This window comes from Podarcis tiliguerta (assembly GCF_965153285.1).
Source record: "Podarcis tiliguerta genome assembly, chromosome: 17".
NCBI lineage: Eukaryota > Metazoa > Chordata > Lepidosauria > Squamata > Lacertidae > Podarcis > Podarcis tiliguerta.
This window is the reverse complement of record NC_139550.1, coordinates 3,587,707-3,650,167: the sequence shown is the minus strand read 5'-3', so window position 1 is coordinate 3,650,167 and position 62,461 is coordinate 3,587,707. Positions and strand designations below refer to the sequence as shown.

Below are 62,461 nucleotides of genomic sequence, written 5' to 3'. Positions count from 1 at the left end.
GGACACATTCTACTCATGTAAAAACATGCTGATTGGGCCGGATCTGGCCACTGGGCCTTAGTTTGCCTACCTATGCACTATACAGTGGAACCTTGAGGTTGTGGACACAATCCGTCCCAGATGCACATCCGCAACTTGAAGAGTTTCACCCAGAAGTGCCATGTTTGTGCGCGGCGCGATTTAGCGCTTCTGCGCATGCAGTGAAACCCAGAAGTAACCTGTTCTGGTACTTCTGAGTTGTTGCGGGACGTAACACGAAAAGGCGCAACATGAAGCAGACGCAACACGAGGTACGACTGTAGAAAGCAAATAGTCACTCACCATTTCCCTCTTGGCTTTGTTGTTAAGCCCACACAAGCGAAATGGAACCATTCAATGGAGCACTGGGGAAAGGTATAAAGAGCACAAAAGCTTAATGTTAGTGACCCCTCGTCTCTTCTCCATGTTAGAACTGTTTGGGGTTTCTCAGAGCTTCACTTTCAAGCCCTTTCCCTCCCTCTTATGGTTTGCCATCACTGTCTTTGTAAAGGATCAGTATGTAATTCTACTCCATAATGAACATTCCCTTCTCCCTTGCTCCTGACTCTTCCAAAGCTTCTTAACCATCCATCTATCTATCTCTATGGGGCTCATCTGCCCCCTCTACTCTGAAGCTATGTTACACACACACCCCATTAGAAATACACACACAAGTGGAATCATCCCTGCTGAAGAATCTGTCAACCAGTTCAGCGAGTGCAGCTTCTACGTCCTAACAAAGAACTGATACTGTCTCAGCGAGGGCACTTAGCCAGTTGCAACCAACCATCTTGGCTGTGAGTCCTGCAAGGCCGGCTCCCTGCTTTGCTCCTCCTCTTTTCAGCTGGCCTGAGGAAGGGGCTGGACTGACTCCAGCTATAAAAGCTTGAGGCTGCTGAAGATGCCAGAAGCTATTTTTGCTGCAAATCCTGCTTTTACTGGGTTTTTTTGTATCTATTGTTAAACCTTGTGATTTATTTGGGGATTGTTTATTTTTCTGTATGCTTACAGAGATACTTTTATTTATGCTCATGACTACTTTTGTTATATTGCTGTAATTATGTGCATGTTTTCATGTTGCAAGCTTTCTTCAGCATAGTTAACTTTGGAAAGGCAGCATACAGATGATGATGATGATGATGATTAAAATAAGGCCACAACAATGTCCTGAGTTTTATACTATATAGTTGTGTAATTTTAAAATTTGAATTGAATTTTAGTATTTTATATGTTAAGGGGTGTTGTATGTATTATGTACATTTGCACACAAATAACTGGTGTTTTAATTCAGTTTCATAATTTTCTCTGACACTCTACACAAATTGCAAAGGCCAGTAGCTAACACAACTAAATACATATCTACCTGAAGAACTGATGAGTCCTGTGCAGACACAACTTGCCGGGAATGTAGACTGAAGAATTAAAGCTATACATCAATCCTGCTCACTTACCCTTCACGGCCTAGGACCCTCGTACCTACAGGACTGCCTCTCCCGATTTGCCCCAAGGAGGACCTGAAGGTCCATATATAGCAACACCCTAGAGGTCCCGGGTCCTAAGGAAATTAGATTAGCCTCAACCAGAGCCAGGGCCTTCTCAACACTGGCCCCGGCCTGGCGGAATGCTCTGTCTCATGAGACCAGGGCCCTGCAGGATCTAATTTCTTTCTGCAAGGCCTGTAAGATAGAGTTGTTCCACCTGGCCTTTGGCTTAGAATCAGTTTGAGTCCTCCCCCTCTTTCTTTTTCCTTTCTCCTCCTGTGAAGAAGCTGCATCCTAATGTTTTAATGTTGTATCTTAATCTTTTAAATTGTATTTTAATCAACTTGTTTTATTGGTTGTTAGCCGCCCTGAGCCCGGTCTTGGCTGGGGAGGGCAGGGTATAAATAAAAAAATATTATTATTATTATTATTATTATTATTATTATTATTATTATTACACAAAAGCCTTAACGCAGATGCTCATTTGGACTTATTTTTTAAACTGATTAGTTTTCCTGAAACCCGGGAAATATGTGGAAATAAATGAATATTAAAACAGAAAAATATTTGGAAGGCTGGAAGTAGGTCTGTTATCACCAAATGGCTGCGTGTGATAAATTAAGACACAAAACTCAAATGGAGACAGGGCAGGGCTCCGATCCAGTATCCTCTTCTCTGATTCTTCTCCTACCACTCGTTAAACATATGCAATGTTTCACTGAGCAGATGGAACCTGTGAACCCAGAGCTTCTCAATTTGGGCATGCGAGTGCTCCAAGTGTAACACAGACAACACTGCTGGGGATGGCTCAGAGAGCAAGTGCCTCGGTGTTTCAGGGAACACTGCAGCTGGGAAGCCTTTGTGGGGTTGGGCAGTGACTGCAGGTGCCAGGTCACTAGAAGCCATTTCCACTTAGCGCTCCCTCCATTTGCAGCTCCTTTAGGGAGGGAAGGAGGGGAGCTGAAGGACTGGCTGAAGAAGCGCTAAGGCATGCAGAGATAATGTGGCAACATTCCAGGAAAACTTTTTTATAGAAAGAAGCAAGTGAGGCACATTGTGCTGCTCAGACATGATGCACTCCTTATCCTCTATGCAGTGGCAAGAGAGAACCTTCAGCTAAAACTGCACTATTGCATGAGGCCTGGCAAGAGTCCTGAGGGAAAGAATACATAAGGTAAAGGGACCCCTGACCATTAGGTCTAGTCGTGGCCGACTCTGGGGTTGCGCACTCATCTTGCTCTATAGGCTGAGGGAGCCGGCGTTTGTCCGCAGACAGCTTCCGGGTCATGTGGCCAGCATGACTAAGGTGCTTCTGGAGAACCAGAGCAGCACACGGAAACGCCGTTTACCTTCCCGCCGGAGCGGTATCTATTTATCTACTTGCACTTTGACGTGCTTTCGAACTGCTAGGTTGGCAGGAGCAGGGACTGAGCAACGGGAGCTCACTCCGTCACGGGGATTCGAACCGCCGACCTTCTGATCGGCAAGTCCTAGGCTCTGTGGTTTAACCCACAGCGCAACCCGCGTCCCTCAAAGAATACATAAACACACAGTAAACAACTGCCCCATATCCATAGCTTTTTCATAGGCATTCACTTCTTAAAAAAGAAAAAAACAAGGCAAGGAGAACAGCAAGCCAAAGGATGGTTTGCTAATTCAGGAACATTTTATGATTTAAACAGTGTTACCAATCTGTACTAAAGTCATAAACAAAAATATTCTAGTTTCAGAATCCTGACTTCCACACTGATGTCATGAGGCCCTTCAGATTCCCCGCATCTGCAGCTTTGCCCCAGAGCTGAGCCCCTCTCACCCCACACCCTCAACTCCCAAGAGAGTCTCTTACATCAGGGTTGTCACAACCAATCATCTCCCCATAGGAGACTTGGTGGCAGAGGCAGTAGGTGGGCTCATTGGGGTCCACAGGCATGTCCAGCACATCGGAGGGGTGAACATTTCCAAAGGTAACCGAAGGCATCCCGTACTCTGTGCTGCTTCAGGGCGGAAAACAGAGTTAGCAAGTCATCAGTGGAGACTTCTCTCAGACCCCTGCAATCAAAAAACGTTCCCTTCACCCCCACCTCACTCTGGAATAAACTAGGTAAAAGGTAAAGGACCCCTGGACGGTTAAGTCCAGTCAAAGGCGACTATGGGATTGCGGCACTCGTCTCGCTTTCGGGCCAAGGGAACGGGTGTTTGTCCACAGCTTTCCGGGTCATGTGGCAATAATGACTAAACCGCTTCTGGCGCAATGAAATACCATGATGGAAGCCAGAGCGCACGGAAACGCCGCTTACCTTCCCACCACAGTGGTACCTATTTATCTACTTGCACTGGTGTACTTTCAAACTGCTAGGTTGGCAGGAGCTGGAGCAGAGCAACGGGAGCTCACTCTATCGCGGGGATTCGAACCGCCGACCTTCTGATCAGCAAGCCCAAGAGGCTCAGTGGTTTAGACCACAGTGCCACCCATGTCCCTTGGAATCAACTACCTTAAGGAATAAAGAACTTGCGAGCTTGGCACTTCTCACAATCCTCACCGGTAGGAAAATTGACCACCTAGTCTGCCAGAGTTTCTGGGCACAACAACGACCATGGATGGTGCTAGAATGGAGTAGAGCTGACATTGGGCGAGACTGGGAACATCTACTAACACAGATCCCTGCCTTCTGCCTGTCCCCTCTTCCCACTCACGTGCGGACTAGTTTCAGCTTCTTTTGGGCTGTCTTTGGCGCCTCCTCGTCAGAATTCTTCCCCTTGGAGCGAGCACGGGCTGCTTTCTTCTCTTTCTGGACCCGGCCTTCTGTGTGCACAACACGGACAAAGGGGGGCAAATCAAGTACCTCTCTTTGGGACAAACAGAGCTTATTTGGCCTACTAGCATGCTTTCAAATCTCTGTAGAAAAAAAAACAATTTGGAGCTCTATAATCTCTCCCCCTCCCCGCACTGGAACACAGCATTAGCAATCTGAATAAATTAAGCCAAATGTGAATCTCACTGCACACAAAAAAGCCTGCTGCATCAGCTTACAGAGCCACCTAACCCAGCATCCTGCTTGTCCTGGTAGCTGCCCAGATGCCTCCAGGGAATCCACAGGCAGAGCCTGGCATGAAAAGAACAGCCATTTCCCACTGCTGCTTAGTAGCTGGTACTAAATGGTATACTAGCCATCCCCCACAAAAACTCCTAATGTGGAAATTGGTGTTCTCACTGCCACTACACTGAGTTCATGTTTTCATTGCACTATCCACCATGGTCTTAAGAGCCGTTTCCAGGTTAGTCACAACTAGTTAGGACTTCATTAGTGTATGTGGCTAAGATTTTCTGCCCCAACGGCCATCATTTTGCGCTAACTTGCAATGAATCTCAAATGGCATTCGCTGTTGCCCAATCTGGAGAGATCCTTTTCGTTTTTAAGTTCTTTAGAACCCATCATTTGGTGTCATCTGTTAGCTTCGCCCTCATGTTCACAAAGGATTTCAGATAATTTATGAACAAGTCAAACAGTGCAGGTCTCAAAGCAGACCTGTAGAATACCTCACTGCTTCCCTTCTATTCTGAAAACTCTCGTTTTACATCTACTCTATTTTATGTTCTGTACCCAGACACTGTTGCATTGGCGGATAATTCTAAAAGGTTGCTACAGCAGGACTTCTGTTTGCAGAAGCTATATGGATTTCCCCTCAGCATCTCTTGTTTTCCTAATGCTATTTTTGCCAATCTGTTTGCGGCAGAATCTACTTTATTTATTTCAGATACTTATATGCCACTTAATATTCAGAATTTCGCCTGCTACTTACATAACCATAAAACATACATGCAAGAGTTTTTTAAAAGGAAGCCTTCCTGCCTGTTATAGCTTCCTTGAATTGAGTAAATCACAATTACATTCTCTCAGGTTCATTTGTGCATTTTTTCCTAATCTGTGGGATACATTTAATTGGAGTTTTTATTACAATGCTTTTTAAATAACCTCCTGGCAGTACTTGCTACTTCCTATGATGGGATAGAGCGGGTCAAGGTGGGAGCAAGGTCTGTACAGGCCCAGTATACCTGAAGGAGCGTCTCCACCCCCACTGTCCAACCCGGACACTGAGGTCCAGCTCCGAGGGCCTTCTGGCGGCTCTCTCATTGCGAGAAGTGGGGTTACAGGGAAGCAGGCAGAGGGCCTTCTCGGTAGTCGCTCCTGCCCTAAGGAATGCCTTCCCATGAAATGTCCAGGAAATAAACAACTATCTGACTTTTAAAAGACATCTGAAGGCAGCCCTGTACAGGGAAGTTTTTAACGTGCGATGTTTTACTGTGTCTGATGCTTTAATTTGTTGGAAGCCGCCCAGATGATCAGCATATAAATAATAAATTGGTGTCGGCACCTCTTCCTTAACTTCGTTTTAACAAATCCTCTCTTCTTCTTCTTTTTTAGAAGTGTCTTCTTTTAACATCAAATTCTACGTCGACACAACTTTTCGCTTACAAATATGTTCAATTTGATAGCACCAGGCAGGCTTCCTTCCTGGTTGGCTGGTTGACTTCACTGTTCTAAGGCACAGTCACTTACTGTATGAAAATGTCTCTTTGCTTCAGCCTAGATGTACATTTACCCTGCCAATGCAAGCATACTTCAAGTCACCCATTATGAAATACCCCCCCCCCCTTGTCTACCTATTAGCATTTCCCCTCACTATGAGTTTGGGTGGAGTCAGGCAGCAACTGTGTGGATGGTACTCAATGCGTTCCATCTGCTGATGGAATCAGTCAGCAGAATGGAAGGAAATACTCAGTAGTTTTTCTTCTTCCGTACCTCTCTAGATTTGTTATAAATTCAAAACAGATTTAGGGGGATGCAAGGGGTCTTTCTTTCATAGTAACTTGCTCTGCAGACTGAAATTCTACTATCACCATTTCTGGACATCTTTCATTTGCCCCTCTTCCCACTCTCAAGTCAGCCACTTCTACAGAAACCAGAACTCACTCTTTTTGCCTTTACTAGATGAGCTGTCATAGTCACTTGACTCTATCTGCTTCTCTTTCAAGTCCGCTTCAAACCGGGCGAGATCCGTGTCCAGTCGCCGGATGTGCTTATCTACCTGCGGACACGGTAAGAGGGGGAGAGCGTTATTTTTGAGGTAATATGTCCCAACCACCAAGAGAGCAAAGACTTATACAAAGGCAAAGAGGATGGCAGCAGAAAGCAACTGCCCAAAGAGATACAATTCTGCTTGGATGAAGGCTCTTCACAAAGACGGTCCAAAAAGCCCCACCTAATCAGGCCCCCTCGTACCATCTCATACGTCTGCATTGCAAGCTGCACTTTGTCGTCGCCGAACTCCTTGCACTTCCCGTAGGCCTCTTGGATCTGCTTGAGGAGCCCCAGTTTCTCCTCTGAAGACAACGTCCGTGCATTACTGATATATTCTGTGGCCAGTTTATCAATCTCTGATTTGAGATCTGAAAGGAAAAGTAGGGTGCAGGATTATAGCAGACCACTCTGGCATGACACCAAACAGAAAGGGATACGGACACCAGGTTTATTTGTTCTTCAATGTGTGACAAGGAAGACTTACATAGTCAATCTCAATCGGCAGGGGTTTTGCAGACTTACCTTCTGTTCGTTGGTCCAGGTCTCTCATGAGCTGGAAGTTTCTTTGCAGCTCAAAGGGCAAATTCTCAATGCCTAGAGAAAGAGGGAAAGTGTGAGATGGAGAAGAAGATCAGCTTGGTGGGGACCTGCCTGCCTTACTTCTTTCCTACACCTTCATTTATACTTTCTTTTACTGTATGCTCAACATTAACTCCAGGTTGACTGAATAGCTACAGGGTGAATTATACACCATTTAAAGCCAAGTAGCTGCATTACGGGAAGCGGGTGGCGCTGTGGGTTAAACCATAGAGCCTAGGACTTCCCGGTCAGAAGGTCGGCGGTTTGAATCCCCGCGACGGGGTGAGCTCCCGTTGCTCTGTCCCAGCTCCTGCCAACCTAGCAGTTTGAAAGCACGTCAAAGTGCAAGTAGATAAATAGGTACCGCTCCGGCGGGAAGGTAAACGGCGTTTCTGTGCGCTGCTCTGGTTTGCCAGAAGCAGCTTAGTCATGCTGGCCACATGACCCGGGAAAACTGTCTGCGGACAGACGCCGGCTCCCTTGGCCAGTAAAGCGAGATGAGGGCCGCAACCCCAGAGTCGGTCATGACTGGACCTAATGGTCAGGGGTCCCTTTACCTTTACCTGCATTACAAGAGAAAGAAAGGGCCACTTCTTGTGTTAACAAACTCAGGTTTCCTAACCAAACATATACGTGAAAAGAAGCTGCAGCCAATTTTGGCTCTTCGACCAGCATACTCATATGATACCCACATTTACCTCAACCATATTTTACATTTGTAGGTGCACACCTTAAAACACATTTTGTTTATTTACTTCAAGAGACTTGACCGCAATAAAACATCAAAGCATTTTAAAAAATAACGGAACAATAACATTATCGGTAAATAACAATGATCTTAAACATTCAAAAATGCTTAAAATAAGTGATAAGCTTAAAAAAACCAGATTAAAACACATATCAATATTCTACATGTCTGGATAGGCTGTCATATAATAATAATCTGACTCATATAACACCCTTTATCAAAAGATCCCAGGGCAGTATACAACATTAAGAACACGTTTTACGGAGCGGAAAACATAACAGACAGCATGATAAAATAATCATAATAACAGTGTATCCAGCTTTAACAGACCATAGATTATTTAGGCATGGGTAACTAGGAAGCCTCTCTGGGGAGAGCATTCCACAGATGGGGAGCCACCACAGAAAAGACCCGTTCTTGTTGCCACCCTCCGAACCTCTCTGGGATGAGGGGCATAGAGAAGGGTGTTCAGGGTCTGGGTCAGTTTGTATAGGGAGAGGCTGTCCTTAAGCTATTGAGGTCCTGGGCCATGTAAGAGGTGCCAGCTTTGCATGCGCTTTCCCCCATGCTTGCACACACACAGACAAACCAACAAAGCACAATACAGTGGTTGTTGTGCGTGTGTGTTTTGTAAAGCGGGTTTTTGTGTCCAGCACTATCTGAGTGCACTGCCATATTTTAACCAGGGCTGAGCCAAACTGTGGATGTGGGAAGAAGAGAGAGGGGGTGTGGAATTTGCAAACATTATTACATTTAAATTTCACCAATGCCAATAGCAAGCAGTTCCTTTTTTCCACCCTTCCTTCGGGGGGTGGGAATGAAAAACAGAAGGAGGGCTAAACTCAAGCAGACAACGCACCCGAAGGGAAGGAACTGGAACCACTGAGCACACTGAAGGATTAAGCCGCAGCGCCCTGTTAAAAAGGAACCAGGGCGAACCCGGGTCGGCTGCTGCCGTAACGTGTGAACTGACCCACACGTAGGAATATGAGCCGCCTCGACCCCCCTCCCCCGACTGCGGGCTTTCGGGGCCTCTGCCGCCTCCCGGGAGCCGCCTGCGCCGCCTGCCTCGAGCCGCGTCCCGCCCGAGCCCCGCGCCCGCTCTTACTGTCTAGGTAGTGCTCCAGGTACATCCCCGCCGCCATCTTGGGTTCCAGCCAAGCGCACGGGCTCTTTCCCCTCCCGCCGGCTCCGCCCACCTTGGCTTCGCTTCCGCCCTTAACAGGAGCAGCTTCCTGTTTTCGGCAGAGGCACTTCCGCCCCTCTAGGCCAGGTCGCTTCCGCTCACTTCCCAGCTCGCCTCCCCTTAGTCCTCCGCTGCAAAGGGAGGCAGCCATTGTGTTTCTAATAGATCCAGTCCACTTCTTCAAGCCTATTGCTTGGGGGAAATACATGTCTGGCTCGTGAGCCAGGATCTTGGAGTGTCTCCTTCCCCTCAGTGACAAGCATTTGCAACACCAACTACAAGTTTATGCGAGTTTTATACCAATTTAACAGGGTCTGGTCCCCCCCAGAGAATCCTGGGAATCGTAGTGTTTTCTATTTTTGGGGGGGTGAAATATACTCGGAGTCGAGTGTGGATTTCATGCTCTTTATTCAGCTCATAGTGGTGAGGAGGAATCAAAGTTCCCCCACAATATCTGATTTATACACATTATTTACACAATGGGCTGCACGTGATTGGCTAATTCCGGGATTCTCCTGTAGGCCAATCAGGTTGTGGATTCACTTCCACCTGGAGCTGGATTGGATGGCTCCTGCAGACCAATCATACTGCTGCATTGTTCTAGGACCAATCAGACTGCTGCATTTTGGATCCTATTGTTCTACGACCAATCAGACTGCTGCATTTTGGATCTTATTGTTCTAGGACCAATCAGACTGCTGTCCATAACAGGGAAGCTGATAATTTTTCGCAAAACTGCAGTTTCAATGGTTCCTAGCAGGAGAAGGAATGGCAGCTAACAGGGTAGATACTGCCTTAAAAATAGCCCTGGGTGTAACATGGATTCAGACAAAACAGGAAGCACAAGTGCTTCATGATCTGCTGTTATTCTGCCCTCTGCAATCACTGGCTTGTCCAAACTTTTGTATCCCTCTGTGTGGGAGATACATATTGGGAACTTGAACGTTTTCTGGGCTTGATGGTGGAAAGCAAACACCATATTCCAGTTGCAAATGAAGTGCAGATGCTTGGTAAAGCACTGGTGTTCTTCCATATCAATGCCAAACACAAAGCTCCTCCAAAAAAAAAGATGACATTCTTGCAGTTTCAGTTATTTAGGGAACATTTGACCCACTTAGGAGAAGGTCAAACAATATAGTTAATGAAAATTCTTACATCCTTCTGTATTTTTGAAGCATTTATTTACAAATAATTTTCCTTTTCTTCAAGCTTTTATATTTAATACATGTGAACAACACCAAGAACAGTGAGATGTAGAATCACAGAAAGCAGCACGGGAAAAACTTATGTACACAGCAGGAAATGGGTCATAAGACAAGGTGGACAGAACAAGAAGGACACAAATACTTTCCTCCATGGAGCTTCACAGGCACACAAAAATTCCAGAAAGTATTTCCCCAAAGCCAAATAACTTAGAAGCTCCAGTACACACAGGATTCTTTCTGCCCTCATTTCCTTATATATTGGTTAAAATAGGTTCAAGTAGACCAGGGTCTCCAGAATACCTGGGACCCTGTTCTGTTCAGGATCCCAGAAGGGGCAGACCTTTCAAAACGTCTAAAGCCAGGCAAAGCCAGGCACTTTTCACTCCAGCTGGAGACCTTTCCTAGCTTAGAGGCTGGTGGAGAAATTGCCAGTGAAGTCCCAGAGGGGTGTCTGGATGAAGAGCTTGACTGACTGGGGGCATTCAGATACCGCTGTGTCTCTGAAATGAGGAATGCTTGGACAAGAGAGGCACAGTAGGAGTATCCTGTATGAAAGCCCTTGTCCTCTGCCACTGTGGAGATAAAAAGAACATACAAAGGAGAGATGAAAGGAGAGAGGCAAGTCAAGCACCCATCAAATGTATGCATCTGCATGTCATGAGGAGAAAGGGGCCTGGGGTATAAGCTGTGTGATTTCTTCTAACATAAAAGAGCCTTGTTGGATCAGACGCAAAGCCCTTCTCTGTTCGAGGGGGGGGGGGCCTCAAGAGCCGTTGCCCTAGGCGCAAAATTGTTAGGGGGTGCAAAATTTCAACACCTAGTGCTGCTTCAACGCAGCTGCGCACTCCCATCGCTAGGCTCCATTAAAAACGTATTCTCCATGTGAACCAGGAATTAACCTCTCCAGACAATGGAACATCTCATCTTTTCTTATCTCTGTGGCTGTGACCTCCTGGGTGACGCGGAAACCATTAGGCAGTTGGATGTGCATGTGTACTCCATCCGTTTCCCTGTCTTCCACCCACCCTACTCCACACAGCCCCTGGTGCTGGCAACCCATGCTACACCACTGGTCTGTTTTCACACACTTGCTCATGACCCTCAACAGCTGGTATTCAGAGGCAGGTGCCTCTGGTTCAGGAGGGAGGGCATACAGAGCCATCATGACTAGGGTCATTGACAGCCTTATCGTCCATGTTTTTGCTTAACCCCCAATTCAATTTTAAATGGATACAAGTTATCACAATATAATTTCTGACTTATTTATAGCGTTTTTTTCTTGTGTGTAGATCCACTCCTGGTCTCCACCCTAACCATCACACCCAACTCGCTCCATGTTACCCATCTTCACTATGGTACAATGCAATAAGCCATTCCCACCTACAACTCACCTGCTAGCTGCAATGTTTGAATCCGCTGCACAGTCATTTCTAGAAGAGCTGCCTTGTCCATGCGAGAATTAGGAAGAGGCTTTTGGGAGGGGAAAAAAGAGGATAACTGGAGACTGGCTTGGAACCAGGCAGACGTTGGCATTGCAAGAGGAGAAAGAAGAGGATTTGGCATGGACAGGAACTACTGTCAATTGAACAAAGAGAGCTGGTAATTCGAAGAAACTATTATTCAATGAACTTGGAGGGACATCTGCATCACAGATTGAAATCACTTTAAATTTCACAGTCCCCTACAGAAGCACCATGGGAATGGGAATTCCTAAGAAGAAGGCAGGGATCTGTGATTTAAAACATTCTCAGCACACCCCATGAAACTACAGCTCTGAAGGTTTTTTGAAGGTAGTTCAATGCACCGTATTTTTCGCTCTATAAGACGCACCAGACCACAAGACGCACCTAGTTTTTGGAGGAGGAAAACAAGAAGAAAAATATTCTGAATCTCAGAAGCCAGAACAGCAAGAGGGATCGCTGCGCAGTGAAAGCAGCAATCCCTCTTGCTGTTCTGGCTTCTGGGATAGCTGCGCAGCCTGCATTCGCTCCATAAGGCGCACACACATTTTCCCTTACTTTTTGGGAGGGAAAAAGTGAGTCTTATAGAGCAAAAAATATGGTAAGTTTTCTAGTGTGGTGTCTCAAAAGGGAATGAAACGAGACTATCTTCCTGCAACTCATATTGCATTTTCTGGATTTACTGGAACTTTTCTCCCAAACTGTCATTTGAACGCTGGGAAAGAGTGTCCTACAGTCCAAGCTTCAAATTGTGAGCCTTTGGGTTTTGCATTTCGCTCCACTGATATCCAGCATGTTACCCAGTTGGATTGGTTGTCTTCAGAATACAAAAAAAAATTTAAGATCCTTTTGTGTAGGTGCTGCCTGGCAGGAAGGAATAGGAGGAACCTACATTTGCACCACAAACCTCTTTCAGTGCCGTACCAATTTAACTCTCCTGGCTTCCCTAAAAGAATACTTTGCAGTTTGATGAAAGTGCTAAGAATTCTCCCTTACATCCTTAAGCTCGGCTTACACAACTATACTTCTCAGGGATCCTGAGAGAAAGAGGGAGAGAATATGAAGAAACAAGTTTATTTTGCCACTGAAGACAGTTCGGAAACTCAGCGGCCAGGTTGCTCACCGGAGCAAGATGGTTTGAGCATATTACACCGATCTTGGTCCGACTGCACTGGCTACCGATTAGTTTCTGGGCCCAATTTAAAGTACAGTGGTTTCTTGGTTCTCAAATGCCTCGGTTCTCAAACGCCTTGGTTCCCAAACCAAAAACCCAGAAGTAAGTTTTCTGGTTTCCAAATGTTTTTCGGAAGCTGAAGGTCTGATGCAGCTGTCGACTATTGTTTCCAGGGCACCTGCACCAATCAGCAGCTGCACCTTGGTTTTCAAACATTCCAGAAGTCAAACGGACTTCCAGAATGGATTAAGTTTGGCACTTTTGTTTTTGCTAATTATTTTGCGTTTTTGTTTTTTGAGGCTTTTTTCAGTTAATTTGTTTTTGTGACTGTGTGGAACCCAGTTCAGCTGCTGATTGATTGTGTGACTGCAGAAATGGATAAAAGCCCCCCATCCAGACAATGACAGTGCAGGTAAGAAAAACAATTAATTTAAATTTTTATCATCTGCAATACTGTCTTATTTTATAGTACAATACATTGATTACTGCTTTCATTTTATGGATCAATGGCCTCGTTAGTAAAATTCATGTTAAATTGCTATTTTAGGGGTTGTTTTTAAAAGTCTGGAACGGATTAATCCGTTTTGCATTACTTTCTATGGGGAAGCACGCCTTGGTTTTGGAACACTTTGGTTTTGGAACGGACTTCTGGAACAGATTAAGTTTGAGTACCAAGGTACCACTGTACTGGTTTTGACCTATAAAGCCTTAAACAGCTCAGGATTGCAATACTTCAAGGGCTGCCTGTCCCCATATGAACCTACCCAGACCCTGAGATGGGTGCCACTACCGAGAAGGCCCTCTGCCTGGTTCCCTGTAACCTCACTTCCCGCAATGAGGGAACCGCCAGAAGGCCCTTGGAGCTGGACCTCAGTGTCCGGGCTGAACGATGGGGGTGGAGACGCCTTCAACGCCTGACTCTCCCTTCAACGTGTGCCTCCTCCATGAGAGGTCCAGAGGGTGGCCGCAAAAGAACAGGGCCTTCTCTGCAGTGGCTCCCCATCTGTGAAATGCTCTCCCCAGGGAGGTTTGCCAGGCACCTTCATTGTACACCTTTAGGCTCCAGGCAAAAACGTTCCTCTTTAGCCAGACCTTTGGCTGATTGACATCCAATGCCCTTTTAAAATGTGTTGGGGAGGAGGGTTATTGGGTTGTTTTGTTTTATTATGAATTTTGTGTTTTTATATTCTAATTTTATGTTGCAATAGCCCTGAGACATGCGGGTATAGAACGGCATACAAATTTAATAAATAATAATAACATAAAAAGTTGAAGCTTATCATGTTAGATACATACAGAAGCTTGATGGTGGGTGCCCTCTCATCCCCAGTGGGATGTGTTACTATGGTTATGGGGAGACACCAAACAGTGGCGTAGCGTGGGGGGTGTAGGGGGGGCTGGCCGCACCGGGCGCAACATCTGAGGGTTAGGGTTAGGGGGCGGAAATCCATGGGTTAGGGGGTGCAAATTGCTTGCCTTGCCCCGGGTGCTGACAACCCACGCTACGCCACTGACACCAAACGTGGCTCCTTACCTTGTTACCTGGGCTGGTGCCACCTAGTAAGAGAGCCTTCAGTTGGTTGAGAGACTGAGCAATTCGATTCCTTCGCTTCTTCTCCATTAGCGGTTTGATGATCTGCAGATGAAGAATTTCTGCATCACTAGAGGAATTGACTAGGAAGCTGTTTGTCATGCTGGGCAAGGACAAAAGGCGGAAGAGAAGAACTGGGGAACAGGGGGTGCAGTTGACCAAAGCTGGCCACAAACATTGAAGTGCCTGAATCAGAAAATCCGAATGATATCCCCTCTCACTAATTTTTTATTACTTTTGTATTGATTTTCAAAAACAAAACAAAATTAAAGTTCAACTTTAACATTCAACCTTTTTTATCTTCTTATTTACCCCGTGCAATTTCGTGCCCCGACTTCCCTCCTTCCCTGCTTCGGTTTTCCCAATTTACATCCATTCCTGCAGATTCTTAATTACATTCTATATACATCACAAGATTTACTGTATTTTTCGCTCTATAAGACTCACCAGACCATAAGACGCACCTAGTTTTTGGAGGAGGAAAACAAGAAAAAAATATTCTGAATCTCAGAAGCCAGAACAACAAGAGGGATCACTGCGCAGCGAAATCAGCGATCCCTCTTCCTGGGATAGCTGCGCAGCCTGCATTCGCTCCATAAGATGCACACACATTTCCCCTTACTTTTTAGGAGGGGAAAAGTGAGTCTTATAGAGCAAAAAATACGGTATGTTAGCCCTGCTACAGTTTTTAAACTTCTACAGTTATTTCGTATATACACAACAAATTTACTCCACTCCTCTTCAAACTTTGTCACTTTTCGGTCTCAAATTTTATAACTCATTTTTGCCAATTCAGTATACTCGAATAATTTTGTCTGCCACGCCATTAGGGTTGGTAACTCTTGGGATTTCCACTTTTGGGCCACAAGAATCCTTGCGGCAGTCGTGGCATACAAGAATAATTTGCAGTCTTCTTTTCTCAATTCATCTCCTATTATCCCTAATAAAAAAAGCCTCTCATTTCTTTGGGAATGTATATTTGAATTCTTTTTTCGTTTCACTGTATATCATATCCCAAATCCCCTCTCACTAATTAACATGGGTACGCAGTTGGGTGGGAAGTTTCCCCAAGTAATTCCCCCTGAAGTAGATGGGAGATGCACAAGATCACAGCCTCACTCTTTCTCAGCTGTTCATTTCAGTGGGGAATATCCTGAATATCCTGAAGAACTGCACCTGTTGCTCAGTTCTGTCTCCCTCCATCTCTGCCTTCCTTACAACCACGTCAGCCCATACTTAACCCACCTCCAGACCTTTGCCAACACAGCTTTTCTCTCACTCTCTTTCCTTTCGCATGTACCTTTTTGTAGACCAGACGTTTTGGCTGTTCCAGGTGTGGTTTCTTCCAGCTGCATCCCCTGGGTGCCCCTGTCGCCGTCCATGAAGCTTTGCTATCTGCCGCCTCCAGGCTCATCTTGTCTCTGAGAATATTTTCAAATTTCCCTCCTTCTGCCCTCCCTTTAATTTATAGGACATCCCCAGCACAGCTGTCACTTTGTCTGCAAATCCTATTTACTCGCTCCTCTTCGCCCTCAACAGAGGCAGCCAATGAACAGCTACACAATCCTATTTGTCTTTCTGAGGGGAGGAGTGTAATGGTCTCTAGGAGGCTGGCCTGCACTCCAATGAACTGTCCAGAAGAGAGCCGGGAGGGAATTTTAAAAGGGGATTTCATTTCAGGCTGGCCAGCTGCTCCTTTCGGGACAGGGTGGGGGAATAAAAAGCATGAAGAGGGTGAATAGAGACTGGGGCAGAGGAGAGGAAGCTATTGAGATGGAAATGAGGGCAACAGAAGGTAGATGTGTGTTTTGCTGGGTGGTGTGTGTGTTGGCAGCTGTGCTTGGGGTGAGAGGGAGATTTTGAAATACCAACACAACTCTGCTCAGGCAGAACAATCAGACCCTCCACTTAGCTTTGTAGGGTTGCCGGGGCAATGTGAGGCAGCCTCCACCTCTCAAACCGGGTTCTTTGTGAAAGGAATAGGCAGCGGAAGAATGTGTCATCACCCCATTCTTTTCCTAAGTAGCAGGCGGTGCAGACAGAACTGGGCCAAGACAAGCAAAACATAACTTACATGTTTTCTAGAATGATCCAGGAAGCCATTGCATGCACATATCTCTCACCAGCCACAGGCTTGCGGGGATTTCTGGCTGAGAACTTAAAAGAGCTGCTGACTTTGAGGATAGAGCGTTCCGGGCCGGATCGGCCTTTGGTTCGGTTTCAGGACAAGGAGCTATCATCGAATGCTCAGGATAATGTCGGAGACGAAGGATCAGCTAGACATCAAATGGAGGCAGAGAGATAGCGGGAGCAACCAAATTCTTCATTTTCATGATTCATGGTTATGGTATTATACAACATCCCCATAAAGCTCCAATATGCAAAATTCAAAAAGATTTGAGCTTCACATTTAATCCGTAATGCGTGTTCTGGGCATGTGTGTGTGTGTGTGTGTTTGCACTGTGCATGTGAAATCTTTGGTAAAACAGTGAGGTTCTGAGCTGTTTCCAGAGGAAGAACTGTGAGGGGAGAAGGAGACACTGTTTGCCACCAGGGAGTGGTTGGTTTCACCAGGGCTGCCAAACCTTCAGCCCGAGGAACCTTCAGAAGGCAGTTGCTGCCACAGGCATTGTGTGTATGTGTATTTCAATGAGCTAAATAGAGTGAAAGATTGTTGTTTTGTTGTTGTTGTTTAGTCGTTTAGTCGTGTCCGACTCTTCGTGACCCCCTGGATCAGAGCACGCCAGGCATTCCTGTCTTCCACTGCCTCCCGCAGTTTGGTCAAACTCATGCTGGTAGCTTCCAGAACACTGTCCCACCATCTCGTCCTCTGTCGTCCCCTTCTCCTTGTGCCCTCCATCTTTCCCAACATCAGGGTCTTTTCCAGGGAGTCTTCTCTTCTCATGAGGTGGCCAAAGTCTTGGAGCCTCAGCTTCAGGATCTGTCCTTCCAGTGAGCACTCAGGGCTGATTTCCTTCAGAATGGATAGGTTTGCTCTTCTTGCAGTCCATGGGACTCTCAAGAGTCTCCTCCAGCACCAGAATTCAAAAGCATCCATTCTTTGGTGATCAGCCTTCTTTATGGTCCAGCTCTCACTTCCATACATCACTACTGGGAAAACCATGGCTTTAACTATACAGACATTTGTTGGCAAGGTGATGTCTCTGCTTTTTAAGATGCTGTCTAGGTTTGTCATTGTTTTTCTCCTAAGAAGCAGGCGTCTTTTAATTTCGTGACTGCTGCCACCATCTGCATTGATTATGGAGCCCAAGAAAGTAAAATCTTTCACTGCCTCTATTTCTTCCCCTTCTATTTGCCAGGAGGTGATGGGACCAGTGGCCATGATCTTCAATTTTTTGATGTTGAGCTTCAGACCATATTTTGCGCTCTCCTCTTTCACCCTTAGATTTCCCACATAGAGATTTCTCAGGAGACAGATGAGGTGATCAGGCACTCCCATTTCTTTAAGAACTTGCCATAGTTTGCTGCGGTTGACAGTCAAAGGCTTTTGCATAGTCAATGAAGCAGAAGTAGATGTCTTTCTGGAACTCTGGTGTGAAAGATAGGTTAGGCTAAGAGATTGTGACTAGCCCAAGGTCACCAAGAGAGCTTCATGGCTGAGGGGATTCGAACTCTGGTCCTAGTCCCACACCTTAACCATTACGCCTTGCTGGCTCTCTGGTTGCAAAGGTGCCACCAGCAAGCGTTGTTCTGCTTGTTTGTTGTTTAGTCATTTAGTCGTGTCCGACTCTTCATGACCCCTTGGACCAGAGCACGTCAGGCACTCCTGTCTTCCACTGCCTCCTGCAGTTTGGTCAAACTCATGTTAGTAGCATTCTAGGTAGTATTTAATCTCACAGTGGATGTGCTTATGTTGATAAGAGTTGAAAAGAACATATTGTCAGAAACTGGGATGGAATGCTTGCTTCGTGTTCTTTTAAAAAAATAAAATACTGCTTTTACTGAGGTCTAGACATTCATGCTGGGGGAAAAATAATAATATCGCCAGAGTAAGCTCTGTATGCTCCAACATTTCATAGATGAAAACAGGGACGTTCTTGTATACTCTCAGTTTTCATACCAAGAATTTCCGCTTCCCACAGGACCCGTTGCTGAAAGCTGTTCTCCACCTGCTGCACAAAGCAATCATTCAAGATGGTAATTTGCTTTCCTATATTGGCTTCTCTGTGTTAGTAAACTGACCACAACAGATTCCCTCTTTTGTCTCATGCCACAGGAGGTCTTGCTATTCTTTAAATGTCACTGATTAGAGGTAGTTAATGTGAGCAGAACAGAAGGGAGACTCTTGTACCTATGAACACAATGTTTTAAAAAGCACCCTCAACAGGCAAAGGAAGAACGGTGGTTAGCAGGAATGAATGTCTTCTCCGTTATACCCAGCAGATGATGCTCTACAACCGTTTCAGTGGCACTTGGATACCCACCAAAATCTGTTTGTGGCTCAATTATGTTCTTGGAGTGGTGATCACAGGATAATGATAATAATAGAGCATTTGGTGCTCCTGCGATTACTTTTTAGGTATGAAAACACACACCGACACACACTCAGCACAATCCAGTCAAAGCTAAGCTCCATTGTTATACCCTCCAACATTTCTCTGGTTAAAAAAAGGGACATTCTAATAAATAATAATCAAAATAATATATTTATACTCCCCCCATCTGACTGGGTTGCCCCATCCAGTCTGGGCAGGTTCCATTACATATAAACAAACAAAATAAATCATTAAATATTTGAAAACTTCCCTGTACAGGGCTCTCGTCAGATGTCTTCTAAAGGTTGTATAGTTACTTACCTCCTTGGCTCTGGAGTCACATAACACCATACCCCCTGATGAAAATAGGGGTGTCCTATCCTACCCTCCAACATTTCTCTGATGAAAATAGGCATACCTTAAGGAAAAGTGGGACGTTCTGAGATCAAATCAGAAACGAGGATGGCTTCTGTAAATCTGGGACCGTCCCTGAAAAATAGGGACACATGGAGGGTCTGCATTGTGCTAACACTTCCATGAAAGCAGATGGACATTAAAAAATGGAAATGGAGGCAGATGGATTCACAACTACAACACCTGTCTCGGGGTCTAGAGAGGATAGCGGCAGTCTAGCTGTAGGTGCTCTTGGAAGAAACTGACCAAGCTGGCCTATTTTAGTCTGATTTTGGGCCATTTTGGGACAGAATTGGCATTTGTTGCCCTGAATGGACGGTCTTCTTCAGGAGAGTGCCATGGGGATTGCAACCCTCCTGCTGTTGCTTGATCTCTCAGCAGCTTTCAGCTGTGTTGACCCTCTGCACGAACCCTGTGCCATCCCCAAATCTTCTCCAGAGCATTGGTGGAACCCCCAGAACAGATTTAGCGGGTGGAGAATGCTTTGCTGTGCACAGAAAGAGAAATGTTTTGCTTCGTGCCACATTGAATAAAACCCAGTGGGATGAAGCTGGTTTTTAAAAGATAGCCTTAGAAGGGGGTAAAGCTCACTTACACAACCCAGCCACAGCGCAATTGCTGAATATACTTTGGTCCTCTTCATTTTCTCCTCCTGAAATGCTTTGAGCTCTGCTTCTACAGCTCTGCAGTCATTTTCTCGCCGCGCTGCCAACAAACCTCCCCTCCCTTCTGCCAACCCATGTTTCTGACCCCATCTCCTGAACTCCCCCTGCTGCCTTCGGAAGGTTGCCATGACAACATCCTGGGGGCTATAATTCGGCTGTGATAAATATGAGAAGCTGCTGCCCTGTTATTTTCTAATAGGGTGGGAAGAGAACCAATTTTAGGGGGAACAATTCTATTCCTTCTCAAACACCCTGTAAAGCAGGCAACAGGTGAGTGGCCCAAATTCTGAGAAACCTTTGGCCAGCAGTTTGAAGACATGCAAATCGGTAGTGTTTCTTCGTCTCTTAACCGAAATATACACTTCCTAGATTCATGGGCTTTTAATTCAATTTTAAGATACTGCTCTAGGCATGACGATCAAGTTCTGACTTGTGCTAGAGAGGGAGCTCTGAATGACCGCTGGCTTTCATCTTTCCAAGAGGAGAGGGGTGGCTTGCTTCATTGTCCTAGCATGCCTCCATGCGAGCAGAAAAACCTTTTCCCTGGCAATAAACTACTTTAGGTTCTCTCCGAACCACCATCTTAAGGATTGCAAACAGCCCTTTAGCAGCGATATCTTTGCACCACCATTTCTGTTTTAACATCCAGCCTGAGATCTTTGCGAAACTCAAGAAAGAGCACACTGCACTGTGACTTTCAGCGGAGCCTAATAGTTTGTGATGGATCAACTTAAATTATAAACCAACCTTTCTCATCCGAGGAGCTCAAGGTGATTCTCCACCTCCTCACTGAATACTCAACAACTCTGTGAGGTAGGTTGGGGCCAAGAGTAGCTGGCCCAAGCTCACCCGGCAGGCTTCGTGGCAGAAAGGGGATTTGAAACCCTGGTCCTAGTCTGACACTGGGATCTCCCCTTTGCTCAGAAGCTGAAGCAAGACTTTCAATTATTTTTGAAGTTGTATTTGAAAGCTGAGGAACTGATCAATTCAGATTTTTCTTTAGTTAAAAGCCAGTGGGTGCACTACAGTGGCTGCATTATATTATTTATTAAATTTGTGTTGTTGTTTAGTCATTCAGTCGTGTCCGACTCTTCGTGACCCCATGGACCAGAGCACGCCAGGCACTCCTGTCTTCCACTGCCACCCGCAGTTTGGTCAGATTCATGTTTGTAGCTTCGAGAACACTGTCTAACCATCTCGTCCTCTGTCGTCCCCGTTTGATCTTCTTGCAGTCCATGGGACTCTCAAGAGTCTCCTCCGGCACCATAATTCAAAAGCGTCAATTCTTCGGCGATCAGCCTTCTTTATGGATTAAATTTGTATACCGCCATATACCCACAGGTCTCATTAGCTTAAAACTCCCTTGTTTTAATCAAAAGAGGCAGTATACAAGGGCGTAAACAAATTTAACAATAATACTGCTGCTAAAGAAACCCTTCCTGGATGCCAAGGATTGTATTATTGGCCAGACGCTAATATTCCCTTTAGAGGCAGGGTACCTCTGGGACGACTGAGCATTTGGATCCATTTCAACCTGGTTACAGGCCTGGGTCTGATCCCAAAACTGCCTTGGCCTAGCCTTCAGTGACAGGAAGACAGTAGAGAGGGTGCAACTCTGCTAATTCTCCTTGACCTCTTTTCAGTATCCATCAGATACACTGCCCAAGGTGGGGATTTTGGACATTTGTGTTGCTGTGGTTCTGCTCCTGCCTGAATGGCCATTTTCAGGTGGTGCCAGAAGACTCCTCCTCCTCTGTCCCGTAGTTTAACACTATGTGGTCTCACGAGGGTCTACCTTGCCTCCTATGCAGCCTAGGACTACCTTCATGTAACTGCAGATTTGGAGTTGCAAGAAGATCAAACCTCTCCATTCTGAAGGAAATCAGCCCTGAGTCCTCACTGGAAGGACAGAACGTGAAGCTGAGGCTCCAATACTTTGGCCACCTCATGAGAAGAGAAGACTCCCTGGAAAAGACCCTGATGTTGGGAAAGAAGGAGGGCACAAGGAGAAGGGGACGACAGAGGACGAGATGGTTGGATAGTGTTCTCGAAGCTGCCAACATGAGTCTGACCAAACTGCGGGAGGCAGTGGAAGACAGGAGGGCCTGGCGTGCTCTGGTCCATGGGGTCACGAAGAGGCAGACACGACTAAACGACTAAACAACAACAAAGCCATCAATAAACTGCTGATAGCCACCTCCATTCAAACGCAAGTGTCCCTATTTTTTCCGGGACAGTCTCAGATTTACAGGAGCCATCCCGGTTTCTGATTTCACCCAGGAATATCCCACTTCTCCTTATAACATCCCTATTTTCATTGGAGAAATTATGGAGGGTATGGAGTTATTCAGCCTACAAACCATCTGAAGGCAGCCCTGTATAGGAAAGTTTTTAAATGCTTAATTTATATATATATATATATATATGTTGGAAGCTGCTCATAGTGGCTCAGACAACCCAGTCAGATGGGCGGGGTATAAATAGTAAAATTATTATTATGGAATAAAGGGAAAGGGACCCCTGACCATTAGGTCCAGTCGTGGCCGACTCTGGGGTTGTGGCGCTCATCTTGCTTTATTGGTCAAGGGAGCCGGCGTACAGCTTCCGGGTCATGTGGCCAGCATGGCTAAGCTGCTTCTGGCAAACCAAAGCAGCACATGAAAACGCCGTTTACCTTCCCACCGGAGCAGTACCTATTTATCTACTTGCACTTTGACGTGCTTTCGAACTGCTAGGTTGGCAGGAGCAGGGACCGAGCAACGGGAGCTCACCCCGTCACAGGGATTCGAACCGCCGACCTTCTGATTGGCAAGTCCTAGGCTCTGTGGTTTAACCCACAGCGCCACCTGCGTCCCTTTGTTATTATGGAATAGGGCATCCCTATTTCCATCGGGAAATTGTTGGGAGGGCATGTCCATTTCTCTTTTTTGTTCAAGCGAGGCAACAGTGTGTTCAGCTGACTGGATGAGGACCTCTAAACGGAAGCTGTGTCTTGACAAGATGGAGGTATTGCCATGAGGTGGGCCTGAGTGGAATGGCGTCCAACCTCTTCTAGATGCCAATGCACTTCCTCTGAGAGATCAGAGTTCATCGTTTGGGAGCACTGATCAGCCTCTAGAACCAAAGCCAGATTCAACTACCCTGGGGCACGAAGCACATTCCATCAGGTACACCAAAAATGGAGAATTTCTTAAGTGCATATGAAAAGCCCATGAATCAGTGCTCCTCTGTTGGGTGGACAAAAGACAAAAGTTACATGAGAAAGATTGACCACACAGCACCAGCAACTGGTTTGATCATTTAGGCCAGGGGTTGTCAACCTTTTTGGACTGGTTTGAATACTGGGGGCACCAGAAACAGAATAGTTGCAATGGATTGGGCATGGCAAAATGGCTAATAATAATAATACATTTTTATTTATATCCCACCCTCCCCAGCCGAAGCCGGGCTCAGGGTAGCTAACAATAAAATAATACAACACTCTAAAATTATTTCATTATAAAATTAATTCAAATCAAATTGATGGCAACCATTGGGCTAGAGTTCTGTGAAGATTGCCAAAGGAGGGAGTCAGGCTGTGCCCTGGCCAAAGGCCTGGTGGAACAGCTCTGTCTTGCAGGCCCTGCGGAAAGATGTCAAGTCCCTCAGGGCCTTAGTCTCTTGTGACAGAGCGTTCCACCAGATCGGGGCCACAGCCGAAAAAGCCCTGGCTCTGGTTGAGGCCAGCCTAACTTCTCTGTGGCCCAGGACCTCCAAGATGTTTTTGTTTGAAGATCGTAAGTTCCTCTGTGGGACATACCAGGAGAGGCGGTCCCGTAGGTACGAGGGTCCATGGGGAACATGGAGTAAAACAAAATCAGAGTGACAAGCACATTATACTTACCACAGGTATGTCTGCTGTGCTCTGCTAGTCCCGATTATGGAGATCGGAAGTGGTTAGAGAGCTAGACTAGGACCCATGATGCAAATCCCCACTCTGTCACGAAATTCACTAGGTGAATATGGATCATTCCAAGTCTCTCAGCTCAACAGGGTTGTTGTGAGGACAAAAATGGAGAGAACCATGTATGACACCTTGAGCTCCTTGAAGGAAAGGTAGGATATAAACGTAACAATGAATACTGACGATGCTGTCTGCTAACAAGGAGCATTCCTCAGTATGCCAGGAAAAACACTACTCTCATTTCAGAGAAATTGCTTATAACAGGGTTTCCCAAACTTGGGTCTCCAGCTGTTTTTGGACTACAATTCCCATCATCTCTGATCACTGGTCCTGCTAGCTAGGGATGATGGGAGCTGTAGTCCAAAAAAAAACAACAGCTGGAGACTCAAGTCTGGGAAACCCTGGCTTAGAAGATACCTGCACATTTTGCCCCCCACAATTTTCTTGCTAGGAGGGCAAGAGAATTACTTAAAAAAAGAAAGAAAGATCAGAGTCTGGGGCACTGCTGGAAGCCTTCATGGGAGCTAGGCTGGCAAATCCTGATTTAGGCACAAGCAAGAACATTTCTATTTTCACAGACTTTTAACAACTTCTAATGCTACCATTTTTAATTTAGGCAGTTTTTGTTTCACTGTCCATTTGGCTGGATTATTATAACAGTATGCTAGTTTTATTGTACTTACCGGTTTCCTTCCTGCCTTTTGTTTAAAGCTCCCAGGGGAACATTAATTTATGTTGAAAATGAGTGGGATGCAAAGAAACACATATATACACATGCTGACAGTGACAACAAATGACACAGCCATCTCATCTAGCTTCTTTGGCATTTATGGGCACTTAAAAGCAGTATGAAAAATAATAATGAAAGCAGTATGAAGACAAACAAAATGTTTGGGAATATGTGTGAACATTCTAATGTTTAGGAACAAAGAGGGGCACGAACAACACAATTTCTGAAGCTTTTTTTTAAAAAAAACACGTTCAATTTAGAGGATGGTTTGATTACAGCACCACTTCCAGCCAGGTCAATCGCTAAAAATTCAACCACACACAAATTTGGTCTCATGAAGGTTAAGAGGGCTTTCGGAGTTTATTCTTTAAAAAAAAAAAGTAATGAAATTAAATACAAAAAGATCTAATGCAATATTAAAAGTTTGAAATTTAAAATATACCCCTCTCCCTCTGGGAAATGCAACTCGAAAGGTCTTTTGAGAGAAGTGAAAAATTACACTGAACTGATGCTGCGATTTAACGAGGTACGAGCAAAAACAGGAAATGGTTGCCTTAATATTCAGTGACCCGAATTCCACTCTTTCTTTACTGAAGACGGAAAAAGCATGAACACTGCCCAGCATTGGGAACATTTGGCATTTCTGGACTCGATGTGTTTTCATTGGCTACTTTTGACACTGTGTCTGCGGAGGGCTTTTCTATTCACCATAAGCAACGCTGTGTTCTTGGCTCCCATTACCCATTTCCCCCAGATCTCTCCCCTCTCTGGTGCAGCTCAGGAGGTGGGGATGCTGACTACAGCCAAGGTAGGGGAGCACAGAGAAGGGGTGCCAGTCTGGGAAGATGCCCCCATACGCAAGGTGCTTTATGATTGCCAAATGGACTGTGGTGCTCTTACCCCAACTCACGCCCTGTTAAATTTCCAGGACCAACAGGTAGGTTAAATTCTTGCAACTCCCCCTGCCCCCAAAGGCTTTAATATCTGGAACCATGAGCAACTCTCAGCCCTGTCTAATTCTTTATCTCAATGGTCCACATCAGATTAAGGACACTGGCTGTTTCTACGCTTGGAAAACAGGATTCTCAATGTACACCCCATAGTCACTTCCTCACGGAGGAGACTGAGATAGCTGCTTCAACCTGGTGAATGAGTCGAAAGGTCAGTTTAAACAAGCCCCGGAAGTCGGAGCATGAAAGAGTTTGCGTTCTCATGTACAAGATGAATTTGTCTCCATCTTCAAGGCACATTATCTGACTCCTTAAGTGCTGAAAGCAGTGCAGAGATATTTTTCTCGAAGGCCTGAAATCAGCATACAAGAGTGTACCACTCTTGCCCATGGTACACACATTCATACGCTGCCCCTCTGTGGTCAAACAAGTTTTGCCAATTGCAAACCTTTTGAGCATAATTGGGGAGGGGGGGAGACATGAATATAGGTGCCACTGGCTCGGACAGTGTTCTCATATGCTTCAGTTATGGTCTGTACACAGCCTTAGACTCTGCTGTGTTGTGGAAATGCCAACAATGCCTCATTTGTGGCTCACGAAAGTGTTGATCTGCCCCAATGCTTCTGGGAGGAATTGGAATTACTCTTATGCTGAAACACTGCGTGGGTATTCACATACAACAACTTTAGTTACTAACTCAGGGTTATGGCTGGCATGTGGAAGCTGGTACACAGAAATAAAAGAGGACACACATTTCCTGCAGCTCCAACAATGTTAGCAACCATGATCAACCAAGACATATATTATCAGGCCCAGGTAATTCACACTCCAATGAGAAGGAAGTGTAGGATTCAGACACACACTCACACACACACACACACACACACACACACACAGCGTACACGCATGACACTTTTGTTAGGATATTCGCAACCACGTCTGAGAGAAACAACACACACACACACATTCAAATTCATCACAGTCCCTGGAGCCCAACCTCAGTTTTGAAATGTCAATGCACCTTTTAGTTTCAGTGGGGCCTCATGGAGCCCGTTGGAGGCGGGTGGGGAGGGGAAGGTTATTTTTCAGTCCTGGTCCATCCCAAGAATTATCAGGTCACTTATGGATTAGTGTTCAAGCAGAAGCTGCTTTCTGCACTCAGGGAAGCAAGAGCAGTTTGCATAGATGGTGGCTTGCAATGTTCCTGCTTGGCCGGATCTCTCATGGATGAGAGGAGAACATGCAATCGCCATACTCTTGGCCTTGGGCATGCAGCGACTGCCAACGATTCCCAGTACCTTCATTCACATAGAAAAGCATCTGAACCAATTCCTATTTTATGCACCAGTATTATTTTTTTTATATAAAAAAGCACAGTCCTTACAACCCCCCCTCCCCAATCTCCCCCTTGCGGTATTCACATGCCCGTAGGGGATCTTTTCCTTGTTGTTGCTCAAATTCCAATCAGCTCCTCCCCCCCCCACTTCCTTCCCTTCTTCTGTGATTCAAGTGATAACTAGGAAAATTGAAATGATGGCATAGGAAACCACGAGATTAGAGAGAGAGAGATTGGGGCAGGGGCAGAAGAAGAGAAAACGGGGGGAAGTAACTTGGAAGATGGTGAGAGCAAGAAAGGGCATAAATCAAGGATTGAAAAATAAAAGTGTGCAAGGATAATGCGTTTTATAAACACAGATAGAAACAGTTACAGCAAGGACAGAGCAGGCCAAATGGGGCTGGGGTGTGAATAGATATATCTATCTATCTGTATATATATATTTATATATATATAGATATATTTAAATTCAATGGGAGTTTGAGTCTATGCTTGGGGTTCCCCCCCTTTTTTCATTGGTCTCTCTCTCTGTGTGTGAGCGGCTGTTTCCATCGTCTCCCCTCTTCTCCACTGTCCACCCTCTGAAAGATTCAGTCGCTGCTTTGCTGTCTGTGTGCTGCTGCCACCGCAGCCACCTCCTTCCGGTTTTTTCTTGGCGATCGAGAGAACAAAGGAAGCATATGGATGATGTTGCATCAAGGAGCAGCTCAGCAGTTCCTTTTCCCCTTGGCCCCTCAGAAAGGTCTCCCTTTTGGGGGTGTGGACCGTGATCCTGGGGGGGTGGAAGAAGTCAGAAGGATGGCCTCGCCAGCCCCCAACCTGCCCTCCTCTCGGAGGGAAGGGACCGGGCTTCATTTTGGCACTGTCACCACCAGCTGCTTATTTTGTTTTGGTTCAGATTTTCATCTTATTATCTGCAGCAGGCTTATTGTTGCAACGGGGGCTGAGACTCCCCCCCCCCCATTACTTCTGCATCTGGTTGGAAAGCAAGGCTTGCAACCTCAACGCCAGCCACCTACGGCGTGTGATTTGGCCGGTAGAGGTCAAACCCTCTGCAACACCCCCTTTTTGCCTACACGTCTGCAAGGTGGGCACCTTTGGTACCTAGAACTGGAGCAGCCATTCTTCCGCCCCTTTGTAAGGAGGGGAGACGAAAAGAGCAAGCGCTCTCCGCTCCCCACCCAAGGGAAAGCTTCCAGAGGCTCCCTTGCCCTCGTTCATCCGCCATCGGCCAACCGCTGCTGCAGCCCCTTCCTTCAAACAGCTTCACCTCTCATAGGCAACCAAAGGGCGTTCTCCTTTCGTCTTGTAAAGTGACAGAAACGGGGGCTTTCCCTGGACAAACCAAAGATGCTTCCTGAAGCCGAGGACCCCCTCTCACAAGCAGCGGGCTCTTTCCCCTCCCGTCTAGGACGTGCCGTGGTTGCGCCTCGAAGCACGAATGGTTGAGCCAAGGGGCAGCCGCTACGGGGACACAGCCCCCGTTCCCCCCGCCCACCCAAAGGGAAGCTGTAGAAGAAGAGGCTAGAGGCTGCGGCACGAGGGGAGGCCGCCGCACCAGAAATGCCCTCAGGCACAGATTACGAGCAAGGAGTTTTTCCCCCGTTCCCCTCTAGCAAGGTCTCTAGGAGCTGGGAAGATGTTCCACCTGGATGGCGCTGGTGCTAACCGTGAGACAGATGTCTTTGTGATGTTCCGAAGTCTTGTAAGGGGAAAGGTCAAAGGAACACTGGGGCGGCGGGTTGGGGGGGTTGTCTCCAGGCGGGCCCCCGGCTGCCCCGCCACCTTGTGACTGGAAGTGCTGCTGCTGCTGCTGTTGCGATGCCTGAGCTTGAGCTTGAGCCTGAGCCTGAGCTTGGGCCTGGACCTGGGCTTGAACTTGGGCCTGGACCTGGGCTTGAACTTGGGCTTGGACCTGGGCTTGAACTTGGGCTTGGACCTGGGCTTGGACCTGGGCCTGCACCTGGGCTTGGACCACAGCCACCTGTTGCTGGGCATCAGGGATATTGTGTTTCCGCATATGCTTCATCAGGTATGTCTCCTGTAATAGAAGAGAGATGGAAAATAAAAACCAGACACAGACAGACAGACAGGACAATTATCTCCTTCATACTAACAGAGAAGCCATGGGGAATCTCTTTTCAAAGAACTGCCAAGACCTGTCAGTTGCCACCTGGTTTCCATCCCCACCCAACACAGGATGGTACTTACTGAGGTGTAAGCCCGATTGCACATGGAGCAGTTGTAGATCTTGGCATGCTTGACCGTGTGGGTGGCCAGGTGGACCTCGAGAGAGGTGCCGTCCGTGTACGCACGGTGGCAGTTGTGGCACTTGAATGGTTTGTCTTTGTTGTGCTGCCGTCTGTGGGACTGCAGAGCGTGAGAGGAGAGAGAAGGGGAGTGGATTAAAGTTAAACTTCAGCCCCACTGCTGATGAGTCAGAAACAAGGGTGGAGCCCAATAATAACAGTCTGGAAGGAATCTGTAAGTGGAACAAGAAGAGGAGGCCATTTTTGATCACCCCCTCTCTCTCTGTGCAACCCCAAAATCTGGTCTGGAGGGTCGGGGGAATCTTCTTGAGCAGGTTCAGAGATGATGCCCCAGGGGTAATTGCAGAACATGGACCCCCTGCCCATTCTGCTATTGGATTATTTAAGGGTCCCCAGACATCAGCGTAGCCAAGATTTCTTGGGAGCGGGGAGGACAGAACCAACATGACTGGTCAGTTAGCTAAGTGTTGTCATTATTTCACTTGACTGGAGGGGGGCAGCTGCCCCTCTGCCCCCCCCCCCGGCTACGCCCATGTCCCCAGATGCAAACGTTGGCGCTTACCGTGATAAGTTCCTTCTCTGTAGGAACATGATTCTTCATATAGGATGTAGGACTACAACTCCCATCATCCCTAACTCCTGGTCCTAGCAGCAAGGAATGATGGGTATTGTAGTTCAACAACATCTGAGGGCCCAAGGTTGAGAAAGGCCAAGTTAGCTGGTTGTCACCCCAGAATTCCAAGCTCAAGAACAAATGCTCCAAGTCTTGATTCCCTAGAGGTCCTTCAAATCTCTCTGCATCTGAGACTTCAAGCTTGCTCTTGACCTGACATACTGAACCTGCAACATACTCTACAGCCAGAGATTTATGCTTGCTTTGGACAGCCATACATATGCGAACTGGCCTCTCGGTTAATTGCCTTTGCACCTAAGGAACCCAAAGTGATATGAAACCAATGCAGGTTTCATTTATACTTAAGACATAAGCATGCTATTTGCTTCATTTATATTCCTCCCTCCTCCGAGGTCAAGGCTGCAAACATGGTACCCCCAACCCATCCACCATGACTTTCATTTATCAAGCCTTTGAAGCTCAGGGCTGTGAGACAGAAGAAGTGAGAATAAGTGACTGGACAAAGATCATAAGTGATCTCTTTGGCAGGCTGAGCAGGGACTTGAACCCAGGTCTTCATGGTCCTAGTCTGCAACTCTAACCACTATGCCACACTGGCTCTCTCTATCCACATACGCACACACGGCAGAAGCTGTATTGATAAAACCTAGCTTCTTATTGTGGTGCCATGTTAAAAGACCCATTCGCCCTTTCCCTACCGTCTCTATTCCATTTCTCAGAGGCCAAGGTAAGTAATAGTGGCTTCAGAGTCTTGCTGGTCCTCATCTCCTTACTTTGCCCCACACTTCCACTTAGGAGAGATCAGCTGTCGCTTAGCAGACTTTGAGCAATATTTGAAGTTGTGTGAGTTGACTTGTCCTTCCTCCTCTTCTCCCTGCTGCCATCATGGGCAAGCGGTATAGAATCTGTTCCACAAAAGGTGTGGGGCATTGCAAGGGGGTAAAGTGGACCTAAATGCACCAGACGGCAAAGAGAGGAGAGCCGTCTCCTTTTCTTCTTGACGTTGGCATCGGCAAAGTTGGGATTAGTTATATATGGTATTTCATTAAGAGGCTGCTAACTGAACCACCAGCCCTCATTTAAAATATTCTGAAAACGACTTTGAGAAATATTTAACTTATCAGGTTAAATATGCAGTAACCAAGAAAGCGGCCAGTGTGTTGGGATTTAGCATCCAGTTTTGTTTCCTGGGCTCCAGGCCCTTCCCCTATGAAGACACGTTAATTAAACCTTGCTTAAATTGCCGTGTCCAGAGTTCAAACTTGGGCACTTCACAAGGTTCTCCATCTACCCATCTCTTTCCCCATCCCTCCCAATGTTCCTTCTCCCTTCTCCCATCCTTCTTTGGTTCTCTGCTCCAAACTCATTCCACATTTCAGGTTTGTTCAGCATAAAAAGGACGCAAGCACACCCTAAGCTATCCTTTCCAAAATCCTCAAGCAAAGCCTTTAATTTTTAGAATTTGTATTCTGCAATGCATGCTTCCCCCGTCCCCCCAAGCCATTAAAATTCATATGTAGTCAAGTTAACAAGCATATTCCACACACACACACACACACACGGTTCACAGGAAGCAATGGCAGCTGTTCTGAATTCAGCATTCAGATTTGTCACTATTCATACTGATAGGAACATCTTAATTTTTACAGATGTAGCTATCTACCTACTCTGACAGGCAACAACCACTGATCTTCCCACGATTACTTAAGCAGCCAAATCAGACTGCACCACAGTAATTGAAAAAAGCCACATATGAACATCCTTGCCTTGTCCTTTAACAGATACTCAGACTTCCAGCGCGCTCTCTCTCTCTCTCTCTCTCACACACACACACACAAACACACAAACATTTCTTCAGGCTGCTTATTTTGATTCAGAATTGCAAGCCTGTAGTAGGATAAGACTGGTCTGTTCCATTTATTGCACAATGTCTAGGGAACACTTAGAATCATAGAATCATAGAGTTGGAAGAGACCACAAGGGCCATCGAGTCCAACCCCCTGCCAAGCAGGAAACACTATCAGAGCACTCCTGACATATGGTTGTCAAGCCTCTGCTTAAAGACCTCCAAAGAAGGAGACTCCACCAAACTCCTTGGCAGCAAATTCCACTGTCGAACAGCTCTTACTGTCAGGAAGTTCTTCCTAATGTTTAGGTGGAATCTTCTTTCTTGTGGTTTGGATCCATTGCTCCGTGTCCGCTTCTCTGGAGCAGCAGAAAACAACCTTTCTCCCTCCTCTATATGACATCCTTTTATATATTTGAACATGGCTATCATATCACCCCTTAACCTCCTCTTCTCCAGGCTAAACATGCCCAGCTCCCTTAGCCGTTCCTCATAAGGCATCGTTTCCAGGCCTTTGACCATTTTGGTTGCCCTCCTCTGGACACGTTCCAGTTTGTCAGTGTCCTTCTTGAACTGTGGTGCCCAGAACTGGACACAGTACTCCAGGTGAGGTCTGACCAGAGCAGAATACAGTGGCACTATTACTTCCCTTGATCTAGATGCTATACTCCTATTGATGCAGCCCAGAATTGCATTGGCTTTTTTAGCTGCCGCATCACACTGTTGGCTCATGTCAGGTTTGTGGTCAACCCTGTTAAAATTCATCGTTTGTTTTTGCCCAGTTCTCTAATCTGTCAAGGTCGTTTTGAAGTGTGATCCTGTCCTCTGGGGTGTTAGCCACCCCTCCCAGATTGGTGTCATTAATTTTATGCAATATTAGTACTAAAACTACTAATATTGGGATCAGAGAATCAAGGAACCTCTAGTCCAATCCCTTGCAGTGGATCTATGCCATGTGCAGACTGAACCAGCAACCTTGGCATTATCAGCATGACACTAAGCAACTGAGCTATCCATAAAAGCAGACTAAACTGGTTGAACTTAGATCCCACTGAGATCAATGGGAGCTGTCTTACCCCCAGCCCACCCTCCAAAAATAATAACTCCAGGGATTTCAATATTTTCACAATTCTTTTAAATTCTGATGAATGCCCCCCCCCCCACAGTAAACAACTTCCTGCTCATTCTAGGCTCTCAACACAACCCTGGTCACACCCACAGATCCTGCACTCGAGGAATGAGCAGATATAGAGATGCCTTCTTTTCTAACACTCTCCAGTCTGCTCTGGTTTGGAGAGACGAAGGACCATATAGTGCCATACTTCAAAAGGGAGTATGAAGCAATTTCACCACCTTACCTGCAAGTTGGAGAGCTGCGTGAAAGCCTTTTCGCACCCAGGGTGAGCACATTTGTAGGGCCGGTCTCCAGTATGAATCCTGCCGCAGAAAGGAAAAGCGCAAAGGGAAGGTGAACAGAAGAAACGCTGAAACAGAACCCTGCTCCCAGCAAGCCCTATGGTTGAGCTAAGCAAAAGGTGAACTCCCCTCCACCAGGCTTATTTGTTCACTTCTCTTGTGTGAACCCCGTGTCGCAAACCCTTCCTCCTTCAACTTGAGCTAGCTAAGGGCAGGGGGAAGCATGCAAGATCGTGCAAGAACAAAAGAAGAGGGACAAGCAGCTCCTGGGCAAGAGGCAAGCTCACCGGCATCACAGTCACCTGCGGCCGTGCCAAGGCAAGGGACTGGAGAGCAAGATCTCTGCTCAAGTGAAGGCCTGCGGGCAATCTCCTTCTGCCCTCCACAGCGCCCAAGGACAGGCCCACAGATCCATTCACCGGCCTTCCAAAAGAACCAACCCCAATGCCAAAATTGCTAAAGGAAGTGGCTCCCCTTTCTATCCAATGGAAGCTTCCCCACACCCTTGCTCCCACTCCTGTCATCCCTCCCCCTAATGACCCGTGTCTGCCTCCCGCTCTCTCTCTCTGTGACCCCCTGGGGGAAAAGTGTGGGGGGGGAGGGAGACTTCCCCAAGGCAGGCCCCTGCCCGCCTCTGCCCTGGCATGGTCAGTTGTCTTTTCTGCAGCCCTCACTCCGTCCTCTCTGGGGGGCCGCTCCCTTGCGACTGATGGGACCGGTCCGCCTCCCCCCGCCCCCCGCGTCCCCCCACTCTGCATGCTTGGCGTGCGTGCTCCAAAAAGGTGCATGCTGACGGCACGGGGGGCCAGGCTGGGCCCCCAGCCTCCTTGGCCCTTACCGTGTGTGCTGCTGTAGGTGGGAGAGCTGGCGGAACGCCTTCTGGCAGTAACGGCACGTGTAGGGTTTGACCCCAGAGTGGATGCGGAGGTGCTGGGCCAGGTAGGACGTGTTGGCGAAGCTCTTGGAGCAGTGAGGGCACTTGTGGGGCTTGACAATCGCCGTGTGGAGCTTGGAGTGGATCCTGCCGAAGAGGAGGAGGAGGAGGAGGAGCAGGGGCAGCAGTTGGGATATGACCGCCAGCTGGCTAGCAAGGACAACACAAGGGACGGCGCCATGCTGCCTGGCGACAGGGGAGGGGAAACCAAGGAGCGCTCTTGCCCCCAGCAAAGCAAGAACGAAAGGCCGAGAGCGCTAGCTGCACCAGGAGGTCAGAGAGAGGAGAACCGGGCTGGCAGAAATGGGCGCTTGGGATGCCCAGGGGCTGGGGTGGGCTTGGGGGGTAGGGGCGGCTGCTCAGGAAGTGCCGTTTGGGGAGGCTGCCAGTCCTGACCTACAGCTTTCAGTCTCCCGCTGATCACAGAGGATTGCCTGTCTTGGACGGCTAAACAGCCCCCCTCCACTCGCCCCGGGCGGCTCTTTAGAAGAGGGCTAGAGAGCACACACGGAGGAGTACCTTTTGCTCAGTGCACTAACGGGGGGACCGCCGGCAGTCAAGGTCAAGGCTGCCCTGAGCAGTCTCCCCCAAACGGGCACCCGCCTCATGCGAAGATGCCGGCAGCACATGCAGCGCGGAAGGCTCCCCCGCCCTGGCGGCCCTTACCGTGTGTGCTGCTGGAGGTGGGAGAGCTGGCGGAAGGCCTTCTGGCAGTAGCTGCAGGTGTAGGGCTTGGCGCCCGAGTGGATGCGTATGTGCTGGGCCAGGTAGGAGCTGTTGGCGAAGCTCTTGGAGCAGTGCGGGCACTTGTGGGGCTTTGCCTCGGTGTGGGTTTTGGAGTGGATCTGCATCTCCGACTTGGAGTAGAAGGTCAGGGAACACATCCGGCACCTGAGACCAGGACGAGGGCGAAAGAGACAGGGTCACACACCTGTACCCGAGGATACCTATCCACGGCTCGCTAAAAGGCTGCTGCTACCCCCAAGGGCTACCTCCTCCACCCCCAAATTCTGTTTCTTCCTAATTCAGTTTGGGTGAAGCGGGTCTACAATAAGCTACACTTCAACTAGGGCAGAGGTGGGAATATTCCATCATGGGGGGCGTTCTGGTTGGGGCCCCCAGGCAAAACTAAGGGAGCATCCAATGGGTGGAATTCAACATAGCACTATATGAGAAAGGTCCGCTCACACAACGAGACTTTTCCACTCTCTCCTCCCCAAGTGTGCCCCCCCAACTTGTTCTGGGAGCCCCCCCCAGCCTTTCAGAGCAGATTTAGGGGGCACACGGGGAAGAGAGGCAGTAAGACCTATTGCATGAGTGGACCTCGTTTCGCACATGCAACGACTGGGGTGAATCTACCTCAGGTGATCAATTCTGCACATTAAACTCTGTGCAAACTACTCAGAAAAGTCAAATGCTTTGACATTAGCTCAGAGCAAGGTCACTGAGAAGTTTCAGAAGACTGGGCATGGCCTGGGCAGAGGTCCAAGTGGTGGACAGAGGACATGAAGGCTGCATTTGGCCCTGGGCTCACGGCTCCCTTCTCCCCTCCCCAATGCCCTAGGATGTGGAGCTAAAGAAACCACGACACAGATACCCACAATGGATGCAAACTGAGATGCCATGATACAAGCAATTGCTTTCTGCTCTGTAGAACTGAGTGCTGATTTTACTCAACAATGCAGTCTGAATCCACGGCATATAGTGTTAGAACAGTCACTTGCCTTTCCCAAACCAAAGAGCTAATCTCTAACCTATTCCCAAGCCTAGGTAAGCATTAAAAATTATAAGACACCCCCCCCTCTTTTCAGGAGGAAATAGCCACAATCCCAGGACCAGAGGGGCTGCAGTTCAATTATGAAAAGGATGGCACACAAATTGCTCCTTTTCTACAGCTGATTGATTGGGAAACCTCTGCAAATCGTCTTAGTACCTGGGATATCCCCTACTATTGGATGGTAAATGTTGCTTACTTACATCTCATTGACAACAGAACATATCTTTTTAAAATGCCATCATCATCAATAACAACCTAACATTTAGATAATGCACATGTTCTAAAAGAACTTCACACATTGCAAGTTTTTTGTAAGATACGGCAGGGTAAAGTTGGTCAGGATCAGCCCCATATTGCCAATGGGAGTGACTATGGCAAGCATAGGCAGACTTCGGCCCTCCAGATGTTTTGGGCTACAATTCCCATCATCTCTGACCACTGGTCCTGTTAGCTAGGGATCATGGGGCCAAAACATCTGGAGGGCCGAAGTTTGCCTATGCCTGGACTACGGCTACCTAATGAGTTGAGGGAAGGCAGAGACAAGATTTAAACTAAGGATATCCTGATTCATAGCCCCACCTTTACCATGCAAGGGCTCAGATATGCTTTATAGGTAGGAGCACATTATTCACAAGGAAGATGACATGTTCAGGAAAGTCATGTGACCATCACTCAGACGTTCCTTCTCCTTCTGCTTTGACTGGTGGGAAGGGAACTGTTGCTTCATAATATACAGGCTGCCCTTTCATTGTCTCTCATTTTACATTTTATTTATTTAATTAAACGTTTTATTTCAATAAATATATCAAAATATGTTTTTATGTATTAAAATTTTGTTTATTTTATGAAATACATGATAAAAGGACACAGTAACAAACCAAAACAACTCCCATTTTAAATCCCTGTCTTCTCATATGGCAGAGACAATTTTATAATAAGACAGAATTCAGAGTTCATATGCAGGTTTCCCTATGAACCTGCTGGACCCTGAGATCATCTTCTGAGGCCCTCCGTCCTCTGCCTCCTCCTTTAGAGGTCTGGAGGGTGGCAACAGGAGAACAGGGCCTTCTCTGCAGTGGCTCCCCATCTGTGGAATGCTCTCCCCGGGGAAGTTCGCTGGGCGCCTTCATTAGACACCTTTAGGCACCAGGCAAAAACGTTCCTTTTTAACCAGGCCTTTGGCTGATTACCATCCAATGCCCTTTTAAAATGTGTTGGGGGGGCAGTAGGGTTGCTTTTGTTTTTATTATGTATTTTGTGATTTTATATTGTGATTTTATCCTGTGAACTGCCCTGAGACCTGTGGGTATAGGGCGGTATACAAATTTAATAAATAACAATAAATGACAATAATAGATTACAGTGGTACCTCGCAAGACGAATGCCTCGGAAGACGAAAAACCCGCAAGACAAAAGAGTTTTTCATTTTCTGAGTTGCTTCACAAGACAGATTTCCCTATGGGCTTGCTTCGCAAGACGAAACGTCTTGCGCCTTTTTTTTAAAACCGCCAATGCATTCCTATGGGAAACCGTCAATACACAGTGGTGCTTCGCAAGACGAAAAAACTCGCAGAACGAAAAAACTCGCAGAACGAATTAATTTCGTCTTGCGAGGCACCACTGTACATGTCTTTACGTAGTACTTTTTCAGACCATTTGTTAAAGCAGAATGGTACTGCATGGCCACAAGCACATGGCATTAATGAAGCAACGCTTTCTGTATTTCACTCTGCCAACAGTATCTATTGCTTGCCTTTTCGGATAGATTTTTAAATAGTTCATGTATGAACTGGCACACTCCCTTTTCCATGCAATTAAAGCAGGGCTTTCCCAGACTGGCTATAGCTCCAACCCCCCCCCCCTCCCCAAATAGCCGCCGCTTTGGTTTGAATTTCTAGGATTAACTTCTTTTAAAAAAACAAAACAAAAATGTCTGGTGTCTGGTAAAATTCAACAGATGGTTTTGATTATGCAAAACCTTTTAAAAATGGGAGCCTCACATGAAATGCCACTCTCTGCAGGTTTGAGTGTAAAGATCTCACAACTGGATTTCCTATAGATAGAAAATTCTTGTCATAGCTAAGCTGTTAACTCATTTTCCCCAGCATAACAGTCTTCAGCAACCCAGCTGAAATGGAGCTGGCCTCTAGGAAAGTTTGCACGAGCATTCCTCTGAGGAGAACAAGGCAAGGACAGAAGTAGCTGCTTTGAGAGAAAGAAGAGGGTTTTCAGTCTCAACTTTCCTTCCCAATTTTTGTTAGCCATTGCATAAAAAGCTGGTCTTAAAAACTCCCCAATTTCCTCAGTATTCAGAAAGCTCTGTGAGGTTCTCAAAACAGCTTTCTAAAAGGCTGCCATAACCATCTCAGCCTCTTAAAGCAGGCAGGATTGCGGTGCGAGATCCCGACCACACACTGCTAGAAGAATGAAGATCAGTAGGGGGAATATCATGGCAAAGTTTCCCACGTATAAAACGGTGATAGAAAATTACCATAGGAAAGCAGGGCATTTCTAATCCCGCAGATAAAAAAGAATGCGCTATTATAAGTACACATTTTGTTTTTAAGAACAAAGTGGGGCACTTCAGATCTTAAACAGGGAACAATGACCCCAAGGTAGATATTCCTACATGTTGTGCTTCCCTATTTCTCAGCGCAGGGACCTCTGCTTGCGAACTCACCCAAATCTTCTGCAAAGCCACCTGCAAACAATTCAACATGCAGGCATGACTTGGGTCAGCCACAGGGTCAGCTTTTGAGAGCAAGGAGTAAGGCAAGCCGTGAGCATGAAGTCAAAACCAACATGCACTCCTTTGCAGCTCACCCAGCGACCACGGAGACGTTTCTCCAGCTCTCTGACTTTCAGAAAAACGTACCTACACTTAACTGGTTCTCCCCTCTAGAAGCATATGAACAATATCAAAAAATGTAAGCCTGCATACACTTCACTTGGGCTGAAAAGCTCACGGGAACATCTCCTTCTGGGAGAGTCCCTCCCTAGCTCAGTGAGCGAATACATGCCTTACATGCAAATGGCCCCCAAGTCCAACTCTGCAGCCAGGCTGAGGAAGATCACAGCTTGAGACTTCGGCGAGTCAATGCCAGAATAAGCAGTACTCAGCTAGGACCTGTTTCATGATTTGTGGATCTCTATGCTGGGACTGAGAGAAAGCATACACACCCACAGCTGTCATAGTAGTTATTAACCCATACAATCCGGAGATGGAACATTAGTGCTGCACTGTGAAAAGGTGGCATCCTTTTCAAAATCTAATGCGCAAAGCAGCCGCCTAGATCATCCTTACAATGGTTCCATGTCCTCTGTATTTCAGAGAAGAGGCTAGAAAATTGAGCTTACTGAAATCCGACCTGACTCAAAACTCGTGCCAAACCAGCCCTACATCAAACTCAACGCTCAGCGCATACTTGGGAATCGGCAACTCTTTTTAAGCACTGAGCTCTTCTTTGCTCTTGACTGAATCCATCTTTCCAAGCCAACCACAGAATGCAAATAGCTGCCAAAATCGAACCTTACACCACACCATCAATTTCCAAGTGCTGCGGGTTTCTTGTTTGTTTCCCCCCCTGTAAATGCAGAAGCTGGGGGTTGTAATCTGAATATATTCTCTCATTCACATGCATGCCTAAACAAGCTGATCTGGCAAACAAAGCTAAAACCATTTGGTTGTCTGGCAGTACCACCTTCAAACCAGTGGTGTCAAATATCCAGGCACCAGTATTAGAAACTCAGCGCCCAATGGCTCCTTAAACCAGGGTTACTGTCGCCAAAACAAAATATCTAGTTGCCATTTTGGGGCCAGACGGCACAAAAGTCGCATTTTTCAATACGACGTTTTGGTGCCTGAAATTTGTTCCGATCGTGCAGATAAAATACCGATAATAGAATTCCAAAGGATGTGTTGACACTGTGCGAAAACAGGCAAGATCCAAGGATCCCCAGGCATGCACCTCCAGATGGTGGAGACGTCAGGCGCCCTCCTGGCACCCGGGCACCCTCACTTGGTCGCAACTGGCCGATTGCTAGGTGCAAAACGTGCCTGGCGAATTTTGAACACTGCCAGACACATGCCTACTCGCACTAGGAATCAAGCTGCAACAGGGTTGAAGGACAAGTGCCTTAAGTTGGGGAAGCATACTGGTGGAGTGGGGAAAGGCTCAGACAGCCCAAACACACAACAGCCCTTCAACAAATGCTGTGAAGAGCTGGGTGAGTGCACTATAATATGAAGCATCAAAATGGTAACGGAAGCCTAAATCTCCTGCAGTCAGTAGCATTGGAACCCACAGATATCACACACAAGCATGCACTGATGACTGGAAGCAGGCCCTGAGGCTCCAATGAAGGGAGTATTAGGTGCCCTTAACACCATTCCTTCCTTCCAGCTGGTAAACTCTCAAACAGCTTGGGGGCACGGCCATGTGAAGAGGAGCAGGGGGTCAATGTCAAATCAACGGAGTAACTCACACTGGATTATGCCCTGTTAGAAATTCCTCACCAAAGGCTCTGGAGGAAACTTAGCAGCCGTAGGATAAAGAACAGGAAGCAGAGAGTTGAATAAGTAGACTGTTCTCACAACAGATAAATTTAATCAGTGGGGTCCCCAAAGGACCTGCACCGGGGCCTGTGGTTTTGAGCTCGTTCATCTGAAGCTAGCGGCAAGCAGTGATGTAGTCAAATTTGCTGAGAACACTAAATTGTTCAGGGTAATAAAAATAAAGAGGTTGAGAGAAATGAGAAATGTTCAGTCAATGTTAGCAGATGGGGTGATTGACTAGGAAAGCGATTTAGGATTGGTTTGGATAAATCAATGAAAAAGACAACTGAGGGTACAACAGTGTTGAAAATGACATTCCATGTCAGGGATCATTAGGAAAGGAATCAAAAATAAAATTGCCAATATTGTAAGGCTAGGGTTGTGATTTTTCGATTGCTTTGCCTAAGATCCAGGACAAAGTGCCGCCTTATGGAGAACCCCCCAACCCTGAAGTCAATTCCGCCTTTTAAATCCCAGTAATGGCAGCCCTAGTAATGCCGTTTGTGTGAATCTATACAAAATGTATACGCAGGCAGCATGAGAGGGATATAGCACCGATGCCTCACTGCTAGACTTCCCACAAGGAGCTGGATGGCCACAGCAGAAAACAAGATTCTGGACTAGACAGGACTTTGGTCTGATCCAGAAGAGCTCTTATGTTCACTTCAGCACCACCATCATGCATGCACCTTCTCCTCTCAGACAGGCATCCACACTTCACTATGTGAAGGCAGCCCTCAAGCTGGAGATGCACAAGAACTGGTGAAGACCCAACAGCAATGCAATACCATGTGGCCCCATGATGCTCTACGGCGAAAAAGGATAATAAAAAAGGCTGTACTGAAACTGCAAAAGATAAGACACAGCCTCACAGCGGTGCCAAGAAATCAATCTTTATGAAATATAGTTCTTGCCTAGCTCCGCAGTATTTTACAGAACTGATCATTGGATAGAGAATGATTTCTTGGCGCCATTTTGAGGCTCTGCCAGCTCAACCCCTTCCTCTGTATGCTGCTACAACAACCTGCTTCACGACTTAACATCCATTAGAAGCCTTAGCTGCTGCAGCAGCAGCAGCAGCAGCAGCAGCAGTCTGCTCCCATTTTAACTGTGGATGCTCAGAACCATCTCTCTTAAAAGTGTTTCAACAGGACGGACTTTGACACGCTCACAAACTGGATTCATTTCCAACAGAGGGGGGCATCTGCCTACACTTGATACCCACAGCTTTGGCCCAAAGTTGGGTATGGTTGAATATAACGTAGCCATGTCCCATTAGGAGGAGGCAGTGACGAGAGGGCTCTGGGAATATAGCCGTGTATGTCTGGCAACAAAACTATTCCGCCCCGCCTCATCGTAAGGACCGTATAAATGAGAAAAACCAAACCTAGCCTAGAGGATGTGATGGGTGGTAGTTACATGGCACAGAGGGTATATGGAGCTTCTACAACTAGAACTCTTGCTGTTTCACCATGTGATGAACTGCTGGATCTGTAAATGAAAGGGCTCCCTGGCTGCAAAGTATTCTTCAGCTACACAGTGACTTAATCCCAAGCCTTTTGTCTTCTCCCCAACCTCAGACCTCAAAGGACCACAAAAGTTATCAGGTCCAGTTGGGACTTTGCCTAGGCCATTGCAACCTCAACTGTACACGCCTGCCCAGCAATGACGAGGTCTCAGAACTGGTCACTGATACACCAGAGACTAAAGCCAAGGCTCTGTGTCATGGTCAAGTGGGCAAGATGTCCCAACACCCAAAGCCCCCTTGAATGGGATCAAATAGGAAGTGGCCAGTAAGAGGCTAGGTCTACTGGAATATTTTCAAGGGACCCTTCTATGAATACACTATCAGGCTGGATGGAAACACTTCTGAACATGAGATCTTGTTAAAAGTTCTACTGTTTACTGAATTAAATAAATTGCCCTTTAGGAACACACAAAGAACACTGGGCATCGCATTTCGCTGCCTAAGATGCTGTAGGTAACTGAGAGTTCCCACCCACCCACCCAAAGGCTATTGCTACTATAATTGCATTCTGCAGCACCTTCTCAAGATCTGACAATCCCAAAACATCAGCGCCTATTTTTGCTTGAATAAACACTCAGAAACAACCACAGTTTTGAATATCAGTACTAACTTGAAGTGATCTTTTCCATGAACGAAACCAGAAGCTGGGAAGTCCAAGCTCTGACAACTATACCAAGTATTAACGCAGCCAGCACATCCTGCAAACCATGAAGTTCTAGGCTCCCCAGGGATCCTGGTCAACAGAGAGGAAGATTTTCATAATCAAAGTTTAGTGGAGGGGGATATAGTTGGGAGAAAAATCAGTTACACTTTGTGGTGGAGATCTCACACCCACCACAGAATATTAGCTTATAAATTGGGCTGAAGTACTTGCTGCCAGAGATTGGGTCCAATTGGTACAGATTAAGAGAAAAGATCCAACGAACCTGCGTAGGCAGCAGTTATCCTGTTACAGCAATGCCAACCCTTTTAAGCTTCCCTTCTACAGGACAGCAGCTCCAATCTGCCACCACTACTTCTAGTCTGCCCTTTCCCCTTAGTGGGGTCATGTGAAATGCTGCAGTGATAGTAAGTCACAAAAGACAGAACTCACCTCCTATGCGATTCTTAAAAGGTGCAGGCAGGCCTATCAGGGTCTAGCAATCCCACTGCCCCAGGCTCTGAAAGCTCAATCTGCTTCCTTATCCCCTACATCTTACTTTGTCCTTGGTTCTTCCCTGCTGCCCCATTCTATTATACCCAACCAATAATAATTGCTTCCTTAAGTTGCAAATTTCCAGCCCACTTGCTTCTTTGTTCTGTTTGCTCTAACACAAGTTTTTCCCAAACTTGGGTCTCCAGCTGTTTTTGGACTACAACTCCCATCATCCCTAGCTAGCAAGACCAGTGGTAAAGGATGGTGGGAATTGTAGTCCAAAACCAGCTGGAGACCCAAGTTTGGGAAACGCTGCTCTAACCACTCCCACCTTCCTTCCCTATGCCACATACTCCCCCTTGATGCTGAGGTATCTTTCTTTTCCAGTAGCCCTTTCTTCCCGCAACTCCAAGATTTCTTTGCTCACTAGGCCATTCCTCCCTTACCTGCTCTTCCCTCAGCCTCTGATTTCTCAATCCATCACCAACTCTGCACTCTTCCATCAGCCACTTTGCTTCTGGGCTTCCTCTCCCTTGACCCCTTTCACCATTCTTCAGCCTGTCCCTCAAGGGCTTTCACGTTTTTAACCCAGCAGAATTGGCAACATTCCCCCTTTTTAGCCAAAGTTGGGCTGAAAACATTCTAATGCTTTTGCTCCTTGAGTAGCCGGAACGTTGTCAATGAGAATGTGCTGTGCAATCACACCTGATCATCTGATCAATGTCAGAGCCTCCATATTTCGTACTGCACTGGAGCAAGGAGTAAGAAGTTTCTTTGGTAGAAATGACAAATACTGAAGAAACAATCCATTTTATTCTGAAAAGCAATTTGCTTCTTCAACAGTCCTAATCAACTACTATAAGCACATTAAGAAACTACAAGTTGCCGCCTTGCCCCAATGTAGTCATATAGTTTTGCTGCATTATGGCCACAGAGGACAAGCCAAGCCATTATCATTTGGAAATACTTGAGAGACGCTAATAAGCAAACTAGGACAGCAGCCCTCACCAGCTACAGAAGTCAACAATGGAAGTAAAAGGATAGAGTGCCAGCAGCACAAATCCTGCTTTGAATTCAGTTGCAAAACTAACAGGACACGGTAAAACAGAACTGAGAACAACCTCAGCACAAGTTCAAGACAAAATGAGCCGGCTTGTACCAATGCACCGTAATGATCCTGGATTCCAGCAAACTATTTCATGCTACTTAGTAAAAATAAATATAGTATGCAAGACCGTCTTACTTAAATGGAAGAGAACCCTGTAGTACAGACAGCAAACACCCCCACACAAGCACAACCTGTTCAGCCACACCACATGTTACAAGAGCTCGGCACAAGAGACAACTGGAATTGCTGTTCGAGAGACAAATTCCTCAGAATTACAGAACAGTCAGAGCAATAGTTCAGCTATGCCAATATACTGAAACTACAAGTATCAAATATTCAGAATTCACCCTAGGACAAAGAAAGTATGACTATTCAGTATCTCATATTTACACAAGACTTGCAGCAGGTGGAATTAAAGATCTCAGCATAAAATTATAGCCCCAGGCAATTTGCACTCGCCTCTAGAGAGTCCAATACTTGCTAAAATTTAACAATGGAATATAATCCTGGGAACTGAGGGCAACTTGTTTCTGTCTGGGCACCTTCACTGGCAACAAACAGACCAATCAAGCATTAGAAGGACACAACCATCGTTATCAAGGAAATCAACTTCCCAGTCTTTTAACATGGTCACATTTGACTTCAAATCTCCATTTAGGCTGAGATGTTAAGCTTAGGCTAAGGCACCCAAGACAATAAGGAAGCAGCCCCATGATTTCCTTCTTTAGCACACTCACTTCCAAGAGACTCTTTTACCAGTTATGCAAAGAGGTACGAGAACTCCAAAACCTGCAGATACTTTCCTCCTGGTCTGGTCCCTAACACAATCAACCAACCTAGGGTGTGATCACTAACAAGCCTGCTTAGAGTTCTGGCAAAGGAAAACTCCATATCTCAGACACTACAACCACCAGTCAACACGTTAGCATGCATTAGCGTCTATCAAAGCTAGGAACCTCTACTCATGATGTATTGACAAAACTCATTTTGCACTACACAAACCTTTGCACTCAGCATCTGTGGCAGAAAAACCTAAGATATTACTAGCTCTCTAGGTACCCTCCGCCCCCACTGATCTGGTCAAACCCCTCATTGAAGTACAAAATCTATGAGAAGTAAAGTGGGGTTTAAAGTCCTGTTTTAGCTCATCCGATTGAGGTCAGTCCAGAAATTGGTAGCTTTGCCTCCCCAGCCCCCAATTCTCTTTCTCCACTTCCCCCTCCAGTTTTTCCTCCTACATCTCTGTTTTATAACTTTTGTTGTGTTTTGGTTTCTAATGGAATGCATAGCCTCATGTTCTTTCTCCAGTTAAGGGGATGTTAAAGTGATCTACAAAAGCTTTGTTTCACCCCAGTTCTCCTATCACAAACTTGCAGCAAAGGAAAGCCCAAGAAGCCTTAGACCAGAGGATAACCTCCTGATTCTTAGCATCTCCCACCATCTTGGAATAGGCAACACCTGTGCCTTAGGTTCTTTTCCCTTTCCAATTCTTCTTTCTCTCCTGAAGCAGATCTACCTTTTAGTGACAGATGCAAAAAACCACCACCACCCCATGGCATCCCCTATAAAAGCCTTATAAGGGATGCAATGTATTTCTGGCATCTATCACTGTCCCCTTTCCACAATTACCATGGCACCAACACATTGCTTCGTCTCATTCTTTATGTCCTGATCCTCTAGAGATTGACTCAAATAGTTGCTGGTCCTATCTGAATGCTGCTTCTGTAACTAATCCCCCCCCCCCTGTAATTAACCATTTATTCAATTATTCCAGGATTGGTTGCTCTTCTTATTGCTAATTCCAGAGTGGCCCTTGAGCCATGCTATGACTTTTGGTTCACAAGCCAAACATGTGTTCCTCAAGACCAGACAGGTAAGCATTTCTCTGGTGTCCCTCATCTAACACTACCGCAACTCTTTTATTTCCCTTCCTCCAAGTTCATGATTAAACCAGAACCAATGAAGTCTAAAATTCAAACGCACACTAGCTGCCCATATGCAACTTTGAGTCCCATAACCACACCTGTATGTCTTGCCATCTTTGTGCTGGTCTTCATCATCCTCATTTGATAACACAAAAGGGTCACTCATCTCTGGCAGGCCAGATTCCTGTAGCCGCTTCTTTTTCCGACCACGAGGAGCTTTGGGGGTTATACCTCCAGCACCACTGGCTGCCCCACCCTCTGAAAGAGCTGTGGCCCCCTTCTTGGAAAGGTCAGGTACGACTTGGAGAGTTGCCTGGGAGCCAGGGGGAAGCGCTGAGACAATCATTGGTGCAGAGATGGGAAAGGTTTGCACGGAAGAGGCTGTGGTCACCAGAGACCCAGAGGGAGAAGTGATCACCAGGCCAGGACCTGCAATGAGGAAAAAGGGAAGGGTCAGATTCCATCTTTCAAGATGTCCAAGGAAAGGAAGACTTGCACGTTTAACAGTTTTGTCACATAAGGCATTCCATATGCTGCAGTAATTAAGAGTCGGACTAGGACTTGGGTTGCTGCGAGGATAAAGGGGGGTGGGGAGAGGAAGAGAACTGAATGTTAAAGGTAAAAGGTAAAGGTACCCCTGCCCGTACGGGCCAGTCTTGCCAGACTCTAGGGTTGTGCGCTCATCTCACTCTATAGGCCGGGAGCCAGCGCTGTCCGCAGACACTTCCGGGTCACGTGGCCAGCGTGACAAGCTGCATCTGGCGAGCCAGCGCAGCACATGGAATGCCGTTTACCTTCCCGCTGGTAAGCGGTCCCTATTTATCTATTTGCACCCGGGGGTGCTTTCGAACTGCTAGGTTGGCAGGCGCTGGGACCGAACGACGGGAGCGCACCCTGCCGCGGGGATTTGAACCGCTGACCATGCGATCGGCAAGTCCTAGGCGCTGAGGTTTTACCCACAGCGCCACCCGCGTCCCTGCACTGAATGTTGGGTTTCAACAAATCTCACCACTGTGACTGTGGGGCTCTTTTTTGGCAAGCATGACAAATGGTCAGCATTTATCTTGATTAGGGCTGAGTGATCTATTGATATATTACCCCAAACCTCGTCCAAAACCGGTTTCAAGTCCCTATCATGATACTGGTTTCATTATTTTGGACCTGGCAATATATTGTGAATCATGGTGTGTGTGTGTGTGCGCACACACACGTGTGTGATGCAAAAATCACAATGTGGGGGAAACCGTGCAGCCAACCAATGCCTCTACATTGCTCCATTCTTATTTCAGACACTTATATATCAGTATATTGCAATGTTTAGCTGGTGATACATCACGATATTGAAAACTAGATGATTGCCCAGCCCTACTCTCAATTGTGAAGCTGCAATGGTAGGTGGAGATCGTTTGCAGGTGACCTCCCAACCCTGCCCGGTTCCAAAGCTGAGGAAGGCTGTAGATTGTTGACAGCTGCATTCCAAAAGAACCCAAAGAGCTTGGGCAACCCATGGCCTAACTAGGACCTCCTTTTCCAGGCTTTTCCTGCTTCTGGGCAGTAAAACTGTATAAGGAGAACTTGACATTGCTGCCTGAGAACAGCTGGGCTGACCTTCAGAACTGAGATGCAAACTCCCCCCTCCATCCCCAGCCAAGTAGACAAGATGCATGGGAGCTGGTGAATACAACTTTGGTAGACCTCTTTGTGTATGATAATTAGTATTTCTCAGAGGAAGGGTGTAATAAAGACACAAACAATACAGTCGTACCTTGGATCCCAAATGCCTTGTGAGTCGAATGTTTTGGCTCCCAAACGCCACAAACCCGGAAGTGAGTGTTCCGGTTTGAGAACGTTCTTTGGATCCTGAACATCCAGTTTGGCTTCTGCGGCTTCCAATTGGCTGCAGGAGCTTCTTTCAGCCAATCGGAAGCCGCGCCTTGGTTTTTGAATGTTTAGGAAGTTGAAAGGACTTCTGTAATAGATTCCATTCGACTTCAGAGGTACGACTGTACAGGACTGAAACCGAGACATTCATCTAGGCAACAAGTAGATAGTTAGGTATTTTATGGAGCAGAAGCATTCAGGCCATACTGTGCCTTCGGACAGCATGCTCTTCTTTTTTTGCCACCTGAGACAAGGATTATGCTTGCTCTTTGACCAAGAACGGCCCAAACACCGTTTCTTTGAGCTGCACCCCTCCACTGCTACTGCACCCTCCCAGTCCTCTCACCTGTTGTCATGAGCCCAGCAGACTGCACAGGCACCACAGTGATGTTCTGCGTCACAGAAGCCTGACTGTGTGGAGTTAGCTGTTCTGGCTTGGTGTCAGAATCCATAGAAATGTTGGTGGGAAGGGCCACGGAGGTGGGTACAGTCAGTAGGGTGGGATAGTGGGCAGGAGCCAGACCACAGCTCTTCTCTGAGGGCAAGAGCTGCTCCTTCATCTTGTTAATGAACATACTGTTGTCAATCTACAGCGGGAAGGAGGAAAGAGGAAGAGTTTAGAATAGCTACGGGGTAAACACTGCATGAAGCGTGTTGCTACTTGGTTACTCCTTACCTGTCCTGAGACTGTGGGCACCGCCGGCCAAAAATATGGGGAGGAGTTGAAGTGAGATTCTTCCATTCTAGCTGGGGGAGATAAAAAAAGAGAAGGGTTGATGTTAAACCGGGGAACCTTTTCTATGTTACTACTGAGATACAGTGACTTTCTTATTTCAAGACAGCCCCAACTCTACTCCTGACACTCCATGACCTGGCTAAGCAAATTGGGGGCTGCTAATATGCTCTGATGTTCCACAGTCCAAATTATCCAAAATTTTCACTCTTCCTTCCAGTGCACTGCTTTTGGGGTTCTCCCAACATCCGCCTGAGACAATTTTGGAGGATAAGGAAGGAGGGTGAAGCTCTCTTAAGCTAATAGAAGTTGTTAGTTGAATCCCACCCATGGGCTTCATAGGAAGATGAGAATTTTGTGCTTCTCAGACCAACATGGCAGGCACTGGGGGGGGGGGGGGGGGAGGGACCTTCATGTTTCTCTCGCTTTTCTCCTGAAACTTTGCCCAGATGACAAAGAAAATACAGAAAGGGAGATGTTGAACAAATGCGCATGGTTGCAATCTTACCAAAATCTTAAACAAAACGAACACCTTCCTTGGTGCAGAACTTTGGGTGACAGAACTGCAGAACAATCCCTAACAACCGAGGACACAGGCAGCAGATAAAGAAGCCTGCATTTCATCATTCTGAAGTCTATTAATGATTGCTGAATACTGGAAGTTCGAAAGAGGTCTCATTCGCTTCAGCCCATTGGGATGCAATGAGGTGGGGCCACATGGCCCAAATGTTCTGCTGACTTTGCTCAGTCAAAGGATACGTCTCTTAGGCTCTGAATCCTCTGAGATCAACAGGACATAAAAAAAACCTTTCCCCTCTCCCAGATGTGTCAACAGAACACCAAAGTCCTGGGTCCGGACTTCCTATTTGTAGTCACTCCCATGCTGCTAGTACACAACTCTCCAAAATAGGATATGCTTGATTAGTGCCATCCAATCTTAATTTTTCCTTCAGTCTGGAGGCCTTTGAAAAAGCCTCACTGCAAGAGCTGGAGTATTAAAAGAATATCCCAAACAGAACATGCAATGGTGAATTTTTATAAAACACAACTGACATCCTTATGTATGTCCTGGGTGTTCCACCTCATCATACACCCTGTACATTGTATGACAGACCTGTCAGGAAAATGTTGCTTTATTTTTATTTTTTAAAGCCATGTCCAGAGCCACCCACAATCATTCATGATTATACATCTGAAATGCATGCCAGTAGAGTGTTGCCAAGAAGTCCTGCTAGTTGAGCCTTAATTTAAGTAAGAACAACAGCTAAGGAAGGACAGTTTTACAGAATTTTCCAAAATAAACATGGAGAAAATGTGAGTTTTACACCACAGCACAACTTCCACAATGGAAAGTTTACTTAATATGATAATGCATACATATTTTTTAATACGAAACATGCAACACGGGCCTCCCAATGACCTCTAATGAACAACGGTTGCAATCCTATGCACACTTCCTTGGCGGTAACTTTAGAATGGGATTATATGGGAAAGTTATTTCTGTTGTCAAAGATAAGCCAAATAAACCTTTTTCTCACCTCCAGTCACCCATCAAGGGTTACCAGTGCAACTTTAAAGCAAAACAAACAAACTTTCCAACCAAAGTTTGTATTTACTGACAAAACAGATAATTTAAGAATGATCTGCAGAAAGACCACATTAATTACTAACATACTGTCACATATTCAACTTTCATTCACCTCCAACTTATAATTACAGAGTTCCCAAGGGTTTCCATCAAAGATTACCACTAAGGATTAAGTATGGCGCAACAAAGCTATTAAGAAACATTATTCTTGATATCACTGACTGTTCAAAGCAAACCAAACTTATTGGGCATGCCTCAGGAGGGCATGTTTAATTTATCAACTTTCAGATTCAAAAAATGAGGGGTGCTAAAAAGCTGCAAGGACCTGGGAACTCAAAATATATTTTGGTTAAATTAATATATTTTAGTTTTGCTTGGAAAGTAGTATGTGTGCAAAATCGTATAGAAATCATTAAAAATGATTGTCAAGCACCTGCAGTTATATTACCTGACATTTTCAGAAGATAATTTTTTAAAAATGTTTTCAAAAAGTAATTTAAATGTTGTCCAATCACAAAAAATAATAGATTTAAATTCTTTGCACCCAAAAACTTATTTTTAAGACTCCTCACTAGAGAAATTTGCAAAAATTAAGTTTCATCTTCTAAAATGACATGCCCTAATGACTCAGGCTGGACCATAAAGCACTACGGACAATTAAACAAGATACAGAGAAGGGATAGTACCTTATACAGAAATAAGCGTACTCAAGTGCCATATTTCAGGGGCTTAGCTACTAACATCTGATACATCAATACAGATTGCAAACTAGGACCTGTGCCCCTGACAGGCCCAGAGAGCAAGATGAGGTGCTTTTAAGGGTCAGACTCCAGCAAAGAAAAAAAAGAAACAGAAAGTTGCAGATACAAACACCCTGCTTACAATTCTGATTGTGGGGGAGCAAGGACTCTTATATTGCAATGCTAAGCTATGTTTATCCAATGTTAACTATAAAAACATTAGGACCCCCACACATACAATAAAATATAAAAACAAAGCAGCAACTTATCCAGTGGGCAAGATCCACCTACTACAAGATCCCTCCTTTCTGGAACTCTGTTTTGCCACCTGCTTTCAGGTAACCCAAGTGCCCTCCCTGCACAAAACCACAGCAGTTCAAGAAGTCACAGTTTAGAATTGGCGTGAGGAAGATTTTTTATCAGCATTCGGAGTGCGGCCCGCAGGAGAACTGCAATGCACTTAGAAGCTGTACACTGAAAGAAGAGGATAATTTGGTGGGGAAGCATATGCAGCCCTTGGCCCTGGGGGAAAAGCGAAAGGAGGAACCCATTTAAGCCCATAAGGAAAACTCCATCCGATCAGGCTATGGGCCAAATGCCTATACAGTGGTACCTCTGGTTACATACGCTTTAGGATACATACACTTCAGGTTACAGACTCCGCTAACAAAGAAATAGTGCTTCAGGTTAAGAACTGAAATTGTGCTCCGATGGCGCAGCCGCAGGAGGCCCCATTAGCTAAAGTGGTGCTTCAGGTTAAGAACAGTTTCAGGTTAAGTACGGACCTCCGGAACGAATTAAGTACTTAACCCGAGGTACCACTGTAGAGAGCACCACTAGCTGGGCATGAAGGCACCCCCCCCTCACTATGCTGTCTGTCCAGTGGCGTAGTGTGGGGGGTGCAGGGGGCCCCGGCCGCACCGGGCGCAACATCTGGGGGTTAGGGTTAGGGGGCGCAAATCCACGGGTTAGGGGGCGCAAATCCACGGGTTAGGGGGCGCAAATCCACGGGTTAGGGGGCGCAAATTACTTGCCTTGCCCCGGGTGCTGACAACCCACGCTACGCCACTGTGTCTGTCCCCAGCTTCTGGCGTTCAGCAGGATGCTGCCTCTGACCATGGAGCTTCCACAGGGGCACCGACCACCTCACCCTCCGCAAACCTGACTGAACTCCCGCCCCCCTTTCAAGCCCTCCAAACCGCGATGCCAGAAGCGGCTCCCTTCTCCCGGTCCCCCAGCCGTTCAGCAACCCGCCCCGCCGCCTCAGAGAGCCGCCAAGGCGGCGGCGGGGAGGGGAGCCGCGGTCGCCCCCCGGCCAGCCAACCCCCGACCCCCGCCAGCCCCCAGCAGCCCCCTTCCCTGGCACTGACCGCGCCCGCGGCCCCTCGCTCTCCGCCCTGCCCGGGCCGAGGCAGGGAACAGCGGCCGGGCCGACGCGGAGTCCAGCGGCGCACGGGCCGCGAGCTGAGGTGGGGCAGCCCCGGCGCCGCCGCCGACGATGCCGCCGCCGCCGCCTCCTCCTCCTCCCGCCGCCGCCGCCGCCACCGACGCTCCCGCGGACAGCCAGGCGGACAGCAGGCAGCCCTTGTCTTCCGTTTCCGGGTGACCCAGCCCCGAGAGGGCGCCTTGCCGAGGGAAGCCGCTCATGCTTTCCCGCCCGCTGCCCATCGCCCGGCTCCTCCCGCCCGGCCCGGCCCCCGGAGGCAGCGCCCCGGCTCTGGCCCAAGTGGCGGCAACGGCAGCCTCCTCCTCCTCCTCACCGGAAAAGGGGGCCGCCAATCACTTCCGGGGCCAAGGGGCGGGGCCTGGACACTAAAACTTCCGGGGCGCCCGGAGAGATTACGGCTGGACAGAGCGGGGCCCCCCCATTCCCTCCTCTCGCGCGCCGGAAGTGACGCGGACGGCGGCCGAAAGCCGGAGTTCCAAAACGGAGGGCGGCGGGCGCGACGGCGGCAGCGGGTCTGGCCGGGCGGCTTCCCTCAGCCACGGGCTTGAGGCCTGGCTTCCCCTCCTCTGGGGAGGCCGCTGTTCTGTTTCGTTCTTGCTTCTGTTATGCATGTTGTTGTTGTTTTGGCTTGTGTTTTTTATGTGGTGAAGCGCCCCGAGATCTACGGGTACAGCACAGTGGTACCTCGGGTTAAGAACTTAATTCGTTCCGGAGGTCCTTTCTTAACCTGAAACCGTTCTTAACCTGAAGCACCACTTTAGCTAATGGGGCCTCCCACTGCTGCCGCCGCGCGATTTCTGTTCTCATCCTGAAGCAAAGTTCTTAATCCGAGGTACTATTTCTGGGTTAGCGGAGTCTGTAACCTGAAGGGTATGTAACCCGAGGTACCACTGTATTTCCTGCTGCAATACATGGTGTTGTATTTTGGGAATTATCCAGTGTTTTTTTTTTCTGTGGGGACGCTGGGGGACGCATACCCCTAAACGTTTTGTGCATCTAAGTTTGGCCTCATTGAAGGGCAGTATTTCAGTATGAGTAGGAAAAGGAGAGTACAGTGGTACCTCAGGTTACAGACTCCACTAACCCAGAAATAGTACCTCAGGTTAAGAACTTTGCTTCAGGATGAGAACAGAAATCATGCAGCGGCAGCAGCGGGAGGCCCCATTAGCTAAAGTGGTGCTTCAGGTTAAGAACAGTTTCAGGTTAAGAACGGACCTCCAGAACGAATTAAGTACTTAACCTGAGGTACCACTGTATACAGATTTAGTAAGTAAATAAATAGTAATAATAGCTGTCCCCGTTAAAGCTCTGGTTTTCCCAGTAGTGATGTATGGAAGTGAGAGCTGGACCATAAAGAAGGCTGATCTCCAAAGAATGGATGCTTTTGAATTATGGTGCTGGAGGAGACTCTTGAGAGTCCCATGGACTGCAAGAAGATCAAACCTCTCCATTCTGAAGGAAATCAGCCCTGAGTGCTCACTGGAAGGACAGATCCTGAAGCTGACGCTCCAAGACTTTGGCCACCTCATGAGAAGAGAAGACTCCCTGGAAAAGACCCTGATGTTGGGAAAGATGGAGGGCGCAAGGAGAAGGGGACGACAGAGGGCGAGATGGTGGGACAGTGTTCTCGAAGCGACCAGCATGAGTTTGACCAAACTGTGGGAGGCAGTGGAAGACAGGAGTGCATGGCGTGCTCTAGCCCAGGGGGTCACGAAGAGGCGGACACGACTAAACTACTAAACAACAACAATAGCTGCCCCCGAGTTAAATCAGTAAAGAGTTCTGGCTCGCTCGCATTGCCTTCCAAGAGGCTCCTCGGCTGTTTTCTCCAGGCCTTTGGCCAGATAGAAGCCATGCTGGAGTGATTGATGCAGGCGGGGGACTCTCTTTTTCTCCCTCTCTGCCCCCAGTGGAATATCTCAGCTCCCTTTCCCGAGCTCTGTCTCTCGGCTGCGCGTTTAAAGCAAACGCTAACCTTTTGTCTCTCTGAGGTTACTCAGAATATAAGTGGGAAAGGCATTTCTGCCTCACGGGCCAGGAAGAAGCACCTGGTAAAAATACAGTCCTACAGTCTTGCCCTGTAGGGTGTTTGTTATTACAGGGGGGCAAACATTTTGCATGGGGGTTCCGCTCCTGGCCCCTGTGTGTGTCGGTGGAGCACGTATGAGCCCCTTCCGCCCTCTTCCAGGTCCAAAAGGACTTGCGCTTTGGCAGTCACTTGTCGTTTAGATGTGCAGAAAATGGTCACCACCTGTATTATTATTGCCTAATAAATACAAATGCATTGGAATGGCAGGCAAACACTGGGATGCCTAGGTCTTGTTTATTTTCAAAATATGTTACTAATATACAGAAGCAGATTTAGGGTACTGGGTGCTGAGTTGAGCAGAGCATCGTGCAGAAAAAAATGAGAGTTGCGGGGGAGGCACTGAATTCAGGTCTTGCGCAGGGTGCTGCTGAAATCTGAAAGACTAAAGTCTGTACCTGCTAATAAGGTGTGTGTTTTTCAGCTCTTGTATTGTAAACTGCCATGTGATCTTAGGATGAAGAGCGGTGTATAAACCAAATAATAAATATATCTTAATACAGTGAAGTAAATCATTTCCCTTGTATCTAGAGTCCAACTGTTCTGCATTGGATCCAGCACCAGTTGCATATTCTTTGTCTCTCACCCTTCCCTCTATTTTTGGCTACGGGTCTGTCACAAGGCGCCAAATGGTCTCACTTCAATGCAGTTGCTTCAAATAATAATAATAAATTTTATTTATATCCCGCCCTCCCCAGCCGAAGCCGGGCTCATGGAGGCTAACAACAATAAAACAGTACAAAAGTACAACACAAACAACACTCTAAAATCATTCATTATAAAATTAATTCAAATCAAGCCACTGGCAACCATTGGGCCAGAGCTCTGCGAAGATTGCCAAGGGAGGGAGTCAGGCTGCACCCTGGCCAAAGGCCTGGTGGAACAGCTCTGTCTTGCAGGCCCTGCGGAAAGATGTCAAGTCCCGCAGGGCCCTAGTCTCTTGTGACAGAGTGTTCCACAGCCGAAAAAGCCCTGGCTCTAGTTGAGGCCAGCCTAACCTCTCTGTGGCCTGGGACCTTCAAGATGTTTTTATTTGAAGACCGTAAGTTTTTCTGTGGGACATACCAGGAGAGGCAGTCCCGTAGGTACGAGGGTCCTAGGCCGTATAGGGCTTTAAAGGTTAAAACCAGCACCTTAGGTCTTCTTGAATCAATAGAATATTTCTGAAGCAAAGCAATGCACACTAAAAGTGCTTAATGTCTTATTTTTCTGCCTACCTTTTGCCCGTTGTCTGCCTCACCATTTGGGAGTCTGAATACAGCATACTTGGCAACTTTATTTACATGCATTGACCTTTATGCAAACTCAGGATATGCCTGAATGCCTTCAGGATGTGTTTGGAGTTGAGGCTGGTATCTGACTTCTACCAAGATCAAGCAAGGTTCACGATGCAGAATCTCATGTCCTATTTATGTCAAATCAATCTATATACTTATACTATGAGCTTCAGAGATAAACCATAGACATAAGCTCCGATTTACACACCTACTCCCAGTTTCACTCTTTGGCTCCGCTTGCTGAATGAGCCTTTTTGTGCTGCTGAGTGTTTTAGCACATTTCTTGCTTTTAAAATTTGTGCATTCATTTTATGATCGTCGCGCATTGCTTTAGAGCCCCTTAAAGCCAAAACACAGCTTGTACATTTTAATATGAATAAAAGTGCAAATGATGTCTGCAGGGAACCGAATTGTACCAGCCTAGAAGATGGGATACAGTAAATGTTATTAGCAGTCCCAAGTCATTTGGCTACCTGAAAGAGAATTCACATCCCACTATTCAACATGGAACACAAATCCCTGGGAAATTTTCTTGCACAAGTCTCACTGAAACGAATTTGGGCTATATAACTTGTGCATTTCAGTGAAGCCTATGCATGAATTATGTAGACAGTAGAAATGGGGGTAGCATTTTAAATTCTGTTTCAGGCACCACCATGACTTGTCACAGAGGATGACTTCAAATGTGCTGCCCATAGGTCACATTGGTCTTTCTCCCGTTCTTAAAAACTGGCTGTTAGCCATGACACCCAGATGGAACCTCAAAGACCAGAGTTCCCCTCTGCTCGATGGCCAGGCCAGCAACAGGACACAGGTATCGTCCAATCCTAGTGGGCTACAACCTGCAAGAGGGCGGTGGAGGCATTGAGCTGAATTCACCTGACCAGGAAGAGAGCAACTGTCTTTTGCAAACACAGCCTATCCAATGAACAGTGAGATGTTCTTTGAGGAGGTCTGGACAGCGTAACGGCTTATGACAATTCCCTCCAACAATTGCTTGCACTTGTCATTTACCTTTTGAAGGAGCTACAGGGATCATGGCAGGCTGGCGGGAACAAATTTTATGACACAAAAGAAAAGGGTCACATGAATAAATGTTTAATTACTATTTGCTGATCTTTGATTTTACTGTTTACTATTATATTCTAATGGATTATTGAATATTGCTTGATTTGATACGTTGTCTATTTTAAAGTTATTGTGACTTTTTTGTATTGGATCAGATTCTTACATGTGTGATCTTTGCGATTTTGTGGTTTCTTCAGCTTTTGAACTGCCTTGTGTATAGCAATATAGAAAGGCAGTATACAAATTAAAAGTGAAAAGAAAATGATGCCCTGATTTATATAAAACAATTAGGTATATAAATTATATATGTATAGCTAATAAATTACAGAATAACAATTATATAAAACAATGTTATAAACAGAACAGAGCAGCTTTTTGCTTGCTTTTGTTTTATAATCAGTCTATATGTATGAATTCACCAACATCAAAAGGGGGAAGTGGTAGAAGCAAATGCTTTTTAATAAAATGCAAGTTTATCTTGTGACAAGTGAGGCAAACCCCAGGTCACAAGCGAAGAAGAAAAAGATGAAGATGATGAAGATGAATGAATTTTGATCATATCAACAAATGGAGAACTGCAAAGGAAATAGCTTTCTTTTGAAGCACAAGCCACAAAATGATGGATATTAGAAGGAACCTTCCCATGGGCTTATTTCCTTAGCTGTCATAATCAATATTTTAAAGCTGTTGCCTTTCACCATAATAAATGCAAAAGAGATGATAAAGGAAGAGGAAGAAAATGCATAAATTTTAGATTAAAAGCAAAGAGCTGATATATTTTAACTACAGAAAGTAAGCATGTAGCCCCTTTATATATTGACTATTAATACGTCTAGCTATATATATATATAAATCTGCAGTTTAATTTATGACCAGATTATTACTGCAAAACCTCTGCTCAAAAGCAGCCAGATGATTAATGTTTTGTATTTTGTTTTCAGATTTGCAGACAAATAAGTAATGACATTGACTGCCTGCAGTGTTTAACCAAGAAGGGGGGAAAGTGTGGATATTTATCAATCCCTTTGTAGCTAAGCTACATATTACATAACTGAAGCACATCATCTTGAACCTGTCACAAAAGATATTGCAGAGGTTTCTAACTCTTTTGTAAAAAAAAGTTTTGAGGCAAAAAAAGAGAGTTTTATTTAGGACGTGGGTGGCGCAGTCATCTAAACCACTGAGCCTAGGGCTTGCCGATCAGAAGGTCAGTGGTTCAAATCCCCTCGACGGGGTGAGCTCCCGTTGTTCGGTCCCTGCTCCTGCCCACCTAGCAGTTCGAAAGCACACCAGTGCAAGTAGATAAATAGGTACCGCACCAGCGGGAAGGTAAACGCCATTTCCGTGCGCTGCTCTGGCTTCGCCACAAGCGGCTTAGTCATGCTGGCCACATGACCTGGAAGCTGTCTGCGGACAAACGCCAGCTTCCTCGGCCTATAGAGCGAGATGAGCGTTCAACCCCAGAGTCGTCCGTGACTGGACCTAACTTTCAGGGGGTACCTTTACCTTTTTACTAGATCTGAGTGATCCTGGCTGAGGAGCAATTATTCAGTGGAAGCCTCACTCCATTCATGCCCTCGCGATTGAGGGGGGCTGTGGACATATGACATCAGCACGCTATGCATGCATGTCCCACAGAATGCACACATGATGTCAGCCTGCCATGGGCCATGCTGACATGTCATGCTGACACCACACGACTTGCGTGCTTGATGTAAGCATGGGGGCGATCTGTTTCTGTCATTGCCAGGTATGCTCTGGGCTGCCTAGGGCAGTGACATCATCCGTATAGAATGACACTCCCTGGAGTCATGTGGCGGTGACCATAGCCGCAGCCTTGCATTCAAACAGAAATCAATCATGACTCTCTCTCTCTCTGTTCCCAGCTTGCTGCTTTTCTTCTAGCTAGCGTCACTCCAAACAAATTCAACTCTCACTCTTAACTGCCTACAAGTTGGGGGAGGGCCCCCCACCCATTTGCCATCTCGCCCAGAGCCCCTTTCCTTTGTTCCCCTTAATGGCTCATCACCCGGGTGATTTCCTTACCAAGAAGCGAACCTGGCTTATATTTTAACACTTGCCAGATCCAGAGGTTAGGAGGGTCTTCAGCGTACACTTCAGCGCAGATGGTGACAGCAGCCACGAAATTAAGAGACGCCTGCTTCTTGGGAGGAAAGCAATGACAAACCTAGACAGCATTTTAAAAAGTAGAGACATCACCTTGCCAACAAAGGTCCGTATAGTAAAAGCTATGGTTTTCCCAGTAGTGATGTATGGAAGTGAGAGCTGGACCATAAAGAAGGCTGATCGCCGAAGAATTGACGCTTTTGAATTATGGTGCTGGAGGAGACTCTTGAGAGTCCCATGGACTGCAAGAAGATCAAACGCATCCATTCTTAAGGAAATCAGCCCTGAGTGCTCACTGGAAGGACAGATCGTGAAGCTGAGGCTCCAATACTTTGGCCACCTCATGAGAAGAGAAGACTCCCTGGAAAAGACCCTGATGTTGGGAAAGATGGAGGGCACAAGGAGAAGGGGACGACAGAGGACGAGGTGGTTGGACAGTATTCTCGAAGCTACCAGCATGAGTTTGACCAAACTGCGGGTGGCAGTGGAAGACAGGGGTGCCTGGCGTGCTCTGGTCCATGGGGTCACGAAGAGTCGGACACGACTGAACGACTAAACAACAACAACAACAACCAGCGTACAGCCTGCTTCCCAAACTCATAACTATTTTTTGGTTGTGTGGTCTTGCCCTCCCCTCTAGGGCTAATGATGCACTGGATAAGGCGGATGTCCTACTGGTGTAGCAGTGGCTGGTACCTCTCCATTTTGAGAGCATGCTGCGTTTTGCATTGTTCTGCCCGAAGCCCGAGCTTAACATTAACAGTAGCATCTACATAGGGCAAGCTCTACCTTCTGTTGCTCATTTCCTACATCATTGGGCCAGCTAGTGTTAATATTTAATCCCAGTGACTGTCTTTCTCGTGAAAGAATGCACTATACGCTACCAAACTCTGTTCTGTCTTCTCCCCCACCCCCTCGCCAGAAAGATCTGTAAGCAAAGATTGCTGCCTCGTCACCACATCACTTTTCTGAAAAAGTCCACTTGGGGGCATATCTACACTACAAATTTGTGTTGGCTTTTGTTGTAAACAAAAATTGCCCTTTTCTCTTATGGGGTATCCAAGAGCCCATATAGAGTCCTTACATAGGTTCCCTATTGGTAGGAGAGAATAACAGAGGCCAACCAGAGACTATTGAGAAGCAAAGCAGCTAGTAAGCTTGATCTTTATTGATCTGTTGCAACAGGGTGCTCCCCTCGCCCGCAGGAGAGAGGAGGGACCTAGAAAAATGGTGTGCAAGGCCTTATAAAGACTTTTGAAATTCCCATCCTGTAGATCAAGACCACCCCCAGAAACATCATACATACATCACAGAAGGGGTGTAACCTAAGACCACCCCTCAGATACATCACACCTACTTCACAGAAAAGGTGGTCTAAAACAGAAATTTGAATGTTGTTTTTCTCCTGTCCTTATTTATCTCCTGTCTGTCAGGTTACTTGATTGGATTGCCTGGGTAGCCTGGCCAGTCTTTTGTAATGATAAATACTTAGTTCCTGGGCCAGGTCACAGGCTCACACCCTATTCATATCTTAAATGTGCCCTTGAGACAGGATTTGTGAAGGAAAAGACAATGGGGAGGCTTTTCCGCTTTGACCCTGCAGAGAAAACATTTGCTCAGTTTAGGAATCAAAATGGCTTCAGGTCGGTCTTCCTGTGCTGATCTATGTACGTGCGGTTATGAACATTGCCATATATCTAAGACCTCAAAATTCCTATCACACTTTACCCCACCATCACAGCTACACCCAAAAGAAACCTAGGGGTTGCTGCTTGGGGAAGCTGCTGAAGAGTTTCTGCGCCAGTTCCAGTTTCCTAGCTCCTCTGCTCTAGAACTACAGTTCTCACAGGGGAGAGAATAAACCTGCCTCAATCTGTGGTGCTGGTTTGCACAAGCAATGCTGACACCAAACCCTACATATCACCACCCAACCCCAACCCCACTCATCTCCCCCCTCTCCACCTTTTCTTCCTAATGTCTCAACAAATGAAACTGATTTGTAAAAATGTTACATGGAAAAAATACAAGAGAGAGCCATTACACATACTTCTGTAAATTTGGAGACCACAAGGTTGGGGGAATATAGTGCTACAACATAGGAAATGATGCCTTTCTTCAACCAATTTTAGCTCTCTTATGCTATAAATGTTTTGGTTTTATACCAATTTAGCTGCTGTGCCTCACCCCTAAGTAAACCTGGAAAGCGTAGTTTGGTAAGTGTGCTGAGTATGCTGTGCTAAAGATCCTTAGTTCCCTCAACAGAATTATATTTCACAAAGTTTAAACCAGTTTTAAGATGGTAGCCTAGGCCTGGCCTTAAAAACCGCCTGCCTCCAGTCACTTCTATGTCGGCCTTGACATGCATGAATGCATATTAAATTAGCAATCTGAGTTTTGTCTCCAGTGAAAAGTCTGAAAAAAGAAACAAACAATTAATTCAAGGCTTTGGGAGGAATAATATAACAAGAGTACATGTTAGTTTTAAGATTAAGGTTGTTCTCATTGAACCATTGTAAAGCAACACTAGACATTTTCTGCATGTTTCCTAGCACAATTAAACCTAATTAGTGCTAGGAACTACAGAGGCTGGATTTCAGAGAAGACTGTGGATGAACTCATATTCATATTTTTAAATGATTTTCACTGGATGACTATAATTACCTATTGGACAAATATTTCGCAAATGAACTTCCTTTTTGTTTTAGAATGGCATGTATATACGTTCTGAAGGATATCAGTTGTAAATAAGGAAAAGTGATCATTAGGTATACAGTATATGACACCACAAATTGTGGGCACCACAATTTAAGAAGGATGTTGACAAGCTGGAACATGTGCAGAGGAGGGCAACCAATATGATCAAGGGTCTCTAAACCAAACCATATGAGGAATGGTTGAAGGAGCTGGGTATGTTTAGCCTGGAAAAGAGAAGACTGAGAGGAGATATGGTAGCCATCTGCAAATATCTTAAGGGCTGTCACTTGGAAGAGAGAACAGGCTTGTTTTTCCTGGTCTGGAGAGAAGGACTCAAACCAATGGCTTCAAGTAACATGAAAGCTGATTCTGACTAAACATCAGGAAGAACTTTCTGACGGTTCAACAGTGGAAAAGACTCCCTCGGGAGGTTGTGGACTATCTTCCATGGAAGTTTTTAAGCAGAGGTTGGATGGCCATCTGTCACGGATGCTTTAGCTGAGATTCCTGCATTGCAGGGGGTGGACTAGATGACCATTGGGTCCCTTCCAACTCTGTGATTCTACATTTCTGAAGGAAAGCCCATGCTTCATGGAAAGCTTCATGTGGATAAAAGCCTTCTTCTAAGAGGGAGC

At 46.5% G+C, this 62,461-nt stretch overlaps 3 protein-coding genes across 14 annotated transcripts in view; all 3 read right to left on the bottom strand.

The window, feature by feature from the left end:
- The window catches only part of ING4 (inhibitor of growth family member 4), an 11,327-nt gene extending 2,174 nt beyond the window's left edge, over positions 1–9,153 (bottom strand). Inside the window, exons 1-7 of one of the 5 annotated variants that reach the window (XM_083420701.1) lie at positions 9,016–9,153; positions 7,103–7,174; positions 6,782–6,948; positions 6,473–6,587; positions 4,194–4,302; positions 3,346–3,493; positions 322–383 (exon numbers count right to left, since the gene is read on the bottom strand). In XM_083420701.1, the coding sequence (XP_083276827.1) occupies positions 322–383; positions 3,346–3,493; positions 4,194–4,302; positions 6,473–6,587; positions 6,782–6,948; positions 7,103–7,174; positions 9,016–9,052 (710 nt within the window). In that variant the 5' untranslated portion in view covers positions 9,053–9,153. The remainder of the gene's footprint in view (positions 1–321; positions 384–3,345; positions 3,494–4,193; positions 4,303–6,472; positions 6,588–6,781; positions 6,949–7,102; positions 7,175–9,015) is intronic. The other 4 variants (XM_083420698.1, XM_083420699.1, XM_083420700.1 and 1 more) reach the window with 4 other exon arrangements.
- Positions 9,154–10,259: 1,106 nt separating this feature from the next.
- Positions 10,260–19,088, bottom strand: LOC310667799 (transcription factor HES-5-like). Of its 2 annotated transcripts, none has more exons than XM_083420756.1 (4): positions 15,824–19,088; positions 14,467–14,568; positions 11,690–11,768; positions 10,260–10,870 (listed from the first exon to the last, which is right to left on the bottom strand). In XM_083420756.1, the coding sequence occupies exons 1-4, from the start codon at positions 15,935–15,937 to the stop codon at positions 10,572–10,574; spliced, it is 594 nt and encodes a 197-aa protein (XP_083276882.1). In that variant the 5' UTR covers positions 15,938–19,088; the 3' UTR covers positions 10,260–10,571. The 2 variants fall into 2 exon arrangements, with proteins under 2 accessions (XP_083276882.1, XP_083276881.1); XM_083420755.1 differs by having other exon boundaries at positions 10,270–10,870; positions 14,467–14,657; positions 15,824–15,929.
- A 6,008-nt stretch (positions 19,089–25,096) lies between these two features.
- On the bottom strand, positions 25,097–52,876 carry ZNF384 (zinc finger protein 384). 7 transcript variants are annotated; one of them, XM_083419896.1, is made up of 11 exons: positions 52,498–52,876; positions 48,743–48,813; positions 48,413–48,653; positions 46,284–46,614; positions 42,628–42,750; positions 34,824–35,048; positions 34,062–34,244; positions 33,166–33,244; positions 29,269–29,427; positions 28,997–29,098; positions 25,097–28,948 (listed from the first exon to the last, which is right to left on the bottom strand). In XM_083419896.1, the coding sequence occupies exons 1-11, from the start codon at positions 52,793–52,795 to the stop codon at positions 28,682–28,684; spliced, it is 2,079 nt and encodes a 692-aa protein (XP_083276022.1). In that variant the 5' UTR covers positions 52,796–52,876; the 3' UTR covers positions 25,097–28,681. The 7 variants fall into 7 exon arrangements, with proteins under 7 accessions (XP_083276022.1, XP_083276021.1, XP_083276020.1 ...); XM_083419895.1 differs by having other exon boundaries at positions 25,097–28,900; positions 28,937–29,098; positions 52,498–52,875; XM_083419894.1 differs by having other exon boundaries at positions 25,097–29,098; positions 52,498–52,874.
- Positions 52,877–62,461: the final 9,585 nt, after the last annotated feature.

Bases quoted from the DNA above. Each gene is read 5' to 3' on its own strand.
- LOC310667799 (XM_083420755.1), bottom strand. From the start codon at position 15,905: ATGGACGGCGACAGGGGCACCCAGGGGATGCAGCTGGAAGAAACCACA. The intron at 14,658-15,823 runs GTACATGCGAAA...CCTGTTCCCCAG, and splicing joins AACGTCTGGTCTACAAAAAG to TTCTTCTCTTCCGCCTTTTG. The intron at 10,871-11,689 runs GTGAGTTGTAGG...TTATCTCCACAG, and splicing joins TCAAACATTGCAGCTAGCAG to TGGCAGAGGACAAGGGCTTT.
- ZNF384 (XM_083419894.1), bottom strand. From the start codon at position 52,795: ATGGGCAGCGGGCGGGAAAGCATGAGCGGCTTCCCTCGGCAAGGCGCC. The intron at 48,814-52,497 runs GTCAGTGCCAGG...TATCTCCCCCAG, and splicing joins AGCGAGGGGCCGCGGGCGCG to CTAGAATGGAAGAATCTCAC. The intron at 35,049-42,627 runs GTTAGTACTGAT...TCCTGGTCTCAG, and splicing joins CATGGAAAAGATCACTTCAA to GTGCCGGATGTGTTCCCTGA.